This window comes from Coptis chinensis, chromosome 3 (assembly GCF_015680905.1).
Source record: "Coptis chinensis isolate HL-2020 chromosome 3, ASM1568090v1, whole genome shotgun sequence".
NCBI lineage: Eukaryota > Viridiplantae > Streptophyta > Magnoliopsida > Ranunculales > Ranunculaceae > Coptis > Coptis chinensis.
This window is the reverse complement of record NC_141458.1, coordinates 362,881-434,204: the sequence shown is the minus strand read 5'-3', so window position 1 is coordinate 434,204 and position 71,324 is coordinate 362,881. Positions and strand designations below refer to the sequence as shown.

Below are 71,324 nucleotides of genomic sequence, written 5' to 3'. Positions count from 1 at the left end.
ACAACCATCTAAGTAAACTTGTTCAAGATACGGGCACGTCAGTTCGAGAGCCATCATAGCACGACAACCGACAAGAGAAAGACTAACTAAAGAAGTACTGCGCAGCCTTACTATCGTCAGACTCTGCAAAAAAAAATAGAATCCACTAAACGTCAAAAGATAAAGCATGTAATTACGGATGTCACACAAAACCTTCCATCGGGGAAAAAAAAGTATCATCAAAAGCAAATAAGGTAACTATAAAAACAGCAGAGAACAATACACAGAAGCTTTAAAACACAGTTATTTATTATTATACTTTATTAATAAAGCTTTTTATTTTATCGAACAATGAGAATAGAGATTACGATGTTTTGAGATTTACGTAGCAAGTAGCAATAGCTACTCATTCCATTTTATTTGCGCATAAAATCAACAAAATTTACACCCCTAAACAATGGAGCAGCACATGCCCAATCGAAGAGAATCTACTTGACTTCCACAACCAACTTGTACACCTTTTCCTTGTGATCAAAGACCCTCATATTTCTTTCTTTCCATCGTGTCCACACTGTACCATTTGCCAAGTGATCTGCCCCCAAAGCCTCCTTAATATTAGATGGTGGTACCCAAGCAATTTTCAAAAAAGTGAAGAGTGATGTCCAAATCCCAAAAAATGTTTCATCCACATCCTTGCATAACAAGCAAATATCATCTATATTCATACCCTCCAATTAAAGCTATCAATAGTTTAAGTTCTAGCCAAGTTAGCACCCCAACAAAAGAAAGCAACTCCAAAAGGGCTAGAGTACTTCTAAATCCGGCTTACATAGAAAACTAGTAACCCTTTTCTTCTCCTCAAGCACTACTGAAGCATACTCCTTTAGCCAAAACTTGGTAGAATGAATGTACTGTGAAGGCATTCTTGTCATCCCACCCATAATTTTGTATCCACTTCTCCAAAGTTTATACCGACTTGGTAAATTGCACTCGAGATCTTCATCTCCCAATCATGGAGTCTTCTTCTAACTGTTCTAAGCATCACACTACAATTCACACCATTAACACCCCTCTCTATATAGTCCGAAAAGAGTGTCTTTTTGTTCAAAGCAAGTAACTAGATTCCACCAAATTGTTCTTTAACCAAGGATTCTGCCACCCATATGTCATCCCAAAAAGATATGGATACGCCGGTACAGAAAAGAAAAGCTATCCTTCCAAGGAAGTGTCTCATTCACCAGTGATACCCCTCCTAAGATTGTGGTACAAAACAGTTTCTCCACTTAATCAACCATTTCCTCTCTCACCCCCATACAAGTCTACCACCACCTTTCTCCACAAATGATCTTTCACTTTCCCATATCTCGAACCAATACCCCTAACAAAGCTAAGTTTGTAAGCAACACATGTTTACAACCCCAACCATCCTCTTCTTTATAAATAAAGACACTCTATCCTACTTGACAAAGTTTGACTCGTCTCATTCACTACCCCACAAGAATGAGATGTAATTGTTGGGAATGTTAGAAAAAGATGATTAAATCAAAGCCAACATCAACATTCCCACTTTATAAAGACACTTGGCTTTCCATCACACCAAGCGAGAAACCACTTTATCGATCACCTTGAACAAAATACCTCTTGATCTATTTTTAGCTCCCAAGGGCAAGCTGCAAGCCCAAGTATGCAATAGGAAAATATTCAACACCACATCTCAAACACATTTGCAATCTCCCCCAAGTTTTCCACAGTACCACACCATGGATCTTAGACTTGGACAAGTTGATTTTGAGGCCGGAAATCATTTTATACCAAGCAAGTAGATTCTTTCGAGCATAAGCATTTTGCACCGCGACACTATTGTTTACTTTTATTTCGAAAGATAATGAAACAATTTTTACCAAACAATAAAAGAAACTCGCATCATCATCCCTATGTTGATCCAAAAGGTAAGTTGCAACACTATAACCCCAAACAAATAAAATAGATGTTTTTTTTTATTGGCAAGCCTATTTTAAATGAGATCAGTAACTCTTTGGTGCTGGCGGGTTCGAGCCCCAGACCTCTAGTATCATGACCCAAAGGTAATACAAACTTTGCTAGTTGGCACCTGCAAAATATGTATGGGCAAGTCTGTTTTAAAGAGATCAGTAACTTCGAGGTGTGTAGGGGTTCAACCCTAGACCTCTAGTATCATCACCCAAAGGTTTTACCAACTAAACTAGAAGACACTTTCTTCTTACCGTGGTGTCCTATACTCACAGCAACTCCATGGTCCACCTTACTTTCGATACTCACATTCCATTTGAGGTCGCTTTCCCCATATAGCACCCTATCGTAGATCAATCCAGGCCAGCATAAGTATTTAACCGACACTCCCTCAGGTCTGCTACAAAACCAGGAGGTGGGACAGCATCAGCCCATCTGTGACCTTAGAAGTCACTTCAGTAGAATTTGAACAGCAGGCACCCCGATGATTGCTGCATGCTATACTGCTATAACTCAACTTATTTTGAATTCTAGTTCTTGGCTGATTGCACGAGGGACTATTTCCCTGAAAAACCCAAGACAGTAGCATAAAAAGGACCTCAAGGCTAACATTTTTTGGAAAAACTTACAACGCAAACAAGCTTCAACTCCGTTAAAAGAATGGAAAGAAAACCAATGAAATGCATCTCCTAATCCAGCTCCTCCATCCACAACACATACCCATCCAACCACAACCAACAAATTTCAGCACACCTGATGATAAGACTTGGAAAAATAGACCTTACAAATTTAACCCAGTTTCACACTCTTCCTTCTAGAAGCAATAGCCTATTCAGTGATAATGATCACATCCAGAATTTTTCCACTAACTAACCATAAAGGGCATTATTTACAACCATAAACCGCCTTCTTTGCTTTTGGAGCAAAACATCCATGGATTTGGGAAACATTTTCTTTGGGACTGTGGTGAGATGGGGTGAAATTTTATATAGACTCTTGAATAGTAGCTTGCACAGTAGTTTTTTAGGATGTTTTCTTTTTATCTTTCTTGTTGTACTTGTAGGCATAGTATAAAATATCGGGCTACGGGTATTTATTGATACTCAATTTCTTGATATGTATAGTGGATATATCTCCTCTCTGGGGATATTTTACATTGTTTCATATGCAAATATTGTGAATATATCCAAACTATCAACAAATATCGAGAATATTGTGGAAATTTCTTGTTATATCATTTATATTTAATTGAAATATAATGGTAAATATTAAATAAAATTGTTACATAAACCAAATATCTCCAAATATCGCCAACATCGTCAAAATATGGACGATATTTGCAGTCTTAAATATCTCTACACATATCACAATATTTATGTATCCCTTGCTGAAATCTCGATAGATATCGCTATATGATATTTTGTACTGTGCTTGTAGGTCTTCTTGACCTACTTATTTTTTAATGGAAATTTCAATTTACCGATCAAGAGAAAGATATACCAATTATAGGCTCCATCTAGTAAATAAATGATGATGTGGCCATGCAGGACAAGTGTAGGGCACCTGTATAAGTCAGAATAAGTTTTCTAATTTCTTTACAAAGACATTGTCAGGACAATTGAACCACGTCATCACCATTGTTTGTACTTTCTCTAGTAATAAAAACAGACAGGAATGAAAAGAAGAAGCCATAATCCATAGGAAGAAATTAGATGAGATTAACAAACCTCGCAGTTGTCGAGAATGAGTGATCTAAGAGTTGGACAACCGCCTCCATCACTAAAAACATCACAAATAGAATTGGTCAAGGACTCACACTCAGTAAGGTCCACTTCTTGCAAACAGTGACAACGCAATGCCAAAGTGGTCAAACTTTCCTGCCGTTGCAGTACCAATTTCTGCATACACGAGACACTAGATTTGAAATCCAGTTCTTAAAAAAATGTTTAGAATAGAAAATTTATGTTGACTGTCTTGAACTCAGACCTGAAGCTTAATTGGAACTAAGGTTGATGCGATGCAGTGAGGCACAATTAGAAACAGTTATAGATGAAAGCTTAGGGCTTTGTAGGCTTAAATCAACAAATCTGCAGAAATCAGGGAAAGGTTATTTGGTAACGTGAGTTTTCTTAACAGTAGTACGACTAGAAGAAGAAAGTCAGAAGTAATATATCATACTTGCGGCAATGTATAAGTCGGATATTCTGCAAATACTGAAGGTTTAAGGACACTGATGTCAATAACCCACAATTATCGAGCTCCAGAACCTGCAAATGGGGGGGGGGGGGAATAATCATTTTATTTTGATCGTTGGGTTCTATGTGATGGAAAGACTACACACAACATACGTAAAGAAAATCAGAACGTCTTATAAGTGAAAAAAGATTAACCTCCAACATATAACTATGAGATATTGCAACCATTGACGCTGATGTTATCCCCTCACAGTTATCAAGCTTCAGAACAGACAGCATAGGGAGCCTAACAGACTTGCAGCAGAAAGAAATCATGTCAGGAAAAATAACCTAAGACTAAATCAAACAAGAGTCCTCCAACCCCACAAAAATAAACAGGAAGGAGAAAGAAGCTGACCTCAAGTGAGATGTTTGGACAGTAAGATGCATTGAGGTCGAAGATTAGAACAAGCTACGGCTATTTCCGTAGAGTTTCATCAGTAACACATGAGCAGTTTGACATGTCCAGAGATGTTAATAATGGGCATGAAGTTGCTGCAGAGCGTATCCCTGTATCCGATAGCTTGTGACAAGAACCTACATCTAATTCACGTAACTGAGGACAATTCAGGGGCTTATGTCGCCATGTTTGAGCGCTTCATAGACAAAACTTCGAGTTGGGGACACCTGATAAGTACCAAAGTTCAGTACAAAAGTTCATTCAAACGCTAAACCATGCCAGCTTGTAAGCCTAACAATATCTCACCTGACAGAGACCCGAAGCACGCGCACTTTACAATTTGAAGACTACGAAGTCTATCATGAAAGACAGTTATCTCTTGGATACCATTACCAAGGATACCATCACCAAGAATTGCATCAATGACACTCAAACTTTTAAAAGCGGCACAATCTCCTAATAATTAAAAAACCTTCTCCTAGCTGTCCTTTACCCAAGATTAGAATCTCCAAGTTCCTGAAGATTAATCAAATTTGTAGGCTTAACGGAAAAATAAAATAATAGAACTTTCTATAAAGCATGGCAGTTTGTACAAGCCCAAAAATGTTGATTACCTCAGTAACTCTATTGCATTTATACCAAGCCAGTGAATACCAGGAGCACCACAGACATTCACCTCAGTGGCATTGGGATACCGGTGACACATATCAGTAACTGCAAATGCACAAGTTCAGTAACAATTGGCTACCACGTTCAAACTAATAAAATATACATTACAAACCACATAACTTAAACCAATTTTAAATACTAAAAAGTACAGAAAATTAAGCAAGGCTACAACTCGTCCATGACATCTGAAGATGGGTATGTCAAACTCACTAATTAACCTAATTTGTAACAAATGTTCAAAAAAACTCATAAAGGCAATGAGGCGCCGGCAAGCGTTTTGAAGACTAGGACGGACCTCAGAGTCAATTGAGGTATAAGCCGCATTAATGGGAAAAATTCAAAGTGTTTTTTCAAACTTTGATGCTAACTAAGATGTCAACGGCATTTCCTGAACAAAACTGTGCTGTGGAATTGTCTGGAAATTTTAACTAGCAAACCTGAGGCCAACATGGAACCCAACCCACAATTCCACCAAACGTGAGGTAGTACCTCCAAAAACTCAAAAAATTCCTTAATAGTACGGTGAGATTTGCACAACTTATTCTATATTAAGTTCATTGCACACGTCGTCATCAGCATCAAGGCTCCTATTTTTGTTTGTCAAGAACTCACGATTACAATTTTCGATACTTTGTAGCCAGCTGGGATGCCACTATTCTACAATATTATGGCTGTATATCTACTGTTAATGAGTGTACCCTGGGACCTTGCTAAAGGGAGTAATATGTGGGACTGACAAAGGATAGTTGGACTAAAAGAAGCCAAATTAGTTAGAATATCAATGTGATATAAAGATACCTAATCATCCCCTTTTATGGCTGCGGTGTACTAACATTCCCCAAAAATAACACACATTTATTTGAACTGATATTGACGGAAGACTTACACTGTGTTGATGAAATACACCGATCTTCAAAATTTAAGTACCTCCAGAAGTCTTAAGTGAGCACTAGCTACTCTCCACTGTCTACATACACTAGCAGCTCGAGAAAGATCAACTTGGCCCAAGAAAGATAAAACCTGAGACCAATTGCATACCTCTGATTATACAGATAACAAAACGCATAAAAATAGAAAAAGGAAATGACAAATGCCTTCAGTTACCATATGCAACAAGTCATCTGTCAGGTCCATCCTAATTTCAAATTCTTCCATTTTGGAAGTATCGTCACTAGGGTCCATATGGTCTTCACTACCACCCTCAATTGGGTTCGGGTTGAGATAAAGGACCATTACTTAGCCGTGTCGTGAAACAGAATCCAAAGATATATTATGTCCCACATCAGCACGTGAGGTAGACGATCAAGACCTAAGGACAATACATTTTCATAGTGGTGTTCCCTGTAAACAAGACAGCAAAATCAGAGTTCAGATCCAAATATAAATCACATTTTCAGAATGCTCCTAGCAGACATATCAACTGACATTCAGGAAGAAAACGCAATATAGGGTGAATAAATTTTTGTGGAAGAGAAGATGTGGTTCAGCTAGAACATGTCAAAATCTCAAAAGTTATTGGTGTCACTAAGATTTACCACAACTCGGGAATGGATTTCGAAGTAACTTCACTAGAACTCCATCAAGGTGTCATTCAGATTTACATTAGTTTATTACGAATCGAATGTCGTCAGTTAAAGGCAAAGTATTAAATGTCCATGGAATTTCATTATAAGCCAAATAAAATATTGCAATGTTTTACAATAAACAGTGAACCTACATTGCATAAATTTTCCAAATGGAATTTAACAATTGTTTACAGTGAATGGTAACACGTTATTATACATAACAGCAACCAAGTGCTTCAACACTCCTCCATGATCATATGATGCATTTACCATAGAAAAGATATAATCATGCAACGTGTAAATCACAGATTGCATATACATATAGCCATAGTCTCTAGAAGCACTACTATCCCGGTGTTAAAAATTGATGATACTGAAAACTCACATATAATCTGAATGCACTTTAGCTCTTTTATGCTGGGAATCGCGACTCCCTTTGGTCATTTGCACCGGAATAACATCATCCAGAAAATCAACATTAATAATAATTCCCTCATTACTACCAGAACCAAACTCATCAAAATTGCTTGAACTCCCCATCCCCAGCTCCATTCCAGCAGAACTTTCACCTTCAACTGCTGTCCCCGAAGAACCTTCCCCATCCATGAATCTATCTAAAGCTTTACGTCTCCTCGAATCAAGACTTCTAGATTCATCATTCCCCAAATCACCATAACCATTCTCCTCTCCTTTCCCTTCATTCATTTTCTCCCATATATCACCAAAACAACAACACCAAAGCCTCATACAATTGAACAAACAATCAAATTCATTACCAAAACCTTTCAATTATCTCCATTTCCAGCTAAAGTTTCAATCTTTTCACAAAACCTAACCAAAATTTCAAAAATTTCCCATCCAAAAACACTAATTTAACAAAGCCCATCATCCAAATTCATCATTTCCAAAAAAAACATCACCCCATTCTAAACTAGTTCATAAAAACACTAAAAATAGTCTAAATTTTACCTAATAAAAGTTTTCATTGTGAACAACACGAATCCCAGAGCTTCTCAAAGCTGTGAGAAATGAAAGTTCATAGAGATTAACAGATCTGATCACTTTTTTTGTGTGTGTGTGTTGTGTGTGAGAGAGAATTGAATCGGCGGTGTTGAGAAATTAGGAGAGAGAAATTTGAAGGTTTTTATACTCGTACTGATTTTTGGGATTAAAGTTTGCTGACTGTTTTTCTTCTTTATGCAAAATAAATTTTACCAATTATAGAAACTAAATCTTTATTATTATTATTATGAGTTTTCCTCTATTTTAACTTAACCTGAAAATTGCTTTTATTTTTTTTAAATTCATTTTAAAGAAATTTGAAATTGGAATCTAGATTCAGAGGTGGCTCTTGTCATCTTTTGACTGTTTCTTCAATCTTTGATTGTTTGAGCCCAAGTCGGGTTTGTGAAAGCAATTCCAAAAATATAGCACTCCAACCAGCTTTACTATGTTCAAGTTCGGCTCGCTAATTACACGAGTTTTAAATTTAGCTCGAGCTCGGCTCATATAGTTAAACTAGCGAGCTCGAGCCGAGCTTCATCAAGCTCATTTGTTACACGAGTTTTAATTTGAGCTCGAGCTCTACATATAAAACAAGCGAACTCGAGTAGAAATAAACGAGCCAAGCCCAAGCCGAGCTCTGAGCCCTCGGCTCAAATTCCACCCTTAACTCTAACTACAAAAATGTCATTTTAATAGGATTGCTAAAAGGGTTTTAAATTTGGAAGGAGTTAAAAACCCAGTCAAAGTTAAGGCCTTCATTAGTAGTTGTTATAATAAGTTCGGGAGACGGACGGCATAGCTTATACCGTCTGTGTGTTAAATTTCGATGGACAGTAGAAACTATGTCGTTCGTCCAAAAAAATTTAACTGAAGTTGCAAAATAATTGACGAACGGCAGAAACTATATCATTCGTATCATTTAGCACTTCAAAACAGAAAATGCGATTGGATTGATTTTTTTATTTTGTGGTGCCAAATTTGGCTCGGCAAGCTAAAAAGCCTATGTGTCACCTTTTAGCAGCCCAATTTAACAGCTCTCTATTGGACTTGTTCTGAGTCATAAATTAATTAAGCTAGTGGGGTTGGTTTTTAGATTTTCATACTCATTAAATGTGTATAATATGTAAAATTTAATTAATTTACACCCCAACTTCAAAAATAATAAACTACTAGCAAATAGAGCGAGTGAGAAACTGAGAATACACTGAATAAAACTATCTCCAGTGGTAAGAATATAGTGAGTTGAACAAGCTTGGACATTGGCCACCAAAAAGCTTCCCCATTCAGCGTCTGAGGCCCTGCCTTAACTTGAAAGGTGAAACATCGAATGCAAACATCTTTTTCTTCAGAAGATAAAATTGATTAAACATAGGCATGCCAAACAACAGACAAAGATCCATTTCCAATGTGAACCACATGTCCCACATGAATATCTTCACTAGATACTACACTTGAAGAAACAATACCTAAACCTTCCACAAGTCTTTCAAACCATTTCTCATTAGCAAAATCATAAGTTAACATGAAATCATCAACAGAATAAGCCTTTCTGTATACACAAAAGAATCTTATCCCTGTTGTCCCACACACAGTACAAAATATCAAGATATGGATATTTATCGATATTCAATTTCTGGATATGTATCGTGGATATATCTTTCTCTTTGGGGATATTTGACATTGTTTCACATGCAAATATCGTAGATATATCCGAAATATCGACAAATATCGTAGATATTGTGGATATTTCTTGATATATCATTATACATTATTTATATTTATTTAAAATATAATTATAAATATTAAATAAATTTGTTATATACACAAAATATCGCAAAATATCGCAAATATTGTAAATATCATCAAAATATCGTCGATATTTGCAGTCGTATATATCTCTTAACATATCCTGATATTTATATATCTTTTTCTGAAATCTAGATAGATATCCCCAAATATCGCGATATATGGGGATATTTTATACTATGGTCCCACATATGGCATACACTTTCAGGGGAGGCTCTGTAAGAGGTAAGGCTAGGCTTTCTTTTGGGTCGAAAACTTCAGCCCAGGGTGTTGGGATATCTGTAGAACCACCATGATTAGGATGGTGAAAACTTATGCCTTGAAAACAACTCATCATAAAAATCTTGGACCCTAGACCTACAGAACCGAAACATCTACCAACTTCAGGGCAGGGAAGTGTGCAAAGGCGGGGACATAAAAGTACTAGTTTTAATGTTTGTGCTCTTCTTAAGATCAATCTTGTCCCAATAAACAGTGTAATCCAAGCCATAGTTCGCAAAATTCATAAACAAATGTTTAACCTGCTCGGAATCCAACTTGGGGCAGATGGATTATTTCCCATCTCCATTCGTGGTGTCCTAAACTTTAATTCTTTGCCTTTATTATCTATAGAAGACATGTAAAGACACCATGTTGGCGCTCCGCACTACGAAGTAACCGACATCAAAAGTTTAAAAACCCAAAAAATGAATTAGTATTCACGAAATTGCTGGGCTTGTTTTTCTTATGCAAATGTTATTTTTAGTATTTTCCAATGTTCTAAAAATCGGCCAAGCGGTCTCTAGGCGCTAGGATGTGCCCAACTGACTTGCTTAGGCCCTAGTCGTGGACCGACTAGACAGACCGATAAGACGGGTTAGATAGTCCAGTCAAGTTTTTTTTTTTTTTTTTGAATGATTAAATGTCAAAAAATAAAGGCCTGTGTAGGCTTAAGATTTGAATGAGCTTAATAGACTTAAGTCTAATGTAAATTATATGTCACTATAATAAAGAGTATGTTTTTAATATGAAGTCAATATTCCTCAATTATTACGCATTTTTGTAATAAATATCTTTGTTTGTGTTTATTTTTTTAGTTATGATAAATGTCTAGAAGGTCTAAGCGCTCTCCCACTGCCCGACTACCGCCTAGCGTTTTTTAGAACACTGGTATTTTCCACACACCTGTTATGCAAACGCTCAACACCTGAAATGCAACCAAAATTTAGTGTAAAAAAGGACATAAGTAGCAACAAGCCCTGATAAACTGCAAATTATTCTGATATCTACAAGTGTCTGAAGATCCTGAAACACAATTGCCATAAAGCCGAATATACTTTATAAAAAAAAATAAAGCAGAATATATGATATGTTACAGTATATATATATTTTTTTATAAACTGACCAATATTGATGTGTTACTCTGTGTGACATTGTCGATATGTTTCCAACATTTTCTGACCAAAATTTAAAAAGTTTGACATTTCAAAATTCCTGAAATTCCAAACTCATGAACTTGTTTTTGAATGAACCCATGGTCAGAGCTTGTTCGAAGAGTTGTTATCTATCTAGGTATATAACCTCTCGTGATTCTTTCCTGTAAACTGAGCGCTGATATGGATTAACTGTAAAGATAAATTTGGCTTGATTGTAAATTGTAAAGATGACACAACAACTGATATGCATTACATTTAAACTTAAGTCTAGTGGAGATGGGTCTCGCAAACATACCAGTGCCTATACATAAATGTAACACGGAAGGCCAAATGCTTAGCTATGATCTGATCAACAGGACATTGAACCTTTAAACAGGATTCTCGGTAACAATATAATTATCAGACACAAGGCACTTCATCTTTTGGCAAAGAAACTGATCTCTCGTCTTTCTTTCGTGGCAAAACTGTAGAAATAGTTCCTCAAAAATGAATAGACTGGTATGGAAGATGCACCATAGTCACAATAAACCTGCTTCAAAGAGGTTTCTCCTCCTCAAAGTTTCATCCACCAATTTGAATGTTTTCTTCACAAGCTTTTGATCAAGAGCAGTGGTTCTGTAGATTTTGAAGACCCGGTCAACACAATCAGGAGCGGTGCTTTGGAAGTACAGTTCCTCAAATTTCTTCTTCACAAATCTGTTAACAGAATACATTATGTTAAACTGTGATACAAAAGCAAGACGGTGGATGGTTACAGATAAACAATGGCCAATTGCAGCTTCTCTAAAGTCCACACAAAGCTACTCTAGATTAAGGAAGGGAGGAAAACTTTGAGAGTAACACATGATGACAGATGATTTTTTTGCAGTTTTAAGTGTAATAGATGAAAGGAGGAAATTTTAATGACAGAACAAATAAGTCAGAAAATCAACGGACAAGGGAATTGGAGGCTAGAAGTCTTCCATAAACACCATAACTTAAACGTGAAAAGCCATTTTTCTGTGGAACGGCACGATATATTGTAGGATTGATATGAAATATGTATATCTTCCATTCAAGGTTCTTTAACAAGGGTGAAAAATGCAATAAGTAATCTTTTACAAAACTAAAATATAAAACCACATACTCATAAGCATTCTCAGTCTCTTGTTTTCCAGTGGACATAGGCGTATAATCTTTGAACCATTCACATACACTTAGTGGAACCTGCGCAACATATGTAAAGATTAACAATTTTATTGATGACAGCTAGCAAACTGTAGATGAAATAAAATGGGAAATCTCACTTTTAAAACCTTCTTCTCAAATATATCGAACTTGTTAAGGAACAGCATGAACGATGTTTTCTGCGACAAAACAACATTTAGGTGGATAAAAACACAACTAAAAATGGTGTGATGCCAAGGTAACCAAGATGAGAACCTCGAAACATGGTTGCTTCAGAACCCAATGGAAGAGTTCCTTGGTTTCCATCATCCGATTCTTGTTTTCATCCTCAAAGAGCATCTGATCATACCTAGATTACCATTGTCAGATCAAAGATAGTTAGACTCTAATATATATATTTTGTCCAGTAAGAGGACACTGATCAGCTTAGATAAAATATATCATCTCCTGCAACATCTCCGAACCAACTTCTGGCCCATGAGGGTACCCTTCTGTCTACCTAAACTCTAGCATCTCTTAATAATCATAAAAGCAAGGATTTTACACCGTAATATGTCTCAATTAAAATATAACAGCCTTCCACCACCAGTTACATAGTGCAGCAATTAGTCATTACATACAACTGTTAACGCATTGTCACCATCCTTCGATCATAGACAGTTGGCAAACATAGACCAGTTTGACATTTGCTCAATTCACTCTATCCAGATTGGTGTATTTCTACCAAAACTCACTGTGTTTGAGGTTCTCTAATCTATCTACAATTGCTAATGCAAAGTACTAAGCGGCCGTTTGGATCACAAGTAAAAGTGAAAAAGTGTGTTTGGATAGTAGTACAAAAAATCACTTTTGAAAAGAAAAAATTACACTTTTCAATAAGTTCTAAAATAGGTGTTTTCCACTTTTCACTTCTCACTTTTTGTGTGTTGAATGTGGACTTGGTAAATAAAATATAATTGATAAGTCACTTCATATCCAAACACACACCATTTTTCAAAAAGTATTAAAAATGATTAAGTCACTTTTTTAAACAGTTACTTTTCACTTATACTTCTGATCCAAACGCGCACTAAGTAACTAGAGTTTGTTATATGCACGTAACTTGCAAAAATACACTAATCTATCAAGTATAACCATCTAGTCACATTCTTGATTTGAATACTCGTACTTGATATAATAGGAAGAACTAGGGAAAAATACAGAATTTAAGTGAAAGAACTGACCAAACGATTTACAGCATAGGCATGAATAAACAGATGATGGCTTAGTAACAAACTATCAATCAGATGGAAAGCCGCCAACTACTTCGTATACTAATGTACGAGAGTCATCAATAATACAAATAAGAGAAAGAAGAAACCTTCCTTGAAGAACTAAGGTCCTCATTTTGTCTGAACATGTCACATACTTGCATCTAGAGGATAATAATTGACACTGGTGTTATGAAGACAAAGCATATCTTACTCATTTAAAAAAAAATTAATAACAGAAACGTGTTAAATGTTACACCTGTGTAACTGCTTTTTCTTCTTTGTGTTCTTGTGTATGTGTAACTTTTTGATTTCGCTCATTCACGCAACCAAAGGTCTAACACTTACATCATAAATCTTAAAACTTAGAAAGGTAAGTATTACTATGGCAGCATTACTATGAGTAAAATGCTTGTAGTAATAGCATGTATATCCGCCATTCCCAATATTGAAGCTGAAATAGAAAATGGTAAGCTTACTCGCTAATTGCAACACAGAATATTACAGCTGTAACACCTTCAAACAAATGGATCCATTTTCTTCTCTCGTTTCTCTGGCCTCCGACATCAAAAAGCCTATAAACTTCCCCACTTTTCTTGTTGTCACCAACAGGGCTGCAGGAATGTTTTTACCTTCAGTAAATAAAGACTTGTTTAAGTCGCCAACGAGCAATGGTGTTGTTAATAATACAAAGCAAACAATACTACCATACATAATCCGCTTGCTAAAACTAGACGTTTATTTCTGCAGGATAACTTACTGGTTTAAACGGTTTCAAATCGAATTATGTTACCTTACACCGGGATGATCAGTGTTTTACAGGGAGATGCTATGCAAACATTATACTCTCATAAACTAGCATCTTATATTATTGCACTTGACATATCATGGTTGCAAATTGTAAAATTTACATAATATTGCAACACATGATCTACAATGTTCTCTAGATTTTGCGTAAATATTCTGCTGAAGTGTTGTATCAAAGGAGTTTCCTAGATAACTCAATTGACAGTATTGTCTACAGATTTGTTTTACTTCTCACAGCATTTTTGTTTACTACTCTTTACTCTTTCATTTGTGAACGATTTTGACCTCTCCTTAACCAATTAGTAGTCTAGCAAACATTGAAACCAATTAAGACGAACTAATAAGATCATAATCATACTTGCAATACACTTCCAACAAGAAACGGAAACTCACCTAAATTGAATTTCTACAACACCCGTAGTTCGAACTCGTGCATAAAGAACATCCTCCTGCAATAGTGAAGCATAAAATTTAGAAATTAAAACAAGCCACAACATAAAGTAGAAGATGATAGTAAATTTTATGCCGACCAGATTCCCACTTTTGTGTAAGACTGCATAGTTAATAAAGGCAACAGCCATACAAAGTCAGACTGAAATACATTATTAAGTATTCATATGGTAACGCTTTTTACATAAAAACTTGTTACATAACTTGAAAACTAAATGAGGAATCCTCGAATCCTACTACATTTCTACCTTTGTCGGAATATAATTGACATCAGAAAATCTTTGCAAATTCCCCATGAAATAGTGAGCACAATCAGGAACTTGCAGTTCAGAGCCATTTGAAGAAATTTCCTGCATGCACAAAGGATGGAGAAAGAGAGGACAAGATCAAATTAATCCTTCTAGATGAAAAGAAGAAGAAAGAGAGAACATTCACATCCAGCCATGAATCAGTTCAAAAGATTGAATGAAGCAGATAGAACATATATAATAATACAGACTATACCTGAATTGCAGGATCCATCCAAAGTTTTTCGATATCTTGCGCAAGATGTTTAGTCAGGGGTGGATAACTCAACCTGCTCCCAATTTCTGATATCTTTTCCCCAATTTCCTGATGCCAAAAGAAAAGGAATTAATATACTTATTAAGAGTTGACCTCCTCTAAAAGAAACAAATAACCATTTTTTAAAGTGGCCTTCAAGGAATCTATATGATCAAGCTAAAATCAAGTATTAAAGCTTTTGAATTGTGGATTCTGTAGAAAAGTGAAACTCTTAGAAATGTAGTTGGAGCGACAGAAAAGACAGATTCAAACCTTATTCTCATCAGACAAATCATACTTTAACGAATCAGTTCCATTGTGAAGGAATTCCTTGGACCCATCATGCAGTAACTGTAAGAATAAATTCAATAAGGGTCAGGGGAAATTAGATATGACTCATCAAAGGGCAATGCTTTTCAAATATAAATACATTTGAGACTAAACAACAAAAACAACCAACACACCCTTTCTATTATTGCATACTTTGATTGTCTGATATACGTTGGCATGGATAACTGAGACATAGCTATTTAGTTCCACCTCATCAAATCCCGTCTGGAAAAGAAGCTTTATCTGAACAATAGTCACACAGAAAGATTTCAGAAGAGTGTAAGTTCAGAGGAAAAAATAGAATTCCCAATGTTTAAAAGAGCCCAGGCTCTAACCTGTTTAAAAATGGTAGACTTTCCCGACTCTCCAGCTCCTTTCCCCACAATGATCGGAAATAGAAGTTTAGTATTCCAGAAAAACATTCTAACAAATGTAGAATACTCAATTTTAAACCACCCCAACAAACTAAACAATAAATGTGATAACTAACATTGAGGTAACTACCTTATGACAACGAAATTTAACTTCTAAATAACATTGTCAAGGATAAAAAAATGCACAAGCACTCTCTCTCTCTCTCTCTTAAGTTTTCTAGACAAATAAAGCCTCTAACAATGACAAACAAATATGGAACCCCGTTACACACAATTGAGTTACTGCTCTCTTTAAAAACAGGCTTGCCCACATAAACATAAACATAAACATAACATTGAGGTAACTACCCTATGACAACGAAATTTAACTTCTAAATAACATTGTCAAGGGTAAAAAATGCACAAGCACTCTCTCTCTCTCGACAAATAAAGCCTCTAACAATGACAAACAGAACGAAACAAACAAATACGAACCCCGCTACACACAATTGAGTTACTGATCTCTTTAAAAACAGGCTTGCCCACACATATTTTCCAACCAAAAACAAATATGCCAGGCACAAAAATTTCAACTGAGTATATTTAGCATTATTTAAATAACAGTTACCAAGTAGTAGAATTTTCTGGATATGTTTCTCAGCTTTTGTCTCCTGGGCAATTCGCCTCTCGATTTCTGCAGCCTGAAATTAGATAAAAACGGTAAAGGCGAAATCTTTAAAGAAAAAAACAAAAAAAAAATCACCTGTGCATTTTCTTCCAAGTCAGCTTCATTGTAATGGTGATGTTTACTGCATAAAGAGCCCATCTTTTGTATCAGCAGCATAGACGTCTAATATATTCGATCTAATTTCAAATTTCAAATGACAAAAGATTAATCATCAGAGATTAATATCTAATAATTTGTAATTAAGAAATATATATATATATATATATATATATAGTGTTGGAGATCTTACCTGATACTTCAGTTCCAGATCAGCATTCCAGAGATTTAATTATTAGGCAGTAGCTGGTATTTATATAGGGAGAAAGAGAGTGTGGTCGTCGGTCAAACACAAAGTCGTGGCTTCAGTGGGAGGCCATTGTTGATGTTTAGGTGACGTGGACCAATTAGGTGTTAGTGTTTGGCATCTCGAATGGAAAGTGGATATATACACCTCCACATAAGCGCCAAATACGTTCAAAAAAAGAGTTCGTCTACCACGAGGATATCCTCATAGGGACGCCAGCCTTCGGATCCAATGGTCCGAAAATAAAAAACAAACCCATATTCTCTCTTTTCCTTTTTGTTTTTGATTTTCGGACCATTGGATCTCGGATCCAACGGTCTCGAAACACTCATCTCTATAGGGATATCCTCGTGGTAGCCCATATATAAAAAAAGTTTTAAAAATAAAAAAAATATGTGAGTTAATGTGACGTGTGAGATGAACTTAATTAAGTTCATACGTGTGTTTGAGTGTCGTCTGGGATATTTATCAACTAATAGCGAGATGGTGAATTTCTCACCTCCTCTATATATCAACTAATAGTCTATTATCTACGGTATAACACTCTATTGGAAATAGTTTTTTGACACTTGGAGAGTAAAATTTCCACTCTATACGGTTTACACCCTCTATTGGAGATGTTTATAGAGTCTAAGTTTTATACCTCCACCTAAAAGCCTAAGGGCATCTCCAATGGGGGGTGTAAAATTACACCTCCACCTAGGCTCCACGTAGGTGCCATTAGGATTTTACATCTCTAATTGTATAGTATTGTATAGCTTATAAATATCCACACTCTATACTCTCCAATGGAAGAGTGTAAAAAAAATAGATTTTAAACTCGGACGTCACTCCAAATGACGTCCCTCTTTAATTTAAACTGGGACGTCACTCCAAGTGACGTCCGAGTTAAAAAATTACTTTAGAATTAGAAATGGACGATACTCCAAATGACGTTTGAAAATTATTTTACTCAGACGTCAGTTCGAGTGTCGCCCGGATTTTTTATTAACTAATAGCGAGAGGGGGAATTCTCCACCATCTCTATTAGATAATACACTATTACCTACGGTATAGCACCCCCATTGGAGAGAGTTTTTTTATATTTAGAGTGTAAAATTTTCACTCTATACGGTTTACACCCCCCATTGGAGATGCCCTAAGCCACTAGGGGTACTATTTATATTTACTAGTATTTTGTGCATGCTCCATAGGGGTGGGAATTTGGCCCTAACGACCCTAACCCGGCCCTGACCGACCCGACCCTAAGCCCTATAAAGCCCTCACAACTAAAAGCCCTCACAGAGTTTAGTGGCCGCTCATTTCTGGGGGGCTAGGGGCTAAGATTCTAAAACATAGGCCGACCCTAACCAAGTTCTAACCAAGCCCTACAGCCCCTTTTTCATACTTTCACTATAAATACACATACCATATTTGTCAAACTTTTGTTAAATTTTTCAATTAAAATAACATTGTCTTTTGTAATTTATCACTTACACCCAAGTCTTCCAATAACTTGTTTTATATAACAAAAACTCATTAACTTAAGCAGCCTGAAGAACAATGAAAGCACTAGCCTAATAAAAAATAAGACTTTATTCCTTTGATCATCAAGTCAAAGTCCATAACTTATTATTCTCAATTTCTTTTCTCACTTATTTCTTATAAATTATATTTTTATTCACATCCAAGCCAAGTCTAAAACTAAAGGTTTCCTTCCACACCATTAAAAAGAAAAATACTGAGCGGACATTTGTAACATGTAAACCAAAAACACCCTTTGTCGGAAAAATGACATTTGTAATCTCAAACCTTTCCCATCACTGTTCAAAAGCCAATATTTTCATTTCCATATACAAAGCTTGAATCACTTTTAAATTAGAAGAAAGGTAATATTATATTTGTTTGAATCTATTATAGAAATAATTTATGATATTACAAATAGTTTAACAACTTCCACGACCCTTTAACCAAAACTATTATTTTCTTTTTATATCTATTACTTCTTCCTTTTAAAATGATAATATAATTATTTGTCTACGTATTTCAATGTTAAATGTAATTTTAGTGAGGTTTGAGTCTGAGGAAGAACAAATTCAACTCTCGATGTCTTGATTCATTAGATTGTGGATGTCGCATTTTAAATTTTGGACTTATACGCGATTATTACTAGATTGGTTGACTTTGAGTTTGTAGATTATCAGACATTTTTGTAATATAAATGAGTTTTAAAAACCGATGTAGTAAAAAAAGAAAATATATAGGCCCCTAAAAGCCCGACCCTAAGGCCCTTAAAGAGGGCTAGGGTCGTGGTCGTGGCTTGAGATTTAGACTTGTGACCCGGCCCGAATTCCAGCCCTATACGACTTTAGGGTAGGGCCTAATTCAAATCTCTAAATATCCTAAGGGCTTTAAATGTTTAGGGCCGGGCTAGCCCGACCCGGCCCATTGCCCACCCCTAATGCTCCATGAGCATGTATTAGATTCAATTTTCTCTTCCATAATTTATAATCTATTTTACTTTTTAACATTTTTAGAATAATTCTATTTTGAATTTGTTAATCTTACGAAAAAAAATTAAAAAGTGAATATTTTCAACTTTAATATTAAGTTGCCATGTTAAAATAAACATTTATATCGATTTCAAATAATCACAATTTAAAAAAAAATGTAAATATACATAAATTTCGGTTTTAGAATATATTGAAATCTAATCGAAATTTTCAACTTGAAAACGTTGAAATTTCATTATGATTTATAAAATCAAAATAATAAATTCACAACTTTTTCTAACATGTCGGACCCAAGTGTTTGTTGAAAAAGTTGATTGGATGAAAATGGCATATCTAACCTTATTTTAATTCAAATTTAGACTATTTGATATTTGTATGGATTGTAATTAAAAGAAATATGTATGGGTAAAATCGGAAACAAAAAGTCTAGTTGATGGAATTTGGGACAATCAATTTACCTTTATACCCTCATGTGTGTACATATTTTAACAAATATATACGTGATATGTGGTAACATCTTCTTAAGACTCATATATAGTCTTGGTGTAGGTAATAAGTACCAGAACACACTTTAAGTCAAAATCCTTACTAACTTACTTCTTAGGTTCGAAAGTAAAATAAGAAAATAATGCTCATAATTTGTTGGAGTAGTAGGCTCAGAGAACCAACTCCTGACTATGAACTAGGGGTGTAAAAACGGCCCTCAAGCCCTCGGCCCGCCCGACCCGACCCGGCCCATAGACAAAAAAAGCATCAAATTTAAGCCATGCATTTGATTTGAGGGGCTCCCGACCCTCATGTTTTGAGGAGAGGGTAAGGGCCTAGATATGGAAACACGAGGGGACCCCTCCCTCACCCCCTCTAAAACCCTCACAAAGCCAGATAAAGGCCCTCACAAAGCCCGTGATTAAGGCCCTCTAACTCAGAATATTTATCCTTTTGCTTTGCAAATATTTGAAGACTAAAAAGCAAATATAAGTTGTGATCAAGAATCAAGTACGAGAATACTATGAAGCTTAATGATGCATTTAAACAATTCTCTTGTTGTTTTGCAAACCCTGCTTTTGGATTTGTTTGAAGTATGAACATGTCCTTGATGGAGGTTCTCTCTCAGAATGAATATATTGTTAGAATATGTGAATATATTATATAGGATATAGGCGTATTATATGGATATATCTTTATCATATAGAATATATTCATATATTCTATCAGATATGTTAATGAAGTTTGATAGGTTTTCAAGAATTTTTGTAATGAATATGTTAATCAATTAATGAAATATGATAAAACCAAATATGTTAATGAAGTCCGAACAAGTTGCATTCAAGAGTTTTGAATAATTGACAAGTTATGCAAACCTTACTACGCTCTAAAAATGAGGTGAGGTGGGGTCAGTATAATTCAAGTGTTGGCCCTCACAGTCCGAATTTCTCATAAGATAGGGGGGGCGGCCCCTCAAATCATATGGGCTTCATGATTTGAGGGCCGAGCTGGCCCGACCCGGCCCATTTTACACCCCTACTATGAACACCAAATCCGGAACTACTAAGTTCGGAACTCCAACTCTCAATCCAAACCTGAACATGTTTCATTGTTATTCAAATCAATAAATGAGACATATTGACTTGGGAAACATGAGCTTCTAAAAGAGTATGGATAAAACTTAACAAGAGATTGTTTCATAGTTAAACACTAATTACTTAATTCACAAGTAATTATAGGAAACTTAATATATTATTATAAATAGAATAGTTGAACTACATTTTGAGTTTGATTCCTCTTCACATGATATGTAGGCAGCCATTAAAGAACGTGATTCAACTTATCATCTTCTAGATCTCTTATTATTATTGATTCAATATTTCTCATTGTTCTTTGATCATCAACAAAATATTTGTGTTTCTAGATTAGGAAAAATCATCACACCTCCTATTTCATAAATTATTATGTATTTATTGTTTGAATAACAATTGAAATAAATAAAAAACACTGTGAACAAAAGTGGAAAAGGGAATGTCTTACTATGTATATAACGAGGCGCATAGGAGCCAGCCGGTTAGCTGTCATAGTGAAATGGTGTTTGTATCATTTGGACATAAAACAAGTTTTAGGCTCTAAAACACGGACGCACCTCCTAATAGGTTGTGTCCGCGTTGGACGCGGCATAGACATGCGTCGGACGCGGTCAATATGGTAAAGACGCAATCAACTAAACTGGATGCGGGTCAAGACACAGTCAGGACGCGGATTTTGACCTAAAAAAATAAAAAATAAATTAAAATAATATTAAAAAACTAAATTTGTTCATTTTGTTTGTTTTATTAAGACTTATGACATGTTTTTAAAGTTTGACTAGGAAATATTAAACTTAATTTTGTGGCTATTTGTCTTTACTAGTTTTGAATTTATGAATGTTGATACATTTAATTTAGTTTTTAATGTTTAATTTATATAAAATAAATTTATAAATATTAATTAATTTTCGCGTCCTTTGCCGCGTTCGTGTCCTACTTTTTTTTGAGATATAACCGAGTCGCCGCGTTCGTGTCTGCGTCCGTGTCCGTGCAACATAGGTTTTAGGTGTAGGTAGGAGTATATTTGTAAACTTGAAATTATTTATTTTGTTTTTTCGGCTGAGGTCCCCACCAAGAAGCTTTTTGTCCCTCGCTTTATCTTTTTTTTTTCGTTTATTTCAATTAGGGTCCCACCACTCATTTTGTGCTTCTACTTTCGGGTGAAACATGTGCTCAAAGCTAATAAATATAGATATAGATAGATAAGGGTATGATCTAATGGAACTTGATAAAATATAAATTAAACTTTTTACCTATCTTAGCTAATTATACTAGGAATAAATAAACTATAATTTGCATTCTTTTATATCAAAGTTATATTCTCAATTATCATGTAATAAACTAGAATAAGAATTCGTTCAACTCCTAATTATTTTAGATAATACTAATTTCACTAATGATTAACAATTAAACAACATGAGAGCAGTGATTCTGAATATAACTAATATGATGAAAACTAATATTGAATATCTTATAAATTAAACTATTGCAAATAAATATTAAGATGTAAATATGAATAAGGAATTAGAGAGATTTGAAATTCACATTGATTAATCCTTAATATGCTAGTATAAAATTTGTTGTAACCCTAATATTTATATTTTCACACAAGGTTAAATATAAAGGTTATGTATTTTTATCCATAATTATTCATAATATCTCTAGCCAATTAATAATTAGCATGAGAGGAAGTTGGAATTTATTATCATGGTGAATGAACTACCCTCTAGTATAGGTTTATTTTATTTATTGCTAAATAGAAAACCCTAGATTTGAAGCTCTTTAATACAACTATTCTATACTAACACATCAAGTCTTCATCAAAGCTTCAATCAAACCCCTATAATGGAGGTTTAGCTATGGTTCATTAGACTATGATGGAATAAACAATGAGAAGAAGAAAACATATTTAAAATACTACTTGTATTAAAAATAACTTAAATTGTATTAATAGTGACTAGGCTAATAAAACATAAACTAGGTTAAATTAAATAGAAGAGGTAGGTGATCATTAAAGTTTTGCCTTAGTCCTCTTTATATAAGAGAGGGCTAGGTTTACAATTTTTGCATGGGCTTTGTAGCTATGTTTTGGGCCACTCAATCAAGCCCAAACCTAATTATTTGAGAAAAAAAAGGGTTTATCTACTGAAAATTACTGTAACAATCTTTTCGTTCACTTTTACTCCTTTGATTGGATCAAGGCCTAGACCATTAGATCATTAGAAATTTCTTTTCGAGCCGGTCGTTTTGACATATAATATGCGCAATTCCGAAGTCTGAGTCAAAAGATACGACCTTCGGAAGTTCTGTTGACTTTTATACTATATTTATGTCCGCCTTGACTTTGAATTTTCATCTTTGACTAGGCTTTAAAAATATTTTTTCTCCTTGAAACTTGGGCTTTAACCATATAACTTCTTAGCAACCAATTTTTGCTTATTTCTCTTGCAAAAGTGATATATTTTTTCACATAGTTGACTCCAGAACCTGAAATACACAAACATATGTAAACAGTACTAACTCTTATTTATTATAAATATAATTGGTTTAAATGTAATATTATTAAGGGATTAAAACTACAATTTTGGGCTTTATCAGAACTTGAATGAAAAAAACTTATATATTACTTCGGGCTCAAGTTAAAGTTGATAGTCCTAATCATATTGAGCTTGCACTCGGGTTTAACTAATGGATCTTGGGCAACACCACAAACCCATGTCCATCCCATCGAATACTTCCATCCCCGTGTGATTGCTCGTTGTATGAATACTTCAGTATGAGCTCTTTGGTCTTTTGATGTAGTATTCATCGTGGTATGTGATTTTGAAAATGTCATTTTAGGATTTTTATTTGACTATTCTAAAATTATGTTTTTTTGTAAAACATATATTGCAACAATTAGAAAACAAGTTATTTATACAAAATGAGTGGTAGAGCATCAAAGGTGATGCAAGATAGATTAGGGTGGTCTGCTGGTGAAGAAAGTTTAAGATAAATATTTTCTAGGATGCGATTCTTTTTATCGTATCAAACGAAGATTCACCTATATATTAATGTTATAAGCCTAGTGACATGGGAGTATGGGACTGAAGATGGGAAAAAACACATTCATCATTCATGTTTCATGATATCCTAATGTTGTGGAAAAGTGGTTTGCATTGGAACTAACGAGGAGGTACGTGTCTGAACAAATAGTCACATCAGTAAATCCTTATGTGCAATTCTTGTTAGACAAATGGATATCCTCGTGTGCAATTCTTGTTAGAAAAATGGATTTGCACAAATCCATTGAGATATGAATGAATAATTTGTCTCTCAAATTATCCCACTTGAAATGAAATGAGTTTATCTTGAAACAGTACGTAAAGTGAGAAAAACATTTTCGAAATGGTACACTGGTTCGAAACTGTAATACCCCAAATTATTTTTACATTATTTCGTAACCATATTTAGCATTTCGAAATTCGAAATTTATTTAATAGGCTAGTAAATGTGGGCTTGACTTTTGGATAGAAAATAGAAAAGAGATAAAACAAGTATTTTGAATTTTGAATTTTTTGTAGAGATTTTTAATAGTTGTAAAGTTTTCAAAAGAGATGTTAATACAAGGTATGTAATAAATATAATATTTTTAATAGAAAATAATATTCTGTATTAGAAATATAAATATTTTATAATATAGGAAGTTTCCAAAATGTCAAACATAATATAAATTCTTAAGAATAGAATGGTTTATCATAAATTTATGATTTTTCATAAAAATAAGTTTTTGCTTATAACTAAACAAGTTAACTAAAAGAAATAACGGAGAGATGGATCGTGCGTCTTCTAGTTGGTTCAGAATCGATTTTATTTCATATTCTAGATACGTTTTTTCGCGATACAAGGTGAGTATTTATTTTGCTATTTCATTGAACCTATAGTTTAGTTTACTGTGTATACATACATATTTCTCTGTCCAATGTTTCGTCCATTTTTTTTACTGCTCATTCTCCTGTTATTTTTGTTTGGCGTCCTATTGTATTGTTAAACTATGTGGTAACTCAGAAATTGAAATTGAACCGTCGAAGCTTTATGGGTCGTTAATGGCGCCGCGAGCCCAAAATAAAGGAATCGTCATGTTTTTTTTGTTTGAACTTTTTTTTTGTTGTGGTTTTGAATTTGTTGGCTGATGTCGGGGGTTACGTGTTTGATGTTGGTTGTTGGTTGATGGGGTAGTGCTGTTGAACTCTGAAGAGATAATTAATGGAAGCGCAAGCCCATAGAAATCGGTCTTGTTTATTATTTGAACCCTGATAATGTTATAATGTGGTTGTTGTGGGTTGGCTTATGTTTGGTGGTAGTGAGGTGATTGAGTGTTGGAGGGGGGGGGGTGCTGTTGAAGCTTGGAAAGGGTGTTAATGGCGGTCGAGATCTGTTTGGGGAGTGATCTCGACAGTTAACAAGATCGATGTTGGTGTGAATTAAAGTTATAGGGGTTTTGATTTGGAGTAATTTTGATTAGGTTTGGAGTGGTGGTGGGTGGAATTCGTGGTGGCTGGTGGTGGAGAAGAGGCTGATGTTAAGGAAGAAGAAGAGAGGTGGCGACCTGTTAGCTTGGTTGGGCTTTGGGCTGAAATTTTCAGTTTTGTGTTGGGCCAAAACCAATTAGTGTTTTGGGCCAGTTTCATTTCTTTTGTTTGGGCCAGTTATATTTTTGTTTGGGTTGGGTCCATATGACTTAAAATGGTTCCAATTGGCTCTTTAAGTGTTTAGACTTTTGGGCTTTGGTTCCGGGCCTTGGTTTTTGGGGCTTTGTCTTGTTTAATTGGATTAGGACAATGGGTTGAACTATTTTAAACATGGGTTTGGGTTAGGACCTGTTTGGAGAAACATCGGTTTAGGACTGTTGACCTTTGATCGTTGACTGATGACTGTTTATTGTGTTATATTTTTATATATTAAATTTTATGGACTAATCAAATGGGAAAATGTTGTGGAAGCATGTATAAATTTGGTTGTCATTATCTAAGAAAGATTTGACGTTGATATTGTGCAATTTTTTACACGTGACGAGATTGAAATTTTAGGAGACATAATATTCCTAAAACGCTATAAAAATGTTATGCGGTACGTTTGGAGCAATTGTGACGTTATGTGGTATGTTGAAATTGTTGTTCTGCTAAATGATATCATATGTTAGGATATCTATTAAATGCAATATATTTGAAAAATAAATGTAAACACTCCATCATTATATATGTGAGATGCTACTATGAGGTAGTATAATATTTGTGAATATTTCCCAAGGGATTGTGGTTTAGTACAATAATTTATTTGACACGTGAAAGAATGAAAGTTGTTATGAGATGCATGTAGATATTTCTAAATATTGTGGCTTAGTGCAATAATGTATTTGGCATGCCCGTGATAAAGTGAAATGGTTATGAGATATAAATGTATGACACCTGAATAAATTACGTAACGAAAATCCTAGAACCTAGTTACTACAACTCTTGTGATTTGGCCCTTGTGAAGGGTGTATGTGATTTGATTGGCCCTTCTGGCGTTTCAGTGAATCTGAATGGCCCTTCTGGCGTAGCCGAATAGTGTGGCTTGATTATTTCGTTCGCAAAATTAGAACAAGACGCGTGATATTTTATGTCGAATAGTGACAGTACCCACATAATGACGCTCGTATGAGGGTTACCTGATATGCGATATCCCACTTAGGATAACTACACATGGAGTGGTGCATTATGTGAGGGGAGACATGTGGATGTACATGTTCGGCGTTGGAGAGCGATTGTGATAGCCAGAAAAACTAGGTAAGACATAGAGACAACATGATTATAGAGACACTTGAAGAAACTCTAAACAGTAATTGTGATGATATATCAAAGTGTACGTTAATTCTATAATAAATGATTTATTGTGGATTATGTTGCATTCACAATGGTTTGCAGAATGGTAGGTTGAATTGATTATTTATGTAGGTGTGACCCACTCTGTGATTAGGCTTACACTAGTGTAAGTATATAGTAAGTTTTAGTTTTGTTATTTTATTATTAGATGCAGTTGATTTAGTACGGTTTGAAACTAAGGTGCCTTAGTGGAGGAACTTAATACCTTATTATTATTGAATTGGAAGCTAAGGCGCCTCAGTGGAGGAACTACCTGTCTTAAGTATTATAATTAAAAATATTGTATTAGTCATGGGAAGTTAAGGTGTCTCGATGGAGGAACTAACTGCCTTATGGATTGTGTATATATATATATATATATATATATATATATATATAAATTTTGCATTTTAGAGCAGGGGAATTCAAAAAGGGTCAAAATAAGTAATACTCATTGAGACTGCAGTAACGAAGAAAGTTTAAATTTAGAAGCTCAACGGGCGTGCTATTAACTCCATAGGTATTGATAGGTACCTCTTCTATTAGTGCATCGATACCAAATATGTCATATTTCAGACCAGCAAAGCCACCTGCAACAAATAAGTTAGACAACAAGAAATATAAACATATTAACACAACGTTGAAAAAAACCACTACCTCTTATTTGGCAGCCAAAATTGCAGACTTTGACTTACTCAATGAGTATTACTATGAACTGAATCTTTTGAGTATTCTATTGGAGCATCCCCTCTTACTCTCAGGTGATCAGAGAATGCACTATATTTCGGAGCGGTGCAAACTATGGACAAAGGAGTATCCAACTTGGGACAAGTTTCTCGTTGGGCGTGGGTTCTGTTTTGAGAATTGGCAACGTCTAGTGAAAACCAAAACCAAATCCAAATAATAATTATAACAATAAAATAAAATAAAAACAAAACAAAAAAAAACAATTTCAATTCTACCCAAACACGCACTTTTTATTCCTTAAAAACTAACCACAAACTCTTATCATTCAATCCTAATGTGTTATTATTTAAAAAAAACAAAACAAAACCTTCAAACTCTACCCAAACATGTTATATATGTTTTTCAATCTTAAAAAAAAAAAGTCTTTCAATTTCGTTCTCTTTATATCTTAAAAATCTCACAAACTATTTTCATTAATTTGTAATGTGTAATTAGGGCACTCAATGGGCCGGGACAAGCCCGAAGTTCGATTGAATCCGAACCGATAAGATAAGGACTTAGACTTTAAATTTAGCCCCATAATATTATTAGGCCAAGTCTGGACATACCCATGTCACACAAGAGTTGTGGGTTCTTAACAATATACTTGTGAGATTTTTAAGATATAAAGAGAAAGAATTGAAAGACAATGTTTTTTATTTTTATTATTATTTTTTTTAAAAGAAAAATACATCATGAATAAATGAAAATAGTTTGAAGGTTTATATATATATGAAACATGTTAATTTTCTTTCTTAAAAACACAACAACCTCTCGTCATTCAATCGTAATGCGTTGTAAACACAATATAAAATAAAACACGAGACCTTAAAAATTAAAAGTAAATAAAATAAAATACGAAAACCCAAGAATTGAAGTTCTTATGTAAATTGAGACCTTAAAAGTTAAAAGTAGTGGAAGTGTCTTTGAATATCTACACGCAATTTGGTTGTTAAATAGTTGAAGATTTTATTACTTAACCAGATAGAGAGCTCAACTGATCTCCAAACTGTTATAATTTTAAACAATAAGAAGCTTTTTATTCACCTTTTTATTTTTTTTTTAGGAACAAAAAGGAAAATGGAGTGCTCCCCACAAAATTCAAATTATGTTACTTAAGTTATTATTCGAACAGTTGTTAATCACATCCTTAAATGATTGAATGAGTATTGTTTTTATTTATTTATTATTGTATTTTATTTTTGTGAGGAAAAATAACTAGTTAGATTTTTAGAGAAAAATTTTAAATTGTGGTGGGTGTTTTTATATTTTCAGGGTTTTTTTTTTGCAGTTTGGGTGGCCCTTAATTCTAATTATAGTTACTTAAGTGGTAGTTCGGTCCATTTGTTGTTGGGTATCCTTATAGAATTATCACTATGCTGTTTTGTTTTAGTTTACAGCTGCTAGCTGTTAATTGAGTGCTATATTACACTGCACATATGTAATTTTTAACGTAGGCTATTCTCTGATCTTGGTTTTTTGTTCCATTGCTTTGTTATATGCAGTTCCAGTTTATCTTTTTCAGGTATGAACTTGTAAGAGCATCATCAACGCGTTGCCAATTCTCATTTCTAATGTGACAGATGGAAATGAATTTGACAATTTCAGCCCCCAACGCGCTGCCAAAACACGAAATGTATTATAACAATTGTCAAAATCCAAACCAAACTTGTAAGAAAAATAGAAATGAGTGGCACGGGACAAATTGTCCCGTCTAAACAATTGATGATGTGTCACAAGGAGTTTAAATATAATTTAAGAAAGGCGACAAGTTTAAATATATTTTTTTGTCTAGACGGGACAAGTTTTGCCGTCCATAAATAGAAACCACAATTTCTCTATTTTTGCGTTGGTACGTGAAGTTAATTTAAGCATTTGGATTGATCTAAATGGCTGATGTGTCACAACGAAATTTAAAAACGTGTTGATGATGCTCTAAGGTTCAGGCCATATGTTTTGGTCATGATGCAAGGCGTAAAGGTTCACAATAATTCACCATATTAATAGATTATGCAGTCTAGAATCTAGATACATTCTATGCCGCCAAATATAGATAATGATCAAATTAGGTTCTATGCCGCTAAATATAGATGATGATCATTGTTGTGTTTAAATAAAAATTGTTATTTCATTCGGTCTATCATTAGTCAATCTCAGTACTCAAAAGTGTCTAAATTAAGTATAAATTAGTTAATTCGTTAGTCAGGGGACCATAAATTCAAAACCAACCAAGGCTGCAATTAACCACACAAATATAAACTAATTCGAGTACTCTACTAATTCTGTCCCACATTTGTCTCCAACCATCAATAATCAAATGTTGTAAACTGTTGCTCTTTTGAGATGCTAATTAAGCTTTGAATCACAATTACTCTTTGTATAGAAAGAGTAACAAATTGATAACTCCTCTCTTCTGTTGCTCTATAGACTCATTTCGTTTCATTATTTTCTGTGATTCCTGGGTTTTTATGATATAAGGTTCATGGGTTTTTCTGTGAAGGCTGTGACAGCCATTCTTACGTTATGGTGGTTCGCTTCCTTCAGTGTCATCGTTAATGGACATATTAATTATAAAGACGCACTAACAAAATCAATTATATTCCTGGAAGCACAAAGGTCTGGAAATCTTCCTCCTAACAATAGGGTTTCTTGGAGAGGTGACTCTGGCCTTGATGATGGTAAACTTGCCAATGTGAGTATTCTCTTTCCTCAACAACGAAGCATATATATACAACAACATATTTTGATGCATTTATACCTCCTGCTCCATGTCAAGCTGAAAGGGTGAGTATATACAATACGAGGAGTGTTGGTTTGAGAAGTAAGGGGCACATGATGCTTGCCATGCACGTCGGTTTGTTCTCTAGAGTTTGTTCAAAACTGTTTGTTTACGTAGAAAAACTCTTTATATATATATATGTACATATATCCACATTGAACTTTAGCTCATGGGCAACCATACCATCAATCGATTGTAGATAATAATAGAAAAAAACATATATAAAAAACAGACGATGTATAATCTTGTTAACTTGGAAGACCAAAGATGGATTCAAATGGCTCTCATTTACTAAAGTGTATTCATGGTTTACTTCAGGTGGATCTTGTTGGTGGATATTATGATGCAGGAGACAATGTGAAATATGGATTACCAATGGCTTTCACAGTTACAACGCTAGCTTGGGCTGCACACGCTTACTGTGATGATTTAAAAGCAACAGGGGAGTTGGGGAATGTGCATGCCGCCATTCGGTGGGGAGTCGATTATCTTCTCAAATGTAGTACAAAGCGCGATCTATTATATGTGCAGGTGAAAACTGAATACGTACTCTTTATCTTGTTGTTAAAAAACTGCATACGAGAATTCTTTCACAGAAATTTTATGTTTGATGTTCTAATTGAGCATTCTGTTTACTCCAAATGAGCTTCAAATCCTATTTTTTGTTTTTTTTAACCTGTGACAGAAATTCCAGTATATTTCTGGAGTAATTCTTCATAAATCATAGTGATCTGGTGATCATGAAATGAGATTTGTTGTAGGAATTATATAGTAGCATTAATTCTAGCGTGCTTTCTTTATTTGTTTACAAAGGTTGGAGACGCAGAATTAGACCACCAATGTTGGATGAGGCCTGAAAACATGAACACACTAAGAACAGTAATGAAGATTGATCAAAATCAACCAGGAACAGAGATTGCTGCAGAGACTTCAGCTGCATTGGCTGCTTCTGCGCTTGTATTTAAAGACATAGATCGCCCTTATGCTCATCGTATGCTCAACAGAGCCAAACGAGTATGGAATTAGTGCACGTTATAATCTTTAGTCATTTGATATTTTTTTCGATTTAATTGGCTAATTACATTACACATTCTACAGCTCTTTGTTTTTGCCAAGACACGTAAAGCAACGTCTGACGTAGAATGCCCCCAATATTGTTCTAACTCTGGATATAACGTAAGATGGATCTATCTCTCTCGCTCTATTTCCAAATACCAGTACCTCTTGCTAATGTGGCCTGCACTATAAATTTTAAGCTGGGCTAATTAACTTAAAGGCGTCGAATGCAGGATGAGCTATTGTGGGCAGCAACGTGGCTACACATGGCATCTAAGAAGCCCATGTACATGAAATACATCGAGGAAGAGTCTATAAGTGCAAATGTTGCCGAGTATAGTTGGGATCTGAAATATGCTGGCGCTCAAGTTCTTCTATCTAGTGTAAAATGTTCATTTATCTTCTTTAATATCAAACTTAGTAATATAAAATTACACAATCGATGGATTAAAAAGTGAAAACAATTTCTGCTTTGCAGATTTATTTTGAAGGAAGACATTCGCTGGAGAATTTCAAGAATCAAGCAGAATATTTTGTTTGTGCAGTGCTTCCACAGAGTCCTCACCGTCAAGTTTTCATTTCTCCAGGTTTATTTTTGTTCCATTAGTCATCTCATTAAAGTATGAATTACATGCACCAACACCATATGATCCATGCTATCGAATTCTCGTGCCTTGCCCAAAAAATATAAATGAGATCAAACACATAGTAACTTATAAGTAACACAGGAAAGGGGCTACTTGCATTGTGGATTCTCAGAGATCAGTGTTGTAAATTTGTTTCAGGTGGTCTAATTAACCTTAGAAATGGAGCCAACACACAGTACGTTACAAGTGCGGCTTTCCTGTTTAGCGCCTACAGCGATTTGCTTGCCAAACACAATCAAAAAGTCACATGTGGTTCCCAGCAATTCGACTCAAACCACCTCATGCAGTTCGCTAAGCAGCAGGTTTCTTTTTCTTCATATCGATATCGATACGAATTACTATTGTTATGGTCTAAATGGAGACTTGATGTAATTCAATCTTTTCGGTTGTTAATTGCAGATGGATTATCTACTAGGAAACAATCCCCAAGGAAGATCATACATGGTTGGTTTCGGGACTAATTCACCAAAACAAGCGCACCATAGAGGGGCCTCTGTACCTGTACTGAGTGCTGACGAAGTGGTGAACTGTGGCATGAGTTTTGTTAATTGGGGTAACAAAAATCAACCCAACGTAAATGAGCTAACAGGAGCCATACTAGGCGGACCAGATCGTTACGATAATTTCCATGATTCACGAATGGAATCTTCCATGACTGAACCAACCACCTACATAAACTCCCCAGCTATAGGGGTCCTTGCCAAGCTAGCCACACATCAAATGTGATTATCAACCAACTGTATCCAATTATTCTCATTCTTGTATTTGGGTTCGTCTTACTTATGTAGACTGTTCTCAAAGCCAACTTTTACAATCAATGTTATTATTTGAGACTCAAACTTAATATATTTATATCTTAATATTAAAGCTCCCACAAGGTTATTTTTCGAGCTCTATTAAAATTTCACGTCATTTCCTATTAAAATGAGAATTTATCTTATATTTGAAAAACGATAATTTTTCTTCTATTATAATGAGAATTATTATCCTATTAAAACAAATTCTAACATTTTTAATTAAATATGGAATCTTTCTCCTATTAAAATGAAAATTCATCCCCTATTGAAAATTAAGCAAAAATCAAACCGTATCTAATTAAAACGGGAATCATTATTCTATTAAAATAGAATCTCTCTCTCAAAGGATCTGAGGTCAACATGTCCCAGTGATCGAACACACACTCAGCAAAGGCCTGTCCGGATGTTTCAGCACTGAGTTGACTGGAGAACCCAAATGACTCAATGACTGGCAAGTGCGCTTGGATTTTATATAATGGAGTACCTTGAATCTGCACCTCATCTATGAGACACCCGCGTCTCTGATTCAAAACACGATAAATGCACGCAAGTGCCTGCTTTGGGGCCTGGATCTCGACCAAGTAAATAGGCTCCACAAGCCTTGGATTCCCAGTAATCTGTGAAGCATAGATGACTCTCCTTGCAGTTAGAAGGATCTGACTCCCGCCTCTGTGAATGGCATCAGCATGGAGCCCAACCCCACAAACCTCGAAACAGATGCCCTTCATGTTCTCCTCAGCTAATGCACCTTCCTTTGAAGCCCACTGGAAACCAGCCACAACCGAGTCCTTAATTTCATTCAAGTACTGAACTCCCTTACACATGTCAACGACCATATTAGGACCGGTGGTCTCAGGACCAAAACACCATATCTTCTTTCCAAGACCCTCGTCCCAGCCAAACTCTTCAGACAATATCTCTGAGCGAACCTTAGGATCATCCCCAGGACCAATACGTCCATCATCAATAGCCGCAGTAAGATCATCCCCCAACGGGCGGGCAACCATATACAAACGGTTGTGCTTATTTGGGGACTTGCTCATCACAATGTGATCAGACTTCTCAAGCACAGTCTCACGGAAGGAAACTATGGGGTCAGATTTAATGATTTCGGCCCCACCCATGAAATCGTCAGCCAAGTCTTTCAAACAAATCTCAAGATGAAGCTCTCCAGCACCAGCTATAACGAGCTCTCCGGACTCTTCCTGTGTACACACAACCATAGGGTCTGACTTGGCTAGACGTTTAAGACCTTCAACAAGCTTCGGCAGGTCTGAGGCAACCTTGCATTGCACAGCAACACGAACAACAGGTGAAACGGAAAACTTCATAGCACGGATTGGACGCGCCTCAACTTCCTTCTCATTTGTCAATGTAGCATTCTTAGTAATGAACTGATCCAATCCAAGCAGTGCTACTGTATTACCGCAAGGCACATCCTCAACTGATTCCTGCTTCTTCCCCATCCAAATAACAGTTCTCTGGACACTCTTTGTGTACAAGTCCTCCTTCTGGCCAGGGACGTAGTTAGGACCCATAATCCTCACTTTCGAACCAGTTGAGACCTTTCCAGCAAACACACGCCCAAACGCAAAGAACCTGCCCTTGTCAGATGCAGGAATCATCTTCGACACGTAGAGCATAAGTGGTCCTTCAGGATCACAGTTCCTGATTGCTTCAGCATACTTGTCATCAAGAGGGCCCTCGTACAAATTTTCAACACGGTACCTCTGGGCCTTTGAAGGCGAGGGGAGGTGATGTATCATCATTTCCAATAAAGCAGGACCAGCAGGGAGCCAGGTCTGCATAACACGCTTCATCAAAGCCTTGCCGAGTAACTCCTTCTCCTCTGGCTTCATGGTTACACCAAGCTTCTTCAACATGGGCCACAGCTTGTCCTTCTGGTCATTCATACAGGTATTAATAATCTGCTTGATCGGTTCGTAGCAGAACTGAACGAACCCTCTCTTGCAGGTAGGAGAACCAGTGTTCTTGCCAGTCCACTTCTTGGTAGCTGGGTCAAAAAAATTCTCGCCCCAGAGCCTTTCCATCATCTTTGATTCGTCAACACCAAACTTGGACGCATACATCTTTGCAAAGTTGGTGAGGGTAAACGCCCAACCATGCAGACCAGCAGAGAACGCAACAGTTCCTTTTTCTGGATACACCATGACATCACTGAGGAGAGGATCTACATAAGTGGCCATAATAACATTGGCATTCTCTATGACCCTCTGGAATTTCTGATATGCCTCCTCTCCATCAACCTGAAGCTCAAGAAAGCAACGATCCATCTTGTTTACTGTCAATACAGGCCTAATCCTTTCTTCAAGAGCTTGTCGGAGGACGGTTTCAGTTTGAACTCTAACACCCTCAATACAATCAACTACAACAAGAGCACCATCAGTGATACGGAGGGCAGCAGTTACCTCAGCCGAAAAGTCAGCATGCCCAGGAGAATCAATAAGGTTAATGAGATATTCATTACCAACTCTTGGACCCTTGAAAGCACTGAGAGATTCATCAGACACCTCATAGTAGAGAGAAATACCAGTAGACTTAATTGTAATACCACGCTCTGCTTCATGACATTACTTAGAACGTACTTCATCGTACACAAAGAAAATATGTCGGCACAAACTAAACTAAACAAGCTAAGCAGAACCGAAAGTTTATTAACTAAATGCAGTAACTAGTACAATCCACTTCGACACAAAGGTCCAATGCTCCAAAAATGCTGACGATCAACCATTGAGTTTTGAAATAATCCAAACAGGAGGTGAAAAGGGAGAATCAGAGGTAGTGTTGGTGGAAAAAGTTCGAACTTTTTTGTCTTCCAAATTAAAAACTACAATGTCAAAAGAAATTTCAATGTCGAGATTTCTTCCATAATACTGCATACGATGGTCTTCAACAAAATAGATGCAATTCCTCTTGAATATTGTCTCGACCGAAGCCAATACAGAAACTGAAGTATTAATACCCAAGAACAAAGCATGTTGTCCTAAACTTTTCACGGGACGCCATTTATTATTAGCAAAATCAAGTTTGAAAACATCAAATGAAATAGTGCATAACTTTTTTATTCCTCCTACCTCTTTTGGAGATTCATGTTGAATAACTTGTAGCAACTCCCCTGAGCATTCTACCAAGTAGCGAGTTACACCTCCAAAAACACATCCACGAAGAATTAATGAATAGGACACATTCACTTCACTTGCCTTTGGAGGATCACTCTTGATATCAAAAATGTATAACTTCCTATTAGCACAAATTCCATACAATTGCTGCTTGAAGTATATAACGTCCATAACAAAGGGGATGTTTTGTATTGTTGTCCATGTTTTGTCTCCTGGTCTAGCAATTGCTATCTTCTTGGAAAGAGATACCGCAATGCAATCTTCAGATGGATTCTTAGGATAGGTTAAAACTGTTGGAATCTTCATGCGTATTTCAAATACTTGTGTGTTGTTTAGTCCCACATTGATGAGCCACCACTAGCAAGTGAGGTATTTGAGGTGAACCTCTAACATAAGGGCGTGCCCTTAGGGTACAAAGGCTTTTGTGTTAGGAGGGAGGACTCACCCAAAGCCACACACGCGCCCGCCCGCACCGAGCCGAGTCGTGACGTGGGCTTGGGCTGTTTGACTAGTGGGTAGTGGATCATCAATTGCCTAAACTTGTTTTTTTGCTTTTGCAGCAAGTTTCGGCTAAGCTAAAGTTCTACTTTGATTAGGTTTTGTGTAACCGAATTAAAGAGGTGTCCTTCTCCATCTATGATTCAGTCATGCCTCTATATAAACACAGCTATGTTCATTAGAGGGGATTAATCATATACAGAGAGAGAGAGAGGACACAGAGAGATAGAACTCGTGTGCTGCTGCTGCCTCGATATCGACTGAGACAGAAGTCGTGCATGCTGCCACTATAGAACCAGCGAAACAGAAGTTGTTGAAGTCGTGCTACACCCTTCTATTACCTACACGAAACAGATAAGTTTTTATTGCTTCAACCTATTCTCTTCTCTTCTTCCTGTCAGCCGCCAGAGAGAGTTATATTGCTGTTCTAGAGGGTAGTCTATTCTAGTGCAAAGTTAGGCTGGCTGTTAACCATTGAATCCTCGTGAGGAAGACGCCATCGCTGCCTTTTTCGCACCATTGGAAGGGGCGAAAATCTTTCCTTAAGGACGACCTAATCCGCGCCTTGGTTATTACCGTTATTCGTCCTTCTTGTCTTCTATTGTTTTCTTTTATCCGCTACAACAATCTTAAGGAAAGAACAAGATGTCTACACCTGACACCACGCCCGATCAAAGAAACTAATTGCGAGTCATGGAAGTAACTTCGTCTATGAGAGATGCCGCACCTATTCTATCAATGCTCGCATGACTTACCTAATGTGTCAAAGATTGAATCCTTCAACGGTTCACACTTCAAGAGATGGAGAGAAAGGGTGTTCCACAGCCCTAGATGTACTTTCAACTATGCAAAGTATCTCATGATACAAAGACCCATGGAGGTTCTAATGATTTCGAAAGAAATCAAGTCGCTTTTGGCTCAATGGGAATAAGGTATGTCGTCATGCTATTTTGAGTACCTTGTCCATGAGATATTTGATATTTATTGTTCAAATAAGAATGCACATGATATATGGGAGAGTTTGAACAAAAATACATAATAGAGGATCTTTGGTACTTTCGAAATATGCTATTGGGAATTTTCTTAAGTTCCATATGAGAGAGGATAGAGATGTAACATCTCAAATCCATGATTTTCATGTTTGATTAATGATTTGAAAACCGAGGGTATTAATTTACCCAATCCTTTGTTCTTTGGATGTTTGATTGAGAAACTCCCCGAAGTCTTGGAAACACTATAAAAATAGTATGAAGCATAAAAGTAAGCATGACTCTTGAGGATGTGATAATTCACATTCACATAGAGGAAAAGAACAAGACTTCGGGATGAGGTGTTGTCTAAGGAATTTCATTCTAAAGCCAATATCGTTGAAGGTAATCCCAAAAAATCTAACAAAACCTCTAAGAAGCGTAAGTCCAACAAAAATAAGAATTTCAAGGTCAAAGGCACTTCTTTTAAACGAGTGGTACCGCAATGGAAATTGTTATGTTTGTGGTAAACCCGACATAGGGCTTTCGGTCTGCGCATACCTGAAAGACATCGATGATCCTCCCAATGCTAATCTAGTTGAGGAGATGATATTGTTGCTGTCGTGTGTCACAAGTGTTCATAGCCACCGGAAGAGGAACCGGTACTAGATTCGGTGCCACCCGCCACGCCTGTGGTGATGTTGAAGCCTTCTCGGATTACATACTAGTGAAAGATGAAAAGGTCTATATGGGTGACTCTAGGTCCGTTCTGTTGAGGGGGAAACAGCAAGGTTCTTCCGGTTAACTTCGGGAAAACCCTTTCACTTAGTAATGTTCTTCATGTTCCCGAGATTCGCCGAATCTGATTTCAATGTCCCTACTTGGGAAAAGTCAAGGCCAAGGTGACTTTTTGAGAGTGACAAGTTTGTTCCGACAAAGAATGAGGGTTTTGTTGGTAAAGGTTATTGTAATAACAATTGGTCTTTTTCATGTTGAATGTACTTGACAACATTATTATTAATAAGAATGAATCATACGCTTATTTGCTTGACTCTTTTAATATATGGCATGGTAGACTAGGACATGTGAATGTTCAAGATATGAAAAGGATGAAAGCATGTGGTTTATTGTCTAATATTTCTGATTTTTCTAATGATAAATGTGAGATATGTCTTTGAGACTAAAGCCACGAAGAAACCCCACAATAGAACCGTGTCTAGAGATAAAACCGGATTACTAACTCTTATTCATAATGGATTTGGGTGAATTCGGAAGTACCATGTCTAGAGGGGAAGTTTTATTATATTACATTCATAGATGACTTCTAGGGTACACCATGGTATATTTACTTAGACACAAGCATGAGGCGGTGAGATGTTTCTCAAGTACAAAGTCAAGTTGAAAACCAAATTTTAATCAGAAGATTAAGAGACTTGGTCGATAGGGTGGAGAATATGAGTCTAACCCCTTCCGGGACTTTTGTGACAAGAATGGCATTATTCATGAGACTACTCCACCATACTCTCCTCGAGTCTAATGGAGTAGCCCAACGTAAAAACGAACACTAAAAGAGATGATGAATGCTATGCTTGTAAGTTCCGGAGCTTCCCTCCTTGTGGGGGAGCAATCCTATCTGCTTGCCATATACGAGAATAGGATACCTAACAAGAAAACAGGGAATAAGACACCATATGAAGTTATGGAAAGGTCATGTACCTACCCCCGACATACTTAAAAATGTGGGGTGTCTTGCTAAGGTTCTTGTGAACGAACCTAAAAAAGAGAAAAATGGGACCTAGAACTGTTGATTGTATGTTCATTGGTTATGCTCATAATAGTCTTTGCATATAGATTTTTAGTAGTAAAATCGATAATAACCTTGTCGATGCTAACACTATTATAGAGAGAGTAAAAATGCTGATTTCTTTGAGAATTTGTTTCCTTTGAAAATCGGCATTGAGAGGGTTGGTAGCTCCTAGTGAACAACAATCAACGGATCCCTGAATTTTCGAACAAGAAATTCGGAAGAGTAAAAGAGAGAAATCCACCAATTTTGGTGATGACTTTTACACATTTCTTCTTGATGATGATCCCGTGGCGATAATGAGGCAATCGGTTCTCGAGATGCACCTTTACGGAAGGATGCTATACACTCGAGAGCTAGATTCGATTATAGCTAATCACACATGGGAGATAGTTGATCTTCCTCCGGGCTAAACCTATCGTTACAAGTGGATCTTCAAAAAAGAAATTGAAACTAGATGGTTCCATTGAGAAATACAAGGCTAGACTTGTAGTCAAGGGGTTCTCCCAGAAAAAAAGGCATTGACTATTTTGATACTTATGCTCCTGTAACTAGGGGATTTCTTCTATAAGAGTTCTAATGGCTCTAGTCGCTATTCATAATTTATTTATTCATCAAATGGATGTAAAACTGCATTTTTGAATGGTGATCTTGATGAAGAAATATATATGATGATCACCGAGGGTCTGATAGTAGTACGGGGAATGAATGCATAAGGTATGCAAGTCGGTTTAAGTCTTTATATGGGTTGAAACAAGCCAAAAACAATGGCATGAAAAGTTTGACAAAGTTGTCATGATGTCTAATGGATATCACATAAATGATCTTTGATAAATGTATTTACTTTAAATCTTTTGATGTGAATACATATGTGATTATCCTGCCTATATGTGGATGACATGTTAATCATGAGTCCTAGCCTTGATGTTGTGAGAAACACCAAGATGTTTTTATCCTCCCAATTTGAAATGAAGGATTTGGGAGAAGGCGATGTGATTCTTGGAATTAAAATCATCGAAAACGATGATGGCTATCTTGCTTTCACAAGAGCATTATGTTGAGAAGTTTTGAAGAAGTTTAACTTTTATGATAGTAAGCACGCGTCGACACCTTATGAGGCAAATAGTGAACTTGAGGAAAATGCTCAACATGGTGTACTTCAGATCTAGATATGCCCAAATTATTGGTAGTCTCATGTACTTGATGAATTGCACTAGACCGACATTGCTTATGCAGTTAGCGAAGGCTAAGCGAGATACACTCATTGTCCTAGTCGGGGAACATTGGAGTCGTTAGAGAGATTAGCCAAGTACTTGAGAGGAACAATGAATTACGGCATAAGGTTTAGACAAACTCCACCGTGATAGAGGTTATTGTGATGCAACCGGATATCCGATTCTCATGATATCAAGTCCACTAGTGGTTATATTTTCACCCTAGGTGGAGGTGCGCAAATGCTTGGAAATCTTCTAAAGCGGACCTTGATAGCTCGTTCAACCATGGAGTCCGAGCTTATTGCTTTAGATAAAGCAAGTCTTTTGGTTTGAGTGGCTTAGAAACCTCTTGGCGATCTTCCTATTGGTACAAAACCTCCAAATTGTACCTATGCATTGTATTTGTCGGTAATAGCAAAGGCAAAGAGCAAATTGTATAATGGGAAAAGCAGGCATATTAAATGCGAGACTACGGTCTATAAAGCATTTCTTTGGAATCGGAGTTGTGGCTCTAGATTATGTGAGGTCGAGTTAAATTTGGCCGATCCTCGACAAAACCACTTAACAGGGGAGACAAGTGGTTGATCGTCGAGGGGATGGGACTTTTGCCTTAGATAGAGGGCTTATTAATCGACGGCAACCCCACCTATGTGATTGGAGATCCCATGAAGTAGGTTCAAAGGGAAAAACAAGTCACCTAGTCGCTCTGGTATGCTATTGTCTTTATTTGAGACGTCCCACCCTATGACTAGATAGCATTTTTTTGTATACTTTGTATAACTTGAATAGCAATGAGAAAAAGGATGAGTTATTTTACTCTTAATGGAATCCATAGTCCATTATTTTTATGAGATAGTGTATTTTAACTGCTATGTACACTTGATGGATATCCACCTACGTGAATGTAGAACTGGGTCGGTTCTTATGGGTATTCAGGCAAATACTCTAGAGCATTCACTTAACACAGGTAGCGCAAGGGCCAAAAAGCGCAACACCGCAGAACAGGCATATAATGAAAGAGCAATGTGGGTGCATGTCCTCTATTTTACTACAGGGAATGTTGGTTCAAAGATTTTTAATCCACCACTTTCACGTATTATAAGACATGTTACCCTATGACCGTTCAAGCCCGAAAAGCACCAAGATCTTATGCATTGTTTTTTCGATTCTCTCGGCATTTTGTTAACCCATTTCTTTTTGTAATATCCTATTCCAAAATAGTGGGGGACTATAAGTATTTTGAAATAGTGGGGGATTGTTGGAATCTTCATGTGTATTTCAAATACTTGTGTGTTGTTTAGTCCCACATTGATGAGCCACCACTAGCAAGTGAGGTATTTGAGGTGAACCTCTAACATAAGGGCGTGCCCTTAGGGTACAAAGGCTTTTGTGTTAGGAGGGAGGACTCACCCAAAGCCACACACGCGCGCGCCCGCCCGCACCGAACCGAGCCGAGTCGTGACGTGGGCTTGGGCTGTTTGACTAGTGGGTAGTGGATCATCAATTGCCTAAACTTGTTTTTGCTGTTCTAGAGGGTAGTCTATTCTAGTGCAAAGTTAGACTGCTGTTAACCATTGAATCCTGTGAGGAAGACGCCACTGTTGCCTTTCTGCACCATTGGAAGGGGCGAAATCTTTCCTTAAGGACTGACTTAATCCGCCTTGGTTATTACCTGTTATTCTGTCCTTGTCTTCTATTGTTTTCTTTTATCTGCTTACAACAAAAACCACTTTACTTACCATAAGTTGGCGAAGTCGAGTTTTTGTTGGATCCTCAAACGGCCAGGTATCGACGATTGTGGAGTGTGGTGGGAGATCCATATGAACTTTGGAGAATAGATTGAAAATATGCGTATCAAGTTCCATATCAACTGTAACAATCCGATTACCTGCGGCTCCAACGCACCTATGCTGATGGATCTCGGGTAAATCAAGCTCGTATACTTTCGTCTTATCCAATTCTTCTCCACCTCTGGTAAGACCAAGAAAAGAACGACGAGATGTTGATGAAGTGTTTTCTTGGGGTAGCATGAGCAGAGGAAGCTGTGGCACTGGATAGTTGTAAGAAACGCATCTCCATGACTTGCAAACCACTTTAAACTGCAAGTACTCGACAAAAGAATCGAGTCGTTGGCAGATGAGTGACAGGAGTTCTTCTGGGATACCAGACCAATCAGCCATTAGAGTAAAGAATGCGTACGTACAAGAACTAAATTAATCAAAAGACATGCTCGTAGTTCTTCTTTTATACTGGGTTAAACCTTGTTTGTGTTGGATTAGGAAAATCAGAAAGCAATTAGAGTACTTAACCAATTACTACATCAAAACGGCCGGGTACAGTCAGACTTTCCTATGGTATACTCATTTATCTTCTTTAATATCAAACTTAATAATATAAAATTACACAATCGATGGATTAAAAAGTGAAAACAATTTCTGCTTTGCATATTTATTTTGAAGGAAGACATTCGCTGGAGAATTTCAAGAATCAAGCAGAATATTTTGTTTGTGCAGTGCTTCCACAGAGTCCTCACCGTCAAGTTTTCATTTCCCCAGGTTTATTTTTGTTCCATTAATCATCTCATTAAAGTATGAATTACATGCACCAACACCATATGATCCATGCTATCGAATTCTCGTGCCTTGCCCAAAAAATATAAATGAGATCAAACACCTAGTAACTTATAAGTAACACAGGAAAGGGGCTACTTGCATTGTGGATTCTTAGAGACCAGTGTTGTAAATTTGTTTCAGGTGGTCTAATTAACCTTAGAAATGGAGCCAACACACAGTACGTTACAAGTGCGGCTTTCCTGTTTAGCGCCTACAGTGATTTGCTTGCCAAACACAATCAAAAAGTCACATGTGGTTCCCAGCAATTCGACTCAAACCACCTCATGCAGTTCGCTAAGCAGCAGGTTTCTTTTTCTTCATATCGATACGAATTACTATTGTTATGGTCTAAATGGAGACTTGATGTAATTCAATCTTTTCTGTTGTTAATTGCAGATGGATTATCTACTAGGAAACAATCCCCAAGGAAGATCATACATGGTTGGTTTCGGGACTAATTCACCAAAACAAGCGCACCATAGAGGGGCCTCTGTACCTGTACTGAGTGCTGACGAAGTGGTGAACTGTGGCATGAGTTTTGTTAATTGGGGTAACAAAAATCAACCCAACGTAAATGAGCTAACAGGAGCCATACTAGGCGGACCAGATCGTTACGATAATTTCCATGATTCACGAATGGAATCTTCCATGACTGAACCAACCACCTACATAAACTCCCCAGCTATAGGGGTCCTTGCCAAGCTAGCCACACATCAAATGTGATTATCAACCAACTGTATCCAATTACGTAGACTGTTCTCAAAGCCAACTTTTACAGTCAATGTTATTATTTGAGACTCAAACTTAATATATTTATATCTTAATATTAAAGCTCTCACAAGGGGTAGTTTCCAAACTCTATTAAAATTTCACGTCATTTCATATTAAAATGATAATTTATCTTATATTTGAAAAACGGGAATTTCTCTTCTATTATAACGATAATTCTTATTCTATTAAAACAAATTCTAACACTTTTAATTAAGTATGAAATATTTCTCCTATCAAAATGAGAATTCCTCCACTATTGAAAATTAAGCTAAAATCTAACGTATTTAATTAAAATGGGAATCATTATCCTATTAAAACAGAATCTCTCTCTCAATTGAAAAAATGGGTTTTTAAAACTTATTTTAAAACAATTTGTTAGAAAATTAAAACGGGTTAGCGACTAAAACGGTAGTCTCAATTTTCTAAAAAAAATATATATGTTTTCAAAAGAGTCGGTGTCTATGCACGTACATACAAACTAGTCTTAATATTAAAGTTGTCATAAAGGATATTTTTTGAACTCTATTAAAATTTCATGTCATCTCCTATTAAAACAGAAATTTCTTTTATATTTGAAAATGAAAATCTTTTTTTTACAACGGGAATTTCTCTCGGGAATCTTTTTTCTATTAAAACCGAATCTCTCTCTTAATTGAAAAAACAGATTTTTAAAACTTAATTAAAAATAATTTGTTAGAAAATTAAAATAAATTAGCGACTAAAACAGTAGTCCCAATTTTCTAAAAACAATCTAAATATTTTCAAAAAAAGTCTCTACGTATGCACGGGCCTACAAACTAAACTAGTATATATATATATATTCATTTCCACGTAGTTTCATATGGTTGCAAACGACTCACCGTATACTGTGGCACTTTCAGAAAAAATGAAAAGTAAACGAAATTGACATATATGATTTTTATACGTCAATTCGTCATCCACAAAAAGAGCACATACGAAGACAAATATTTGAAAAATATATTAAAAGTGGTTTTTTTTTATTGTAGAAAAATATAAATATGTCTAAATGGTCACTTTAATAATAATTAATAATAATATAATAATATAATAATAATAATAATAAATCCCACTCTCTTTTCTCCCTCTTCTATCCACAGTAGTATTTATATTGAGATGAGAGAGAAGATTTTTTGTTTTTGAGTTTTGAGTAAAGCACTCAAATTCACCCATTCACACAGTGACTGACTCCAACAACAACAGACATTGTCTAGTTTCTTATAGTAGCAACAAATGCAATTAAAGATCTCGATCTAGATAGGTAACTTGGAATCTAAATCGATCTATTTACATTTTGCTTTTATTTATTCACCAAATTTATGTTTTAGTTGGATTTGATTTTGAAAAATGTAGATTTGGAATTTGGTGTAATTTAATTTATGGGACTTTATTAATGAGTTTGTGAAGAAAAAGATACATTTTTTATTCCTTTTTTAGTTTGTTTGAAGTTACATCTGAAAATCTATGTACATTTATGGTGTATCTTTGAAAGATTGAGAAAGTTAGTGGTACTCAACAGTTTGTTGCTTATTAACTAATTAGTAAAGAGTTTAAAGAAGGAGGGAGGGAGGGTTTGCATTTATTGGACAATGAGGTCAGATACTCAACTTGATTATGCAGTGTTCCAGTTGTCGCCGAAACGTTCACGGTGAGCATTTTGTCTGTGTTTTTTTAGGTAAAGAATACTTTTTTCTGCTGGCCCAGTTATGGTTTCTTAGGATGTGTATTTTTTTCTTTCCAGTTGTGAATTATTTGTTTGGGGAGATGGAAAAACTGAGAAGTTAGCGTCGGGGTTGCTAAAGCCGTTTGTGAGTCATTTAACAGTTGCGGAAGAGCAGGTTGCTCAAGAAGTTCAGTCGATAAAACTCGAAGTGAATAGACGACAGAAAGAGGGTACTTGGTTCACAAAAGGAACTCTTGAAAGGTTTGCCGACCTGATTTTTCAATGCTTCTTTGATAGATTAATTCCATTGTGGCATCAAATAGAAACTATACATTTGCTATCATCTATTTGATTTTAATTGCATCTTTTTATTTGCAGGTTTGTGCGGTTTGTTAGTACACCTGAGGTATTGGAGTTGGTCATTACATTTGATGTAGAGATGTCTCAACTGGAAGCAGCCAGGAGAATTTATCTTCAGGTATTAGCGCTGATTGTGTTTGATTTGTATTGGTTTTGGAACAGAAAAAAACAGTGTTACCACATCAGGATTTACTGATTCCAAACTTATATGTAATTCAGGGAGCAGGAAATCAGATTTCCAGTGCAAAAGGTAAGTTGATCATCCCACCTTGTTTTGGTCGAGTATCCTTTCTCATCATCTTGATTCTTCTGTGAAGTTTTAGCTTGTCTAGTCCTTATGCAATACACCTCTCACCAATAGTCACGTTTCATTTTTTTCACTTAACCAAAAAATAAAGCAACAGAGCTGAAAATGTGGGTTGCGATTTACTTTTTTAAAGTTTGATGGCTGTATAACATACCTTAGTGCTTGGTAGGAGAGCAAGTAGGATGGAAAAAGATGAGTTCGCTTTAGGGGTGCTGTTTTTGATGGGATGTTTTAGTTACCATGTAGATACCTGTTCATCACCTCTCTATGCTTCGTTTTACCTTGTTATCTCATAATGAAGTTTTGATTTATATATCAAGAAAGAAAAAAAGAATACCTCTTCGTTTGGAAAAAAAACACACGGTTTTCATTGTATGTTTCAGTTTTTTCTTTATTTGATGCATAATACTTACGAGTTATAATTTGTAGTTCTCGGGTTAGCTCCTGTGGTTATGTTTTTAGTTTTATTTTGTTTCTTTGTAGTAGTAGGCTTTCTCGGCCTACTTTCTTTTCACTTTTAATGAGATTTCAACTTTACCGAGCAAAAAAAAAAAAAAAAAAAAAAGAAGGGAAATATAATGGGCAATTTTACAGGATTTACATGTGTGGATTTACGTTTCGAGGCATGATTTAGTGCATATGATTTACTGTGGGATACATTGTCTGGAAGTTGGATCGTTTATTGACATACATCTAGAAATATGAGCCAAAACCCATTTATTAATGTCATTCCATTTTTAAGAACACCCATGTTTATTTGAGAAACTCGCATGTCTAACTATAGTTTTCTTCCAGACTTGCACTTTTATAGCCGTTGCACTAGTTCTATGATTTAGTACACATTAACTTAGATATACATTATTCATTAATTCAGTAAGAATTGGCATTGCAAAGGAAATTACAAAGTGGCTATCCAATCAATTTTTTATAATTTGTATTTTTGCCGACATAATGGCTATTCATATAAGTTTCCTTTTCGTCACACATGATATAGCTCCTATTCATATTATTTGATCATATCACATCTATAAATTTTTCAATTTGTATTTCGCATTTCGTATATGAAGTTCTTATTTCTTGGTGTATATAACGGGAATCTGCTAATGAAACGTATACATGTAGTTTTGAGGTCATAGTACCAACCTATATTTGCAGCCATTTTTACCTCTCCAATTTGATCCAGGTGGTGATGGAATTGGAGCTTCCACCTCAGCAGACATAACCAAGTAAGAGAGCTTTCTTTCTCACTCAACCTATCATGGCCTTGGCTACTAATTAAGAGTATAATGGTTGTTGCCAATATATGAAACTCAACTACTCAAGCCCGAGTTAGAAACTTAGAATTGTTTGTACATTTTTCCTTTCCACTTATTCCCTATTATTTGTCAACCCCTCCCCCCTCTATTTTATGTGTACTCAGGAAAGAACTTCTGAGGGCTATTGATGTGCTTACTTTGTTGCTGTTAAAAATAGATCTGACTACAGCTTGTGCCCGAGCATCATCTGCTGGTTTTAACATTGACACTATTTCAGAACTCCAATCTTTTGCAGATCGTTTTGGTGCTCATCGCTTGAAGTAAGAACTCAATAAGCTCTCAGCTTTTTTCTATATTATTGCCAAAGCTTTTTTTGTCTCTAAGCCAAAAATTTGCTGATATGGTCATATAGTAACTTAGACATCTGTGAAAGTGAATGGAGGACACATGCTTCTTCCAGCAAGTTGGCTTGCCTTTCTTTCTTTTAGCTTGTCTTTAGCATAATTGTTAAATTATACTGTGCAGCTCCGGTTAGGCAAATTTATCAAACAAAAGCGGACTAGAAAAGAAGTGTATTTCAACATATATTCTTATGCCACCTGATTAACTGACTTGAGTTACATGAATTGTTTTGTGGGATATACTCATGAATTCACGATATAAAATAAAACACAAGTGCTTGTCAATGTAATACATTCTATGCCTTCCTTTTGGTATAATATTTCTAGGGCTATTACAAACTATAGAGGAGACAGATACAGTGTTCTAGAGGGTAGCATTTCATTGATTGTGAGGTAGTGGCGGATCAACTGTCAGCAGTGGTATACCCTAATTTTTTGGAATGCCGTAAATGTACTTTGCTGCTCTTGTGGAGGGTAGACTTTTAGCTTGACATTAAGTTTGGGTTCCTTTTAATGTAATCTTGAATTGTGTGAAAATTGGTATTGTAGGCCTATGTGGTTAACTACACTTTTAGTGTTATAATTGTTTCTTTTTCTAGAACTACTGTTTTTTGTTGTTGTTTTCTTCATTTGGATAAGTCCTAGTCAATGTGATGATGTGTTTTTCGAAAGAAGGTCAATGTGATGGTGTGTTGATAAACATGTCATTGATGTAATGTTGTGCTATTTTTATATCTATTTATTTATTTTATGGTTATTGTTATTATTTATTTTTTGAAAATCATGTGTTTGTTTTAAGACGTCTTGTCGTGTTTGTTTTGACTCACTTGGTATACTAGTTACGATTAATAATTGGTTCTAACAAGTAACAACCATTGCTACCTGTAAAAACGGAAAGGTGATTTAGTAGTCATCATTGAGGATTAGATGTCAAAGAGTCATTCTGCAGATTTATGTTTTATTGTGCTGAATAGAAGACCAAACTTTCATGAAGCTAATACAAAAATTTATATTGTAGAAGTGTCTGGTCAAGACCAGTCAGTCCTGTCAATCGATGCCGAATGTCAAAGATGTCTCCAAAATTAACATGTACAAAAAATATCATTAGGGACTTTATTATTTTATATAAATTTTTTCACTTGTAATGTAGGCCTTCTCACCCTACTTTCCCTTTATAAGTGATATTTCACTTTACCGAGCGAGAAAAGAATAATAAACAAGAATAATTTAATTAATGAATTTATTATTAAATAATAAAAGAAATAAACATGTACAAATGATCTTGACCATCTTATTTTGAGTTGTGCATCCCAAATTCTTTTTTCAAACCTCTTTGATGTTATGTTGTGATCCAACGAATATTTTTCTGTAGTGCACTGTCTGTCATAATAGGTATTTTGTACTCAGACTGGCATATAGTTTTTTCAGCCACTAGTGTTATCATACTGTTGTGCGGGGAGTATAAGGTTGAAGGAATTTTGGATGATTGCTTGTAGTTCATACAATAGCAAGAAATGTCCATTGTTCTCGATAAATTTTATGAAATGTTTACTTTTTCACTCCTTGGTGATGTGGAGCAAACAGTGAATACACTTGTGGTCAACAAACTAAATCGGCAAAGATTGGAATACCCTTCCATATAATTATAGAACTGTGTTGATTTGAGACTTTGAGTTTTAAGTTTTTTTGAGGTACATAACCTTTCTGTTATCTGCAGTGAAGCTTGTGCCAAGTTCATCCATCTGAGTCAAAACAGGCCGGACTTAGTAAACCAATGGAAGGTCAGAAGACAAGACGGAGCTGTTCGGTCATCTTCTGAATCAGATATGTCCATCGATGACCCAAATGAAGAAAATTTCTCTGTCAGACCTAATGGGTTCAACCAATTCCAACCCCAACCCGAGCATCAGTATCAGCACCAGTTGCGGAGTGATCAGCAAACAAGCCAAGATCAAGATGCTGGCCAATATCAACCATCAATGCCCAAGAACCCAATTCATACGTTGCTGCAGTACATGATTCCTTGAAAGAACCAAGCAGTGAGAGGGATGAGAGACGAAAAAGTGATGGGTTCAACAAAACGAAGGATGAGGAACCGCTGCCAGAGTCAGCTCGATCAGTCAGCCGACAAAGGCTCTCAGTGTGCAGGACCGGATCAATCTGTTTGAGAACAAGCAGAAAGAACAGTCTGGGAGTAGTGGCAGCAAAGTTGTTGTTGGTAAGTCTGTGGAGCTACGGAGAATGTCTTCAGATGTGTCATCGGCTGGCCAGGCTGCGGAAAGAGCTGTTTTGAGGAGATGGAGTGGGGCCAGTGACATGAGCATGGACTTGAGTAATGAGAACTTTGCTGTGTCAACATCCTGTTCTACCATGAATTCCGTTAGCAAATCCAGTGTATACCCAAATCTGTCTGTGGATAAAAATAATAAGGTACTAAAAGACACTGCCACGTCTTCTATAAATGAATTAAGAGGTCTATTAGGTACAGTGGAGGATTCTCAATTGAAAGATCAACCTGTTTCTCATAGTGATGTTAGAGATTTGTCAGGCAAAGAAGAGGCTGTTGGGTGGAGGAGTCAGATCAGTTCTGAAACGCACTTAAGAGCTATTTCTGGCAGGTCAAACAGTGGTGGTGGGAGGGATTTAATAGATTTTGAAACAGAGTCGAGAACTTCTCTTGGAGGCTCCGAGGGTGTTGGGTCGAAAGACAAATTGGTTCCACAAACTCAACTTAATGATTTTCAAGTACGAGCAGAAGATGGTCGGTGGGATGCTCAAGTGCTTACTGACACACATACACAATCCAGAACCTCCTTGGGCAGAACCAAGAATCATAATGTGAAAGATCAAGCAGCTTCTCAGTCTCATTTTAGATCCATTCCATGTGAATCAGGACAAAAATTGAAAGCTCAAGATGTATATCAAACATTGCATAGGACATCTTCAGATGTAACAGTAAGTGGTGGAATTAAAGATCGTACTCCGAGTTTGGAAAATTTGAGGGCTCCCTTGGGCCAAGCAGAGAATGTCAGATTGAATGACCAGACTGCTTCTGAGATCCATTTGCAAGCTTCTTTAAGCAAACTAGATAATGTTGGATCAGCAGTTCAAATTACTCAGGTGCCATTGACCACTCTTTCTGGCAGGACGGAGAATACTAAGTTCAGAAACCAGCCAGCAACCCAGTCCAAGGCTTCCCGAAGTAAAGTTACGGATGTTGTAGGGAAGTCGGAAGACCCATTGGTACCTCAGAAACAGTCCAGGGACTTCATAAGAAAGTTGGAAGGTGACTCTCGAACAAAAGACCGAAGCGCCTGTCAGGCAGAAAGAGATATAGAAGTTGATGTGTTGCCTTCTCAGCCCGAATGGAGTTTTGCTGATGGAAATTTAGAGGGCGAAAAAAGAAATCTGGGGTTTTCTCAAATGAAATTTGGAGGTCTTCCAGCTACGTTCGAAGGTTCTGGTCACGAGGAAATGACATTGCAGCAGCAAAGTTCCTCTTTTGAACAGAGCAATAAGATACCTGGTAAGAGGGGCAAGACCAACTCCATCAATGTGAATGGTGATCCTTTTGTTTGTCGCGGAAAGGTTATTGCGACTGCAAAGACACCTGATTCTGTCTCAACAGCTGCTGGCGAGAAAGCTCAGAAGGCAAGGTCATCAAAAGGTAATCAGGAGCTCAATGATGAGCTGCAGATTAAGGCAAATGATTTGGAGAAGCTTTTTGCTGCACATAAGCTCCGGGTCCCTGGAGATCAGTCAGCCACTGTTAGGAGAAGCAAGCCAGCTGAAGTGCAGGTGGAGGAGGTTGCAAATGCAGTATACAGGAAACCAATGGAAGTTACTCCTGTTCAGTTTCCTGAGAAAATCTCACTGAGGGGTCAATTTGGGAGCTCTGGTAATTTAGCAGAATATGATGTTGATTTACAAATTGGGATGGTTGATAATCAGGACCGTGGTACCCCTCTGAAGCAGAATATTTATGAGGGTGACCATCTGGAGGATTCAAGAGGAAGATTTTATGATATGTATATGAAGAAGCGCAATGCAAAACTGAGGGAAGAATGGGGCTCGAATAGAGTGCAGAAGGAGGCAAAGATGAAAGCTATGCAAGATTATCTTGAAAGTAGTAGTGCTGAAATGAAGGCCAAATTTGCAGGTTCTGCGGATAAACAGGATTCAGTTCTTTATGCTTTTCGCCGTGCAGAGAAGTTGAGATCTTTCAATATCCATACAGCTAGGAAGAACAGAGAGCAGGTATCGTTCATTTTTGGTAAATCCGAATTTCAGATGTTCATGTTACTTGTTAAATGTTAGTATTTTGTCCTTGAATCATTATTTGTGACTAGCTTAGGTTTTATTGACAGCACCCTGTAGAGTTTCTACAGAGTGAGGATGAAGATCTAGTTGAAATTCCTGAAGGGACTCAGTACACGCAGGACAGATTGTTTGGTGAGACGATTCCAGGGTATGGCTCTTCCAGAAGTGCCCTGTCTAAGAAGCTCTTGGCAAATAGAACCACGTCATCCACCCCTCGAACATCAGCAACACTTCCTTCACGGTCATCTGCTAAAATTTTCAATTCCAGTTCTGAACGACGACGGACGCAACTGGAAAATCCTCTTGTGCAGTCGGTTCCTAATTTTTCTGATTTGAGGAAGGAGAACACAAAGCCTTCACCTGGAATCAGCAAGATGATAATCCGTTCACAGCCTAAGAGTTTGCGCAGTAAAAGAATCAGTGAAGAGTTGACCCTCATCAAGGAAGAGAAGCCAAGGTGGTCTCAGTCAATGCGGAAAAGTTTTGCAGGGCCTGGGGAGATAAAAGATTTGCCGTCTCTTGATTCAGAGGATATTGTGTTCGCATCATTGGAATTTGATAAAGAGCAATCAGAGCAGAGCCATTCTAACAAAGTTCTGAAAAACAGTGATTCAAAACCCTTCCTCAGGAAGGGAAATGGTATTCACCCTGGTGCTGGCGCAGGCATTGCTAAGTTGAAAGCGGCAATGGCCTCTGAGAACTTGAGAACTGAAGAAGAAACCGATGTCTTGGAAGACCAGTTCGAAGATTCGGTGGATATGATAGAAGGAGAGGAAGAAGAATCTGAAATAGGAATAGGTGACACGTTAAAGACTGTTGATGATTCCACTGATTCAGATAATGAAAAGCCTGGAGTAAGCAAGGAATCATCAAAATCAGGTGACCCTGAATCGGATAATGGAGAGATATTGAGATCACTGGGTGTAGGGGACCCTGATTCAGTTGATGAAGTTGCTGTAGTAGTGCCTTCCATGTTTCACACTTCTGTAGGGCCTGTGCAGGATTCACAAGGAGAAAGCCCTTCGTCATGGAACTCTAGAACTAAAGCGCCATCCGTTTGCTTATGCACAAGAGATGTCAGATAATGATGCTTTTGTGGACTCTCCAATGGGTAGTCCTGCATCATGGAACTCCCACTCTCTTACCCAGATGGAGGCTGATGCAGCTCGAATGAGGAAGAAGTGGGGCAGTGCTCAGAAAACTATTCTTTTGTCTAATACCTCTAATCATCAAACTCGTAAGGATGTAACAAAAGGCTTTAAGCGATTATTGAAGTTTGGGAGGAAAAATCGTGGGACGGAGGGTTTGGTGGACTGGATTTCTGCAACAACTTCCGAAGGGGATGATGATACTGAAGATGGTAGTGATGTGGCAAACCGGTCTTCAGAGGATCTAAGAAAATCTAGAATGGGTTTTCCACATGATGGCTTTAATGATGGAGAGTTGTTCAACGAACAAGGTACACTATGTTTTAGTCGTTTTAATTTACAGTTACAAATAGGTCTCCATTGGCCTATTGGGGTCAAGCTTTGGGATCGGTCAAAGGTCTTGGGTATGATTCCCACCTTCACCGAGGAAAAAGAGATTTATGAAGTAGAAATGCTAGCGAGCTACCCCTCTTTAGGGGTATCATGGTGATACCCCGCTAAAAATGAAAAAGTAAAACTGATGACCTGCTGAAAAGGATTAGGGGAAAAGAAAGGAAAATAACGTTTTTACCCTTCTTACTCCTTTTCATCTTCTTCATTTTCTTGCAGATGTAATACCGACTATTTTCTTAACAAACTTTATTGACTTTGAATGTGAAAATTCCATCACTACCTTCACTAAGAAATTGGAAAATTCCCCCATGTCCCTCATCTCTTAATCATCATTTTACTTCAACTTATTATTGGTCAAACCCATCAATTAGCAAAAATTGAAGACCGAATATAAATTCAGTGGAAATTTCTTTGGGGTGCTCACTTTTATTGGTTTCTCTAAAATTTGGGTTCTTTATTGGCCAATATAGATGAAAGAAAAATTGGCTTTCGTAAGGTTTTACAAAAAGTTCCTTCAAATGAGATTCTTTGAACTGAAAGTTTGTTCTAATTCTTTGTTCTTTGAATGTTTTATGTGATGTATTGAACTGATTTTCCCTTCTTAAATATGAGTATTTCGTCTAGACCAACAAAGTGAAACCCAAAACACTCGAATCCAATTCAATCCGATTCATTTTTTGGATGCTGCTGATCTTTGAGAAGAGAAATAAGCATAATAGTAAGAGATGGGGAAGTAGAGAGAGAAAGCTTATGGAAAATATAAAAAAGTAGAGAGCCCTAAGTTACATTGACACGGATGCAAAGTGTCTGACATGATGAAATATAAAAAAATGAAGTAAATCACATACGATATGTGTCCGGACAAGACACGTGGATACATAACTGACACGGATTTTTTAAAAAAATATGGCGTGTCCATGTAACATAGGAAAATAGTGTATTTTGGTATGTGGTTTCAATATATGAAAATTTGTCCCCAAGCAAGGTATCATCATCCGTGCTACCCCTAAAAAGGGGTAGCTCGCTAGCATTCCTCATGAAGTTGGGGAATAAAGTTATAACTATTAAAACAGAAAAAGAAAAGAAGAAATAAATAAAATTCTGCACGGTTGTTATAGGTTTATATTTCACTATAATTTCCTTAGATACAACTTCTGTTATTAATGGACATTGGGTGTGTTTAATTTGTGGGAATAGTTCCTAAGGGAAACTTCCATTTCAATAGCAAATTTTGGATTAAGCCCTTTGTTTGTGGGAACTTTTTACAACTCAATAGTTGTAATTGTGTGGGATATGTTTTTATAAGTAGGGTAGGGGGAAGTGTAAGAATTTGGGTGAGATTAGAGCTCTTGAGTGGGAAAAGTTCCCACTAAATGAAGGCTTCTTTCATTCTAGCATCTTGCTGAAGGGCAACCGTTAGTGTTCTATTTGTGAGAGCGGGAATGGCAAATCTAGTTCCGAAAACCACCACCCACAGTGCTGAACTAGGCATGCACTATAATCTAACCTCAGAACATAATAGCGTCCCATCTAGAAACCAAATGCTCAATTGGGTAAGCTCCTCCGTCATCTGTGACCAAGCGAATAGTCATGGATTTGGGTTTGTGTTGTTATTATTGCCTCCACGAGCATCTTGCTGATGGTTTCTGTTCTATTTGTGAGGTAGGAATGGAAAATGACAAGTGGGCTTAAGGGTCATATAGATGCGTGGACACCCCATCCTATTATCATCAATGATCCTTGAACAATTGTCGAGGCACACATTTTACTCGCAGAGAATAATATATAATAAGGTGCCAAAATCACACACCCCCTCATAATGAGGCTGGTCACCTCAAGCCAAAGCTCCTAGAAGAGGTTGCAAATGGAAGCAAATACCACAACATGTTACCCTGTGAAGCATGTTGCTACTAGATCCTTCAACGAATTTGCAGAAGTGCAGAACTCATTATAAGGTAGCAGTAAGCAACAACCATTCCTTTTAATAAAAAGAAGAATGGAGGAGAAGATGATTCAAATACAAATTTGGTCAAAATTTCAAAATGGTCTTATTCTCGTTCATCCTTGGTTAATTATGTTTTACTCTTATTTATTATACGGTGTAACATACTCTCTAATCTATACACACTCCTTGTTTTAATGATGTTGGCACCCTTTGCTTGCAGTTCAAGCCTTACGTAGTTCCATCCCGACACCTCCAGCAAATTTTAAACTGAGGGAGGAGCATCTGTCAGGAAGTTCATTGAAAGGTACGGTATTTTTTAATTTATTTATTTGTTTATTCATTTATTTGGGAGTAAAAGTAATTTGTGCTCATCTTCTCATAGAAAGTTACATTGAGATTAGCATCCTCAAAATCATAGTAATATAATATAGCAAGACTTTATTAGAAAATTCCATATTCCGTATTCAGTATCAAGGATTAATTAGATCTTATGATCGCAAAATGTCTCAAGTAGAAAATTAGTTTAGGTGATTTTCGATTGATTTTTTTCAATAGATTATTAAATCTTGGACCAGGTTGGTGTTAGCAAGTACTGCAATGCCGAAAAGCAATATAAGAATACAAGGCTTAAGAAAGAAAATAGAAACCGTGCTAAATTTTTGTAGTTCAAATTCCACCAGGACCCTTGAAATTTTGATTATAACCTTTTAAACTTGAGCCTAAGCTTCAACATGTTGACGCGGACACCCCAATGTCTGAAATTGAGGCCATAGTCTTAAGCCTCAACAGTTTCAAGATTATTCTTTTCAGAGCCTAACAACCTTAGTCTGAAAAGGCAGGTACGTTTTCAATAACGGAAAGAAAATGAGAGGTGTCCCGTCTTTGACTAGACAAGGTGGATTGCACGAAGCTCCTGTAGTCCTGTGCAAGTATGATTGTCATACTTTTTTTAAGTATGTAATATTTTGGTATAGCCGTATACAGGGTAGATTGCTTTGTTCAGAATCTAAAATTTCCATTTCCCTCCCAAAGACATCTTACCATCCTCTCTTTTCTACAATAAAATATACAGCTCCCAGGTCATTTTTCTCTCTCTCGTCATTTCGGAGCAAGGGAAGTGAGGCAAAGCCCAGATGATTACCTGAACAAGAAACCAGAGCAAATTCTAGCATTTCCAGTAAAATGGTATGATATCACTGACTATGACCTGTACAAGAAAAGAGAGCAAGTTTCTAGGAGCTCCAGTTTTTATGGTGGGAATATCATAGATAAATAGTGTGATTGTTTTGGAATGAGGTTGATGCCATACACCATCCAAATATCGAAAAGGCTTTATGTTTCTACATTATGTATTCTTACCTTTTCGTCATGGATTGTGAGGCCGTTCACATCTCCAATTGTTTAAAGGAAATTTTCTGCCATCTCTGTTGAAATGTGTAGTGTATGTATAGAATTTGAATTCCTCTATTAGCATAAAATTCCCTTGATTTGTGGGAATGTTCACGTAAAGTTACGTAATTTTTTTGTCCATTTATTTCTCTGGGTCATATAATCAGAAATTCAGAACCTTGTCAATTTATTAAAAATAAACTCGAATAAAGCAAAACTAATTTCTTGGCCATTTGGATAAAGAGAGTTAGCTTGTTCCTTTAAAAAAAAATCCCCCAAAATAAATAAATAATTATGTTAGCCTGTTCTTCTTCTTGTAATTCTTTGTTGGGCCCTTTAAATAGTTTTAATCATGGTTTGCAAAGAAAGCAGCAGATGCTAACTGTGTTGAAGTGTAGACTCTTGCATTTTTTCAAGATTTTTTAGAGATTGGAAACTGGAACAGCTAAATAGACCAAGTCATTATTCTACTCGAATGAAACTAGGAATTTTATGCTAAATGAGGGTAAAACAGTTATAAATAGACGCACAATACATAGAGTTGTTAAACTTTGAGCGGATAATTTATGTCAAAAATAGTGGCTATTATTTGAAAATTTTAATATATAGTAGCGTTACACGTATTTGGATGTGTATAGTAGGCTCCGTCGCTTGCAAAAAATGTAATGGAAATATGGAATAAATATATACTGAAACTCTTAAACAGAGAAGGCTAGTTTATCAACAAAAACACCAAGAAACAACTTTTCGAGTGTCCACAATGCATAATCTCATGTAACGCAACACTCCTAGTAAAATGGAGATTTATATGTAGATCGATATTGGTCTACAATTAAGTAGTGAGTATAAATTGTACCTAGAATAAGTAGATCGGTGTAGAAGTGTGAGAATTTTAAAAATATCCAGAGCATGTCATAAAAATTGATGGTAACCAAACTACCAGATGCTTCAGAATCAACCAAGACTTGCATCCCTTTTAAATTAGATTGTACCTTGAATAAGTAGATCGGCATAGTAGTGGTGCATTTGTGTCTAAATGTAAATGTACCAAATAAGTGTGAGAATTTTATAAGTATCCAGAGCAAGTCATAAAAATTGATGGTAACCAAACTACCAGATGCTTCAGAATCAACCAAAAGTCCAAGACTTGCATCCCTTTTAAGTTGAAGTGGTGCATTTGTGTGTAAATGTAACTATCTGTTTGATGTAACAAATAAGTTTGAGAATTTTTTAAATATCCATAGCAAGTCATACAAATTGATAGTAACCAAACTACCAGAGGTTTCAGACATTTGATGTTGGTGGGGTTTGAGCCCCAGACTTATGGTATCATCACCCAAAGGTTTTACCGACTTTATAGCAAAGTCGGCACCAGCAAGGCTTCAGAACTAACCAAGACTTATATCCTTTTTTAAATAAGCCTTCATTCCTTTACAAATATAAATCACCCAACGAAACGTGAAAACTTAATCAAGATTTCATAAAGTACAAATCTTATCACCAGATACACTCATGATGTCTAGTGGAGTGGGGCAAGTAAAGGAGCCTTGACGCATTCTTCACCTTCCTCTTTAGCCTGGTAGTTCTGGAAGTCTTCGTAGATGAAAATTATCCTCTTCACCAGTTCCAGCAATGCTTGAAGGAGAAATGAGGCTGCCACTGTGAGCAACAATTACTAAACTCCTTAAAGATGAGTGAACTCCATCAATCAGAATTTGTTTAAATTCTTTTTTTCGTAGATCATAGTATCCTTGATACTCAGTACTATAAACTAAGAGCTTCCCATTGTTCAAAACCTTGAAAGCTAGAGTTTTGAAAGGCACTCCTTGTAATGGCCCAAGCATTTCTTCCCTGATAACATGTTCTCTAGCCCATGAACTCGCCACCCCATACTGTTTCATAACCCATACCACAGTATGATCCTCATATACATAATTCACACAAAGACAATCTCGTAGGGAGCTCAAAGTTGTTCTTTTAGTTTTACGGTCCCGTGGAGGCTGTCCAAATGCTATGAGTTTTTCATCTCCAATATCAATTGCACCTATACAGACCTCAAATTCTGAATTCCTTAAATGTATTCGCCAGTGTAAAGCTCCGTTTACAAACACTGTTTGGGTATACCCATAACAAAAAAACCAGGGAATATCTTCTTCTTCTATGCTTCTCCATATCCCAGAGCCAACGGTGTATATCTCAATTCCAGTATGAATTCCACCTTTGTCACAGAAGTACCATGTACGGACAACCTTGTATGTTTCACTTTGCGCATCAAAAGCAAAACCAGTTGATGTAATCTGATGCTTAAATAAGAGGTCATTTCCGTGACCAGGAGCAGTTGCTTCGGGGAGTTTCAATATCTCCCCCGTCATAGGATTACAGATATAGAAAAGTTTTTGGTGGGGTAAAATAGAGACACACATAAGACCATTAGAAGAACCAGCTATTCTGATAAATTTTTTGGACTTGACACAGGTGGTACCAAGACTATTATCATGCAGCATGTAAAGCTGGCTAAACCTTAAAACACCTTCACCGCCGATGGCATGAAGCATGAAGAGACTAGGATCATCTTGGTTTATTCGAGAATGATGCAACTTAACGAAAGAAGTATCCTTGATTAAATTATACCAATCTTTACAAACTAACTTGCACTTAGAAAGGGTTTGGATGGGCAGTCTGGACAAGATATCATGCACTATTTCTCCAGGAAGGTGAAGGGGAAGGCGAATACAGTGCCTTTTCATGATTCTCATGCGTGTGCTCATACTGATGCTAATTCTCATCTCCATGGTTCCTGAAATAATAAGATTGTAAAAAAACATCCTTATTCCTACGTAGGGCAGGGATCTGGTCGGATATGACTATCCGAATCCGAATAGTTTCATAATATCCGAATCCGATCGGATAACACAAAATATTCAAAAAAAAAGCCCAAAAAATATATCCGAACCCGAACCCAAATCCCACATACCCAACCCCGACCCGAATAAGTAAACGGATATAAAAATCAACCCGAACTATTTCGGTTCAGGTCGGGTCAGATTCGAGTCAAATCCGACCCGATTCTCTACCCTATTCCTAAGTGTAGGGTTTTTATCGATATCTCATGTATGATTCCTACGATATGTATAATTACGCTATATCACATGCATAAAATAGTGTAGCGGAAACAGGAAACAGAAGATCGTACCTTGGTCACAGCTTTTAATTCAAAGTTCCAAACTTTGATCTACCGGAGAAGATGATATTCTTCGCACACTCAAAATCTTCTTCTTCTCAACTTAGCTAAAGTCAAGTTCTAACCACGAACGGGAAACAACCTTTGTTCACGAACCAAGAACCAAGAACTGACAATGGCTAGCAATGGAGGTTACCACCTATGGAATCTCCACGAAAAACTAACTTCTACTTTAGAAAATGTTGGAGGTCACCATTAAAAGGAGAGAGAGCTTTGCTTGTTTTTGGGATGATCAATATGTGAGGGGGGTGAGGTCTATTTATAGAGCTCTCCCACCTCCTCAAAATTGGATAGGATAGAGTCCCATACTTATCCAAAATCAGCTAAAGATAGAGTCCTATACTAATCTAATATAGGCTAGGATAGAGTCCTACACCCATCCCAATACCTAGTAGTTATCCTTATATCTATGGTTTATCCTTATATTGATATGCGTTTATCCCTATCAGGTCTGACCTAGTCTTATTTCCAAGACTACGAAATATAAATAGCCATCTATCGTCCCATTTTGAAACTATTTAGAATGCGGATTAACAATCCGAGACACGTGACCTTTAGTTTCCGCATTCTAAATTTTGCCTTTGCAGCCATCCTAATCGACTGTCCATTCACCAGGGGCACATCCCTTATTACCACCCTAAGTGATTATTGATGGAGGGATTTAGTAGCAGTTTAGATCAATTGGCATAAATGCCTGTGCTTATGTAATCAACTTATTGTGGAAAGTAACAATCTAGATTAATGCATGTTAATGTACTGTAGTTTAACATGTAGTCTTCTTCTCTTGATAAATTTTTTGTCAAAATGAACCCTGTCACCATATCAATGCGGTCCCACTTCAAGAGATAAAAAGAGAAAATGTAACCCTGTTGAATGTCATGACTCATTTTATTAATGGGAATTCCTACAATCAACTTGGTTGAAATTTGAAAACCCAAAATAAGAATTGTGTAGTCTGATTTGTTGCTAAACATTAGAAGTAACATTTGTTTCATCCTAAACTTCAAAGCTTATATATTAGCCTTCTCCCTTTGTTTGAATTGTATATGTCTAAAGAAAATGACAACAGGGTTACTAAGGCAATTTAAATTATTTTTATAATATTTACTTTGCCTACACATTGTGTGGGCTATTTGTCCATCATGATCCATGCCAGCATACGAACCAACATTAGTGAACCCAGACGGAGGGGTAATCCATTCTGCATTACAATCAGTTACTCGAAGCAAAATCCGCATTCATATAATAGTATAGGAATACCCTTAGCATGAAGATAGAGTAGTACGTTAACAAAGTGCTTAAATGCAACAAAGTTACCGTTTTGCTTTAATATATATTTTGGTCTGGTTAAGAGAGTCATTGAAGGTTGGTGTGGTAGAGAGACGTCTGGTAAAGAGAGTCATTGAAATCAGTTTATCACTTTATTGTGTGACAAGCTTTGATTCATTAATCAAGTGTTTTTGGTTTCTATACTCTCTTATATAAGCTTATATCTATCTGAGTCATTGCACCAGTTTCAGCGTGGTGTTTATCCTTTATAAGTTTATAGGACTTGGATTCAAAGGAGACTTGATCGTATACCATTTTTCAAGGATTTCTTAAAAAAATCCTTATGCATGCCCTTATCATCATGACCACCAGTAATTATACTATGTTGGTAATAGGTTGATTTATAATGTTAATGTCTAGAACCACCATCATGATTTTCTAGCTTGTCATGTCGCCCAACATGACCATGAGCATAGTATGGTTGATGACCAACAGCTTCAAAGAAAGGAACAGTGATTTTGATTTTTCAGAATAATCTACAAGATTCTAAAGATGTGTAAGCGGGGTTTGAGCAGAATCTGAGGTCTGTTCTTCCGATGGAGTGAGGGAAGTAAGGCATTGGCTTGACATTGGAGAACACCTCATCAGCATGATCAAGTCTTGAGCATCCCCTAAAGATGATATCGAAAAACTACAGTGGTAACGAAACGTAGAAGTTTAGAAAATTCCATCAAGGAACGAGCCCAAACGCCCAAATTCAGTAAGTTTCAAATTGAAGAAACGGCATTAGATGAAATAAAGGTTTTGGAATATACAATTGGTATAATTTCTGTGCGGATCGATCACTCAATTTCCACCAGAAACGAAAACCATAAATCATGCTGTGCTGCAAAAATTTAACCACAGCACAGCAGAAAGATTAAGGCCAGAATACCATACCAAAACTGGCTTGACAGATGACCACCTGGATTGTAAGCAGGTTCTCTTTGTGCCTGCAGGGCCGGTGTAAGATGCACAGGATCGCTATACGAAAGGTTACTAGAACTGTTCGGCAAATGACCATCTGGGTTGTACACAAGTTCTTTTGGTACTTGCAGGGCCGGTGTAAAATGCACAGGGTTGCCATACGGAAGGTTACCAGAAAAATTTGGTAGAAGACCATCTGGGTTGTATGCAGGTTCTCTTGGTACCTGCAGAGCAGGTCTAAGAAACCCAGGGGTGCCATATGGAAGGGTACCATGTATGTTTGGCAGATGACCATCTGGGTTGTATGCAAGTTCTCTTGGTACCTGCAGAGCAGGTCTAAGAAACCCAGGGGTGCCATATGGAAGGGTACCATGCATGTTTGGTAGAAGACCATCTGGGTTGTATGCAAGACCCCTTGATACCTGTAGAGCAAGTGGAGAACTCACACGGTTGTCATGCAAAAGGGTATAAGGAATATTTACAGAAAACCCAGGATCTCTACTGTTTAGTCTTGGGTAGGGACAAAACATTCCATGTCTCTCATTGGGCCTGCCCCAGGAATCTACCCTTCTATATTTTGGGTTCAAGCCACTAGTACCTCCAGGACCATGTTTCCAACCAGTATTTGGATCTATACCACCACCATAATTCTTATAGACAACTCCTCCATTGTTTGTATACAAGGCAGTAGTACCTCCTGGATCAGGACTCCAACCACTACTTGGATATATCTCACCACAATGCCCATAGAGTCCGCCATAGGAATCAACTCCTACATTGTTCATATGCAAGCCAGCGGTTCCTCCGCAATAAGGTCTCCAACCTCCACTAGGATCTACCACACCATAATTACCACGGAAATTGGTGCTTGGCCCTGAATGGTACTGTCCACCACTTGGATATGCTGATCCCATGACCTACAATATTAAAAAAAACATTACAATTGAACTTCTAAGCAGGTTCTCTTTGTGCTTGCAGGGCCGGTGTAAGATGCACAGGGTCGCCATATGGAAGGTTACCAGAACTGTTCGGCAAATGACCATCTGGGTTGAACGCAAGTTCTTTTGGTACTTGCAGGGCCGGTGTAAAATGGACAGGGTCGCCATACGGAAAGTTACCAGAAAAATTTGACAGATGACCATCTGGGTTGTATGCAGGTTCTCTTGGTACCTGCAGAGCATGTCTAAGAAGCCCAGGGGTGCCATATGGAATGGTACTATGCATGTTTGGTAGAAGACCATCTGGGTTATATGCAGGACCTCTTGGTACCTGCAGAACATGTCTAATTAAGAAACCCAGGGGTGCCATATGGAAGGGTACCATGCATGTTTGGTAGAAGACCATCTGAGTTTGTATGCATGACCTTTTGATACCTGTAGAGCAGATATAAAAAACCCAGGGGTGCCATATGGAAGGGTACCATGCATGTTTGGTAGAAGACAATCTGGGTTATATGCAGGACCTCTTGATACTTGTAGAACAAGTGGAGAACTCACACAGTTGCCATGCAAAAGGGTACCAAGAATATTTACAGAAAACCCAGGATTTCTGCTGTTTAGTCTTGGGTAGGGACCAAGCATTCCATGTCTCTCATTTGGCCTGCCCCAGGAATCTACCCTTCTATATTTTGGGTTCAAGCCACTAGTACCTCCAGGACCACGTTTCCAACCAGTACTTGGATCTACACCACCACCATAATTCTTATAGACAACTCCTCCATTGTTTGTATACAAGGCAGTGGTACCTCCTGGATCAGGACTCCAACCACTACTTGGATATATCCCACCACAATGCCCATAGAGTCCGCCATAGGAATCAACTCCCACATTGTTCATATGCAAGCCAGCGGTTCCTCCGCAATAAGATCTCCAACCTCCACTAGGATCTACCACACCATAATTACCACGAAAATTGGTGCTTGGCCCTGAATGGTACTGTCCACCACTTGGATATGCTGATCCCATGACCTACAATGTTAAAAAATACATTACAATTGAACTTCTAAGTAGGTTCTCTTTGTGCCTGCAGGGCCGATGTAAGATGCACAGGGTTGCCATACGGAAGGTTACCAGAACTGTTCGGCAAATGATCATCTGGGTTGTACGCAAGTTCTTTTGGTATCTGCAGGGCTGGTATAAAATGCACAGGGTTGCCATACGGAAGGTTACCAGAAAATTTTGGCAGATGACCATTTGGGTTGTATGCAGGTTCTCTTGGTACCTGCAGAGCAGGTCTAAGAAACCCAGGGGTGCCATATGGAAGGGTACCATGCATGTTTGGTAGAAGACCATTTGGGTTGTATGCAGGTTCTCTTGGTACCTGCAGAGCAGGTCTAAGAAACCCAGGGGTGCCATATGGAAGGGTACCATGCATGTTTGGTAGAAGACCATCTGGGTTGATATCTGTAGAGCAAGTGGAGAACTCACACGGTTGCCATGGAAAAGGGTACCAGGAATATTTACAGAAAACCCAGGATCTCTGCTGTTTAGTCTTGGGTAGAGACCAAGCATTCCATGTCTCTCATTGGGCCTGCCCCAGGAATCTACTCTTCTATATTTTGGGTTCAAGCCACTAGTACCTCCAGGACTACGTTTCCAACCAGTACTTGGATCTACATCAGCACCATAATTCTTATAGACAACTCCTCCATTGTTTGTATATAAGCCAGTGGTACCTCCTGGATCAGGACTCCAACCACTATTTGGATATATCCCACCACAATGCCCATAGAGTCAGCCATATGAATCAACTCCTACATTGTTCATATGCAAGCCAGCGGTTTTTCCGCAATAAGGTCTCTAACCTCCACTAGGATCTACCACACCATAATTACCACGGAAATTGGTGCTTGGCCCTGAATGATACTGTCCACCCCCTGGATATGCTGATCCCATGGCGTAAAATGTTAAAAAAACATTACAATTGAACTTCGCTCCATTCCTTTTTTCAGTAAATTACAACACCCAACAAGAGCACACAAGTGTCACAAGATGACAAATTTTCAAAAACACACATCTACAAAACATCTACACATCTACAAAACATTAATTCAAAGTTTTCCCGCATTGTCTCAAAATATTGACTACATGATAACATGGCTTCAAACTATAGTCACCGAGAACACACATTCAAACTTTAACTTAAGTAAAACTATGGTCAAAATATCATGGCTTGAAACAATATTGTATGGAAAGCATACGAGTCATTCAGCTAACCTTAACAGTCATTGAGATAAAGAAATCTGAATTTTAGATAGCGGTTTCAATTAATGGTGATCTATCAAATTCCACTGCGTTTTTGCACTACTCGAAGAAATTAAACAGCATTGTTTAAAATACAGATCTATTACAACCAAAGACTATTAAACTCAATGTTTATGGGCACTACAAATTCTACAAATGGAGCGAGTATAAGAAGCAAACAACACACCTAGTTCATACAAATCACACTATCATAGTGGTAAAAGACATGATAATTTACACTGAAAAATATAATATGAACTCAAAAAAGACTTACATATCCTGGTTTGAAATAATCATATGCTCCTTGCGGGGCAGATAAAGAACTCTGCTGCACTCCAACTTTGACTGCATCATGAGGGCCAAAATAACATCAAGAAAAACATATTTCTGACAGGTTCTACTTTCCAGTTCTGAGCTACCAACTCTTGTGGATTCTGTACACTTTGAATCACTTGCTTACTATTTCCTTCAAACAGAACAGAAGATTCCCCTAAGTTTCTAGCTAGCTTTGCTGCAACTTCCAGCGCCACCATCTCGGCCTCCTCAGCACTACCAGCATCAAACCTCCTAGTAGCTGCTCCCACCAAGTTGCCATCCCCATCCCAAGCCAAAGCACCTGCAGCTGCAGCCCTTGTTTCCCTGGAGAAAGCAGCATCAATTCTTAAGACAATAGTGTTTACTTCAATCAATGGGAAAATAGACTTATACACATCTGGGTTTAAATTAATATTAGCTGAGTTAGAGAAGTTCACTCCCTGATCTTCACTAAAGGCTTGGAGACATCTATCCCTTTTTGCATAGGCCCATCTCAGAAGACCATCTCTGTTAGGAGCTTTGCCTTCAAATATAGCTCTGTTCATTGAATAGATGTTCTGTCCATCCGAAGAATAACATTGAATAGATGTTCATTGTCCAACACGTTGTTATTGGAGCAACGCATTGTCAAAAACTATTGTACATATTCCAGAACTAGCGCCCGCATTATATTGCACATTACAAGGAATAGTTAAGAGTTAAGACTGAAAGAAATGTAAGACGAGACATATAAATGTCCAAAACAGAAGACAAGTAGTAAGCTCCGTCGTGCATAAAAAAAATCTGGGATTAGAACATAATACTGAAATTAGAAGGCTTGTTTATCAAAACAACTTTTCCAAGAGTAACAACGTAACACTCCTAGTAAAAAAAGGAGATTGATACTGGTTTACCTCTTTCCACTACTTGAATGCGCTTAAGACTCTTTGGTTGTATGTGTAAAGAAGGGAGAGGATCCAAGATGGAGAGCTAGAGCACGCGCGTAACTCTCTAGCTTGCATGAATCTTGAAAGTGTTTCTCGCACGTGCCCTGCTTCTCCAGCATGGGTCATCCGCTCCCTGTTCTCTTCTCTGGTAAAACCCAACGAACTCCACCACTCGTTGCAGACATGGCTCAAGATAGCTAGCTCATGTTATATAGGAGATAGGTAATTGAGGAATGAGGATACCATAGCGTGCACTTATTTATATGAGATCTTGTATATATAGTTTAATAAGAACTTTGTTGTACATTCCTTTACCAAACGTCTTTTTGGCAATATAGTTTTATTTAATTACAAGTATTGTTGGTGTCCAACACAGTTGTTAGAACTTTAGAGAAGAAAACTTCTTATGCTGGGCAGTGCACTCTACTACCTGCTGTACTGTCAAGTGATCGACTTTCTCTACTATACTTACGAACGATTCAATTTGATTGTCCTTGAGATATAAGGAAGGAAACAATGCAAAAGACATTATTTATCAGGTCACTGCCATCTCAATTTAGAGCCTGACCATAAGTGAAAGACAGATGATCAACAACAAATATATTTCATAAATAGAATAGTACATGGACGGGTAAAGTAAGCAAAGAAGGATATCATTTGAACAAGTGATTGTTGAAGTTTGGTTGCCAAAGATGAATGACAAAGGTAGTTTACCAGCTAATCATCTTAAAGGCCAATGTAGCAGACCATCTAACACATCAGTAGGATTAAAGAGTGTATAAAATGTTGTTTACCAGCTTAATTTTACCTTCTTGTCTTGAGACTATATAGTTGTAACGAATTAAGCAGACAAACTCTTTTGGGTGTTTTTGCATAACATTTTTAATACTTTCGTTTTAGCTTTTATGGGCTCGTAGCGGGTTCCAACTTCCAAGCCATTTAACTCCACATAATTTGATTAAATAGTGTATACTAATAGGCCCAAACTTAGTTAAAATGAAAAGACTAACTCCACCCATAGCTGTAAATTCGTTGAAGGCAAAAGTTCGATACGGCAATTATTTGCCTAAGATTCGAAATTTTCAATAATAATATTTTTAAATATTCGGTCCAATAAAACGCTAACGGTAAAAATACGATATACGTGTTTTAAACAGGTATAATACGAATGCATTCCTTTAAAATTCGGCTATATATTTTACATTTAAAACTTTGATATATAAATACATAACGTTTTTATTTTTATTTTTACAATTTTATTCATGAAAAAATAATACAAATGTCAAATTTTTGGTTCTACTTATTATTACTAACACATTTATTTTTGGTTCCAACTAAGGCCCGACCAGTTTATCCGGATATTATAATTCAACAATTATAAGCCCGGCCCAACCAATTCGCAAATTAAACCGTATCATTCAAAAATTCACAGACTTATTCGTTTTATTCACCAAACTTTATAATTCACGAATAATTCGCGAATTAAACGAGAATTACTAGCTATGACTCCACCTAATGCCTAAACCATCGGAATTCCAGCAAAAAAACAATTTTCTACACTGACCCCAAGTATCCAACACCAAATGTATCATTGCGTCAGGATTTAACTCCACCTACATCCGTCCAAGAGCAGAAGACACACAAGGTGGCGTGAACTTGTACTGGAACTCGAGGTGTGGTTTACAGCTTTACGCAATCTGAGCTCGTACAAATACTCCTGAAGGACCATGTACCGTTAACAGAAGTAAGGAGGCTCATTATTAAATGTTTTCAACACTGAGGAAAGTTTTGAGAATTTTATATTCCCGAGTTCATCTGGTAGGAGAGTCATACAACACATTTTGGTATGTGAAGATGTGATGACAATTTCCAAAGTTTCGGTAAAGTCATGTAATATTTCAATAATTTTGAACAATGGTTTTAACACATTGAGTACCATCAATTAAGAACTTCAGAGACTTCTTGATGTACTGGATCCTTATCCACATGAGTTGCTTGCAAGTGAATACGTCTAAAATACATCTTATCTATCACTGGCTCTTTATATTTCGTGACAAATAAAGCCCATCATCCAACCTTACGCATGTTGATAAGTTTTCTGCGGGGGGCTGAGACTTTCCTCCCAGTTCAGTGAGAAAGTCATTCATTCATGGCTCTTTCAATTGCTTCCACAGCTGTAGCCAACCTTCCTCTAAGGTTAGTAGTGTACTAGTTTTCAATTTAGTATTCAGAAGTACGTATTGTTTTGCTCCTAGGAACTTTTAATTAATAGGATAATCCAATGACTTGTCTAGACGTTATCACTATTATTACTAGCTTATCCATGTAAACTACATACTATATCATATTCATATCCTTGTTAGTAAGCCTAAAACAGTGCAACTTCTGTGATACATTGTTTTTTGTGTAAAGCAGAGAAAGTAGACAGCATGTCGGTAGAGCCTGCATTAGAGTGTGCGCTAGATTAAGAAGAACAAATGTCCAAGCAACTAAAGGAGTGTCCAGTGTATGTGTACCCCTTCCTCCAGATAGACCATTGTGGTTTCCTGGTAGCTCACCCCCTGAGTGGCTTGATGGCAGGTACATTTAATCTAGTACATTTACTAACTCAAGTTTTTGCACTATACAAATTCTCTTGGAATAGATTTTTCATGGTTAAACTTGTGTAAACTTACAATTGATTGTCAATTCATCTTTTATTCTACTTAATCGTTATGAATTTAATCTGTAGTTTGCCTGGTGATTTCGGGTTTGACCCTCTTGGATTAGGTACGCTTCTTGCATATCACTAATTGGTCCTCATTCAATGTGCAAATGAAATCTTATTAATGCATAATGCTATTTGTTTCTAAAAAGCCCACTAATATTTGTAGGGTCTGATCCGGAGCAACTCCGATGGTTTGCGCAAGCTGAGCTAGTACATGGACGATGGGCAATGTTGGCTGTTGCTGGAATCCTAATCCCTGAATGGCTTGAGAGTCTTGGGTTCATAGAAAAATTTTCATGGTATGAAGCTGGAACTCTAGAATATTATACAGACACAACCACATTGTTTGTGGTCCAATTAATTTTGATGGGTTGGGCTGAGGGTAGACGATGGGCTGATTTAGTCAGCCCAGGCTGTGTTGACATTGAGCTGAAGCTCCCAAATAAGAAGAACCCGACACCCGATGTTGGGTACCCAGGTGGGTTCTGGTTTGATCCAATGATGTGGGGGAGAGGATCACCTGAGCCAGTGATGGTTTTGAGGACCAAGGAGATTAAAAATGGTCGTCTTGCTATGCTAGCTTTTATGGGCTTCTGGTTCCAAGCTATATACACAGGCGAACGTCCAATTGAGAACTTGATGGCTCACATTGCTGACCCTGGGCACTGCAACATTTTCTCGGTAATGTTTGCCATATTTTATTATTCCATCCCATTTGTTATTTCGAGAGAAACACAATATGACACAGATGTGTTCACTTGAGTTGCATGTATATAATAACGCTGACACTAAATTTTTTTGTTTGCTCATGTATGAAGGCTTTCACATCTCACTAGAGATATTGGGCTTACCACTAAGACAATCTGCTCAAGGCATTTCATGATGGCGAGAGACACAAATAGAAGACGATTTAAAGCCCAGCATAAAAGGGTGTGTTGACTAAGATTTTATTGCAATTGTGTAATTGTTCAAGTTTAAGAAGACCGAGTTCTCGTTTTGAAAAACATGAAAAAACCGTTCCTACTACAGTATGTTGTTTTTGTATTTAAGCAAAATATATAGTATATTGATTGTTAATTACGAGTTTAACGTGTTGGTGCTCAATACAAGCCTTCAGGTTACATTTATGAATTCAACCATCGCACTTACAGACATAGCACCATTTGAAAATTGGAAACAAAATCAGATAGCACAAACATACTATGCACATTTTCAGAGGCTACAAAATATGATCCCGCTGCAACTGCCTCCCCAACAGATGTATCCCAAACAACTATAGCAAACTCAGTTGTTTCTCTTAACGTCCGCACACTTTTTGACAAAAAATTTAAACCAGCTGGACAAAATTGAAGTAACAAGAATATTCAATTCACACAAATATATTACCAACGTACATAACAACGACGATTTCTTACTACTTTCAACCGATCCTAGTAACATTTAGCCAGACATCGATGAATCAACCTCATTGAATCTAAAAACTCCCTGAACGCTTTTATCCT

General features: G+C 36.9%; 7 protein-coding genes and 2 pseudogenes across 12 annotated transcripts in view; 4 read left to right on the top strand and 5 right to left on the bottom strand.

The window, feature by feature from the left end:
- The window catches only part of LOC147506993 (F-box/LRR-repeat protein 15-like), a 7,750-nt gene extending 3,862 nt beyond the window's left edge, over positions 1–3,888 (bottom strand). The window contains exons 1-2 of one of the 2 annotated variants that reach the window (XR_015217509.1): positions 3,696–3,888; positions 1–123 (exon numbers count right to left, since the gene is read on the bottom strand). The exon at positions 1–123 is cut by the window's left edge and continues 30 nt beyond it. Coding sequence is in view for 1 of the 2 variants with exons in the window: in XM_086599724.1 (XP_086455850.1) it covers positions 1–123; positions 3,696–3,872 (300 nt within the window). In the remaining variant the exon portion in view is untranslated. The remainder of the gene's footprint in view (positions 124–3,695) is intronic. The other variant, XM_086599724.1, reaches the window with a different exon arrangement.
- On the bottom strand, positions 3,696–8,006 carry LOC147506992 (F-box/LRR-repeat protein 15-like; annotated as a pseudogene). Its single transcript, XR_015217510.1, has 10 exons — positions 7,222–8,006; positions 6,376–6,612; positions 6,158–6,291; positions 5,217–5,316; positions 4,909–5,118; positions 4,561–4,829; positions 4,359–4,457; positions 4,147–4,235; positions 3,955–4,055; positions 3,696–3,866 (listed from the first exon to the last, which is right to left on the bottom strand). The product of XR_015217510.1 is annotated as an F-box/LRR-repeat protein 15-like (transcript).
- Positions 8,007–11,290: 3,284 nt separating this feature from the next.
- On the bottom strand, positions 11,291–17,080 carry LOC147506991 (G protein alpha subunit 1). 4 transcript variants are annotated; one of them, XM_086599719.1, is made up of 14 exons: positions 16,940–17,080; positions 16,726–16,826; positions 16,591–16,663; positions 15,945–15,982; positions 15,763–15,852; positions 15,553–15,630; positions 15,241–15,348; positions 14,985–15,086; positions 14,680–14,735; positions 13,959–14,093; positions 12,485–12,578; positions 12,349–12,408; positions 12,189–12,268; positions 11,291–11,758 (listed from the first exon to the last, which is right to left on the bottom strand). In XM_086599719.1, exons 2-14 carry the CDS (start codon positions 16,804–16,806, stop codon positions 11,581–11,583), a joined length of 1,173 nt encoding a protein of 390 aa, XP_086455845.1. In that variant the 5' UTR covers positions 16,807–16,826; positions 16,940–17,080; the 3' UTR covers positions 11,291–11,580. The 4 variants fall into 4 exon arrangements, with proteins under 4 accessions (XP_086455845.1, XP_086455846.1, XP_086455847.1 ...); XM_086599720.1 differs by having other exon boundaries at positions 15,945–15,979; XM_086599721.1 differs by having other exon boundaries at positions 15,744–15,852; positions 16,940–17,005.
- A 12,958-nt stretch (positions 17,081–30,038) lies between these two features.
- Positions 30,039–33,019, top strand: GH9A4 (glycosyl hydrolase 9A4). The gene is made up of 8 exons (XM_086599010.1): positions 30,039–30,362; positions 30,768–30,980; positions 31,263–31,463; positions 31,548–31,625; positions 31,739–31,888; positions 31,984–32,092; positions 32,291–32,454; positions 32,552–33,019. Exons 1-8 carry the CDS (start codon positions 30,153–30,155, stop codon positions 32,876–32,878), a joined length of 1,452 nt encoding a protein of 483 aa, XP_086455136.1. The 5' UTR covers positions 30,039–30,152; the 3' UTR covers positions 32,879–33,019.
- Positions 33,020–33,221: 202 nt separating this feature from the next.
- On the bottom strand, positions 33,222–36,395 carry LOC147506989 (elongation factor 2 pseudogene; annotated as a pseudogene).
- Positions 36,396–43,026: 6,631 nt separating this feature from the next.
- LOC147506988 (endoglucanase 16-like) lies at positions 43,027–43,919 on the top strand. The gene is made up of 3 exons (XM_086599009.1): positions 43,027–43,128; positions 43,327–43,490; positions 43,582–43,919. The coding sequence occupies exons 2-3, from the start codon at positions 43,470–43,472 to the stop codon at positions 43,906–43,908; spliced, it is 348 nt and encodes a 115-aa protein (XP_086455135.1). The 5' UTR covers positions 43,027–43,128; positions 43,327–43,469; the 3' UTR covers positions 43,909–43,919.
- A 1,163-nt stretch (positions 43,920–45,082) lies between these two features.
- Positions 45,083–57,276, top strand: LOC147506987 (uncharacterized). The gene is given in 13 exon segments (XM_086599718.1): positions 45,083–45,622; positions 45,716–45,898; positions 46,016–46,115; positions 46,217–46,247; positions 47,488–47,530; positions 47,725–47,880; positions 49,679–49,938; positions 49,941–50,075; positions 50,078–52,218; positions 52,329–53,324; positions 53,326–53,740; positions 55,988–56,071; positions 56,840–57,276. Coding segments are annotated over 13 exon segments (4,668 nt in total). The 5' UTR covers positions 45,083–45,563; the 3' UTR covers positions 56,905–57,276.
- A 1,032-nt stretch (positions 57,277–58,308) lies between these two features.
- On the bottom strand, positions 58,309–60,010 carry LOC147506986 (F-box protein At3g07870-like). Its single transcript, XM_086599008.1, has one exon. The coding sequence runs from the start codon at positions 59,979–59,981 to the stop codon at positions 58,728–58,730; it is 1,254 nt and encodes a 417-aa protein (XP_086455134.1). The 5' UTR covers positions 59,982–60,010; the 3' UTR covers positions 58,309–58,727.
- Positions 60,011–69,149: 9,139 nt separating this feature from the next.
- On the top strand, positions 69,150–70,899 carry LHCA6 (PSI type II chlorophyll a/b-binding protein (Lhca2*1)). Its single transcript, XM_086599717.1, has 5 exons — positions 69,150–69,311; positions 69,531–69,695; positions 69,847–69,884; positions 69,989–70,503; positions 70,641–70,899. Exons 1-5 carry the CDS (start codon positions 69,265–69,267, stop codon positions 70,656–70,658), a joined length of 783 nt encoding a protein of 260 aa, XP_086455843.1. The 5' UTR covers positions 69,150–69,264; the 3' UTR covers positions 70,659–70,899.
- Positions 70,900–71,324: the final 425 nt, after the last annotated feature.

Bases quoted from the DNA above. Each gene is read 5' to 3' on its own strand.
- LOC147506986 (XM_086599008.1), bottom strand. From the start codon at position 59,981: ATGTTTTTTTACAATCTTATTATTTCAGGAACCATGGAGATGAGAATT.
- LOC147506991 (XM_086599719.1), bottom strand. From the start codon at position 16,806: ATGCTGCTGATACAAAAGATGGGCTCTTTATGCAGTAAACATCACCAT. The intron at 14,736-14,984 runs GTAGAAATGTAG...TCACTATTGCAG, and splicing joins TCAATTATATTCCGACAAAG to GAGGATGTTCTTTATGCACG. The intron at 11,759-12,188 runs GTATGTGGTTTT...TTCTGTTAACAG, and splicing joins GAGACTGAGAATGCTTATGA to ATTTGTGAAGAAGAAATTTG.
- LOC147506988 (XM_086599009.1), top strand. From the start codon at position 43,470: ATGCAGTTCGCTAAGCAGCAG. The intron at 43,491-43,581 runs GTTTCTTTTTCT...TGTTAATTGCAG, and splicing joins TGCAGTTCGCTAAGCAGCAG to ATGGATTATCTACTAGGAAA.
- LHCA6 (XM_086599717.1), top strand. From the start codon at position 69,265: ATGGCTCTTTCAATTGCTTCCACAGCTGTAGCCAACCTTCCTCTAAG. The intron at 69,696-69,846 runs GTACATTTAATC...TTTAATCTGTAG, and splicing joins CCTGAGTGGCTTGATGGCAG to TTTGCCTGGTGATTTCGGGT. The intron at 69,885-69,988 runs GTACGCTTCTTG...TAATATTTGTAG, and splicing joins GTTTGACCCTCTTGGATTAG to GGTCTGATCCGGAGCAACTC.
- GH9A4 (XM_086599010.1), top strand. From the start codon at position 30,153: ATGGGTTTTTCTGTGAAGGCTGTGACAGCCATTCTTACGTTATGGTGG. The intron at 30,981-31,262 runs GTGAAAACTGAA...TTGTTTACAAAG, and splicing joins GCGATCTATTATATGTGCAG to GTTGGAGACGCAGAATTAGA. The intron at 32,455-32,551 runs GTTTCTTTTTCT...TGTTAATTGCAG, and splicing joins TGCAGTTCGCTAAGCAGCAG to ATGGATTATCTACTAGGAAA.